Consider the following 72,089-nt stretch of genomic DNA (forward strand, 5'->3'; position numbering starts at 1 on the left):
CCATATAAAACCCATTTAACTAATCTCTTCAAAATATAAGTAATTCCTATATGACCAATTTATGATTTAAATATGTTATATATGGGTTTAAGACTCATTTTGACACACCTACTAAAACGAATCTTGTATTAAATAAGGTTATGAAGTAGCCAATTTATACTCAAAACACACCCCCAACACCTAGGTTGGCAAAATTAACGCCGCATCTTCAAAGTTCAAGTTGCGGTGGACATTCTTATAAAATTTTTGAGAACTCTATTCAATTGGAGAGCCCTATAGTTTCCTAAAGCTTTGCTTATTTTCTCCCTCGGTGCTATGAACAAACACAAGTCAATTTTGGCTATTTCCAATGCCTCATATGGTGAAAAGAATTTAAACAAAGTCCCACAAAAATGTAGGAAAACTACTTAAGTGGAATCGTGGTTAATAGAGAATTCTCATATGGCAAAGATCTAAAAAGACATCAATATATAATAATTTCCTACTAATATACGGTATTTTCTCTCATTTGTAAGCCTTCATCGATTGACACTAAATCGATTTTTATGTCGTTTTTTTACTCTGTGTCCGTATTTGAAACTTTGAGATTTTTACGACAACCGAGAGTCGCCAATGTGTCGAAGATGTACAATGTGACTCGAAAATAATCGATCACGGGTCAATTGCACTAAAAATTTCTAAAAACTACCCGGTAGGTTAGGTCATGCTAAAATCACGCTAGATTGAAATTAACTGTGAATTTGGACCCAATTTTAGAAATTGAAAGTTCTGTTATGTCACGATTTATTTTAGGACCATCGGCTCATCCTCCGAAGATATCTGCAAACCGAGATTTTTGGTGAAAATTTGACATAAGGCTGTTCTCGATCGGAAAATTCAGGAGACCGTTCTTAATCGCGTTTTCAGGATGCAAGTTGGTTCTATTGGTAAGGAAAAATGTCAATTTGGTCGAGGACACCTTGGTGGAATTTATGGGGACCGAATTGAATTCAATTTAAGGAGAATTGGTTCAATTTGGGGGAATTTGTGTGCAAATTCATAGGCCATGGTTCCCACAACCTTTGGACCACTTCATTGGCTTGCTAGGGAAGTTTGTGGGCTGCCAAGGAGCCATGGATGACAGCCATGACTGGTGGGACCTTGCCAAGGGACAAAGGAAAAGAATGGAAGCCAAGAAGGACCCCCCAAGTGTGGCATTCGAGAATCTCGATGACCTGAAATATTTACTTTTGAAGAAAAGGAAATTCATCTTTGAATGGCCATATGGACAATTGCACCAACGACCAAATTATTTTATCTCTTGGACCAAACCTCCTATGTACATTGTTGCGACCCAGTGCAGCCTTGCCGAATTCTTTCTCCACGCAAGAATTTCAATCATGTACTTGTACATAAAGCAAATTGATTATGGAACTATTAATTGATTTCTATGGAAACCAAAATGCCATATGATTGTGTAGAAATTATGGGCTTATTATTATTTTACTATGGGCCATTTAAATTGGACATTTTGGCCTCAATTTTTAAGGCCCAAGCAAGCCCAAGAAGCCCACAAGGCTGTCAACCAAAAGGGGGGGAGGAACCAGATGGGGAGGCCATGCCCCCTCCACTTGTCTTCTCCTTGGAGCCACTTGTCACCTGCATGCAAAATTAACAAATCAATTAACTAAAGGAAGCAAAAGCATTTGGATGGAGCAAGTGAGAGAGAGAAATCGAGAGAGTTCGAGCGGGCGAGCAAGTGAGAGAGAGAAAGAGGGTTCGAGCAAGTGAGCGGGCGTGTGGGTGTGAGCCGCGAGGGAGGAAGAGGAAGATCACCTTCCGTCATGTACGAGCTGCCACCGTTGTCGCCACCGATCTTTGTCGCCGTCGAGCCAAGTCGAGACCCCCGAGCCCCTGTTTTTGTTTGCATTCGAGTAGAAGACTTAGAGGCAAGTGAAGGTTCATCAACCTATGTCTTTACATGTTGAAATTTTCTGGAGAAATGCTGGTAGATGTGAGAAAATGCAGAATAGGGGGCTGCATGTTGAGTTCTTGGGATGTTTGAGATGAAGATTGAATGCTGAAATGTGGTGAATTGAAAATGATGTTGCTGTTTTGTGTTGGATTGAACTAAACGAGTAATAGGTTGAAGCTACCGGTCTTTGCATATGGTATTCGGGTCTTGTATGTTTTGAAAATTGAGTGTGAGATGGTTGTATGGATCGAGCAAGGTAAGGAAAGGGTTGCTGAGGGAAAAGATGTAGTATATGTTGAGATGAGTGAGTTTAGGGATGAATGTATGCCTTAAACCGAGCTGTGGAAGGTTTTATGTTGACAAGATCTTGATGAAAGTGTCCTTAGATGCTGTGGAAGAGATTTAAAGGGTTGTAAGATAGATTGGTAGAGGAACAAATGACTTGACTGAATTAGAAATGAAGAAAATTGTATATGCCGGTTTTGTTTTGGAGAAAGTTAGATGGAAAGTCCTTCTAATTGTATCGCTTTGATTTATAATGATAAAAACAAGGAAAGAAACCATTTTATTTAAAGATTACATCCATTAGATGGAGTTTAGGATCTAGCTATAGCCATGAGAATGTGAAAACATGAAGATAGGAGCGAATATATTGAAACTAGTGTTCTGTTTTGTAGAGGACAGCTCGACCTTGGATGATTCCGTGAATTTTCTGTAATTTTATAGATAGAGTTTGACTTCGAACCCCCAATGAAAGTTGTAGGAAACATCCATAGGAATAACATAACAAAATTTGAGGACAAACGGACAAAATTTAGATGGTGAAACGAATTTTCTTCTGTAGGTACTGAATCTGAAAGTTACTGCAGAATCTTTGAAGGAAGCAGCAAACTATTAATCTTTATACACAACGAATTTGACTTAGTGTCCTTCACAAAATTTCTTCCTTTGGGTCTCATATATAACATATCAAAATTTCAGAATTTTCTGAGTTCATTTGAGAATTATTCAGAAATTTTTACCAGAACTGTGCATTTTAATGATTAAGCTGTTTTGTTTCGAATTTGCACAAATTGTCCCAAAGGTAAATATATCTTGAATTGTTATGTGATATGATGATACTGGCATTGGCATATTATACAATATTGAGATTTGATGAAGGATTTTTGGGTTGTTATTGCATTGAAAGGTGTTTTTGGAAATTAAGATGTTAATTGTTGCCGTTAGACCCTCGGGTCAACGATGCCCCGGGAGTCGGGATGCCCAATGGATCGAGTGAGTCGATGCCTTGTGGATGCCCGATGGCCCTAAGTGGCTGAATGCCGGAGGTCTTTCCTCGGGAGCTTCGGGATGCCCGATTGTATGCTAGTCGGTACGTAAATCCGAAGGGCCAAGGTAACCATTCTCATCGTGAGCCTTGGAGGGTTTTTCCTCGTGATGCTAGGTGGGGTACGAGATGCCTAGAGGCATGATATGCTCCAGATGCCCGGTGGCCCTAAGTGGCTGAATGCCGAAGGCTTTCATGATGCCAGAGGGATGCGAATGCTGGAGGGACGCAAACATTGGTTCTTTGGGGGATGAAACCTTTTGAATGATAAAATGGATGATTCTACTATATGTGTGTGTGGTCTGGTTATAGGACTAAGTGTATGGCATGGAATGGGACATGTTATTATAGTTTGACCCTATATCATCGAGACTTGTTCAACCTGGACATATTGTATTTGATCCATTGAGACTGCATTTGCCATTGCATTGGAGGATTTCATGATTTTGATACATGCTTATTTTTTAACTACTTGTTTTTGTCTATCTTGCATGAATCTAGATATTGATGGTAATACTTGATATGGTTTGATGAATCTTTTACTGCTAAGTGGTTGTACTCACTCCGTTTGGGGACTAACATTTCAAATTAAAAGATGCCTCTATTGCCTCTCACTCGTGGTACTTTTTACGGCGTCCAAGTCAACGTTGAGTGCACGTGTTCAAAGCACACTCATGTAGGGATTCGAGGATTGGTTTTCATCTGTATATGGGTTCTAGTCATGTATGATGTCGGTTTACCTGATGGCCTTATGGTTCAGGAGTTTCTGTCGGTGCACGTTCGTCGTGATGGGATCATGCTAAGGATATTGCCCCCGCTGCTAACCAATGGACTGGGCTGGGTGTGATCGTTTGTGATGGGTAGCAAATGAAACTTTTTGGACTGTCGGCACTGTTTGATGGACTTTTGTACAGGGCTGAATGGAAAGAAAAGCCAAGGGAAGGTCGGGTTATCTTTTGTGCATGTAGTTGGGTATAGAAAACCACGGCAAATTTTGGTGTACCGACTTATGATGTTTATCAAGCTTATGTAAATAAAAGTGCTTGGCTTTATCTTATAAAATTGTCTAGTGGGTGTGCATCATTTCAAAATTTTTGGGATAGGGAGATGAGATTATCGCTTCCGCTATACATTTATATACTGCGTAGGGACCGATCTAAAAGTTTATAAACCCCCAGGAATTATAGACCCTCGGGTCTTGTAAAAGAGAGATTAACGAGCTGTGACGACCTAAACGGATTGGGAGCCATTCAAAGGTGTCGCGACCAAATTTTCGGGTGCAACATAGGATTTGGCTAATGGATTGCTAAGCCTAGACATAGCTCGGGCTCTCCCAAGCCCATACCAATTCGCGACTTAGGTTCAAGTTCTTAACATGCAATTGATTTTTCAATTAGGAGTCGCCACTAATATATTTTTGGTGGATCAATTAGAAACTAAGCAAAATAATGGGAGATTTACTTTACTTCTATGAAATAGAGATTTATGAGTTCGGGGACTTGGTTACGCTAGATTTCTCTAACGCCTTTTCAGTACCTTTCTCTTTTATTTTGAAAAATGTTTGGCAGGCAGCTTGAATTGATTTTAAATCTATTTCCATAACATATGAGGCTATCATGCGGGTGCGCAAACCATCAATTTAACATCCAAGAAAAGTAATGAATAAATTGCAAGACTTATCTCATAGCAACAAAAACATCTGCAATGTTAGATCAGAATTCACATCAATAACCCTAGATATGATTTCTAATTAACATGTAATTTCTTTTTGTGTTTACTTAATTAATGAGAATCATGCTTTATGCAATGCAATATAACTAAATGATCTAATTCTAATGACATACAATTTCTAATTAAATAGGCCAAGCAACAATTACCAAATCTAATTCTATATGACATGTAATGACATTTTTTTATTTTATTTAAAAAAGAATGCAATCTATCCTAGGAATTGAAACTAATTTATCCTATGTCATTTTTCGCATTTTTAATGTGAAATTCGAAATTAGAAAAAAAAAGAAAATTATCTAGCTAAATTAAGATTTTATCCAACTTATATTAAGGATTAGGTCAGACTAAACCCTAATTTAAACCAGGATATTATCTTAACCTAGCAATCTCTAACGTAAGATGCAGTCGATCTAAAAAGATTAATTTAAACGCCTTAATTGTACATGACATATGCATGATGATTTTTTGTTGTTTTTTTATTAATTTGGAAATTAAAAAATTGCCACATGCAACTTAAATAAAAGAAAAAACTAACATCCTAAACGAATGTATTTTTTTTTTTTTGGATTTTTCGTTGTTTCAAAAATTCGAAATAAATAAATTTCCTATTCTAAACATGCAAGATAACCCTAAAATGATGAACACTCTAAAATGAACCTAATCTAACTCATATTTTTTGGGTTTTTCCTTTCTTTTACGGGACCAATCAAAATAAGACATCAAGAACAACACGGCAATAAATTAGGCAATATATCATCCATGTCCATTTTGGAAATAAATTGACGAATCATATCTCACGCATGAGATCGGATTGGCCAATTTCAAATAAAATCGCAAATCGTATCTCGAGCGTGAGATTGGATTGGCGATTTTCCGTGCGATTATGAGTCGTATTTCGAGCGTGAAATCAGACTGTCAATCATACGCACATTGCAAAATTAGAAAAATTTCCTAATTCATGAGAGATCAAGAGATCTTTTGGATATGGCAATATTGATCAAACATTCAAAGAAAGATTGCGATATTATGAATTAGGCAGCAAGATATATGAAAATCAAATTGATCGAGAGTCTTACCTAATTCATGATGTCACGCGGGTGATGTCTCCAAATTTGGATGGATGATGGGTCACAAAAATCACGGTGAGGAAGGCCGGTGATTAGTAGCATGCACGGTTGCTCGGTAATCGTTGGACGTGTTCCGCAAGACCGAGTACTTTGGAATTCTATCCGAGAACTTCAGCTTATCTACTAGCAACGGAATGCTCTTGGACTTCTTTATTTAATCTTCAATCCACCACTTGACTTTTGTCTTCTTCTCTTCTACCAACTCTCGACCATTAGATGGTGCCATTGTGTGGGATGGATGCTTTGATGTTCACTAGAGAAGACGAAGAGCTTGCTGGCCGTAAGAGAGATCTTCAACAAACCTGCAAAACTGAATCTAATCCCAATGGGAAGGACTGAAAGGTGATCGTGGGATCGCTAGAAATTGAAGGATAGCTCTCGGAAAGGTGTCGGCTTCTTGCTGGGATCGTCTAGAACAGACACATCGGAGATGCAAGACTGCGCCTGGACTCCTTTAAGGTTTGCTGGATTGGCTGGTCGTCTTGGCTGAGCAGCTCTCGGTGGCAAGTCCAGCAGCAACTGGTCGTCACTAAAAGCTTGGCAACCGTGCAAGAAGGTAGCAACGAATCACCAAGGGCTTGCGGTGCAGCAGGGACGTTTCTTTCAATGTGTTCTCCCTAAAATTGCCGATGATGGTCGGGCATTGATATTTGTAAGAACAAATGTGGGGCACGGCAGGTCAGTGTGGGCCTGCAATGAAAAAGCAAAGGAACTCTCTCTTCCCCTCTCACGTGTGTCTCTCAATGCGTTCTCAATGTGGCCGTGTATAGAATTGTGTGGCCCTCCTCCCTATTCTTCGTCTGCAAAGGTCCTTTATAGGGAGAGGGTTTGAACTATCATGGAAAGAAAGCATATTTTGTTTCCTTCTGTGCATGCTTTGAAATATATTCTATTTCCTTTTCTTTTCCTCATTGACTGAATGCCTTCTCTGCAGGGATATATAACGTGCCCGACATTCCCTTCTCATGCTGATCTTTCGAATTTCCTTTGTGCATATTGTATGAATCGGACCAGAGAATCATGCATAAATTCTTTCCTCTTAAAATAATGCTGGTCAATTTCTTGCTCCCCACCTTGACCGAATTATGGCTAAGCGCATAATTTTCCTTCACGTGGATGGGCTTCTCCATGTACGAATCGGTGGCCGCTCACGCTGTCCTTCCTTTGCATTCGTTCCCTTAAATGCACAAATATGTCGGTGCCAATATGTTGAAAATTTCTTAATTGACTTTTAACAATTTAGGACATCCATGTAACATCAATCACCATGGAGGAATTATCGACTTATCCAAAGTTTAATGCTCTTGTGGGCTTCAATATTCAAAGCCATTCACCAAAATCCATTTACCGCTGGCCCAGCAAATATGCAATTAAATTAAATATGTTCCTAATGACCATATGTTATGCAATTAAATTATATTTTTTATGGGTTAAAATTAATCCCTAATTTTTTAATGCGATAAATGAATAAATGGGTCGCCAAAATTTAGGTGTCAACAAGGGGTGCCACACCAAGCCTTATGTTGTCCCATTCTTCTTCAACAGAGCTACTTTCCCCATTATAAACCATTTGAAGCTCCAAAATTCCAGAGAAACCACCGTCTTCCCCCTGCCGTTGCAAGCCCCCGCCGAGCTGCCAAGATTGCTCGCTCGCCGTTGCGTCGCCCGCGAGCTTCGCACGCCAGCATGCTTGTGTCTCGCTCGTCCTACACTGTCACGCCGTCCCCCACAATCCCTAAGCCATTGTCAAGCCTCTATCTAGCCTCCTGAGCCATCTCCGTCACTGTCCAGCCACCATCAAGCGTTGCTGTCACCCGCTGCAGCCACCACTGCCTGTCCTTGCCATTTCAACCATAACCCGTCGCCTGGTTCTCTCTCTCAACCCAACAAGTAGAGCCGAAGACTAGCAAGGGTCTTTAGGCTTCAAGGCCTGTTTTAGGATTCTTCCGAGCCTTGTTTGGCTTCGCTGCTAGGAGGTTTGTCGCCCGTCTCCATGATGCCATCATCGTGGACTCACCGGATCGCTAAACCAGTGAGTTTACTAACTAAACTCTGCTTAGGGAGTTAATGATATTTAAGGGGTGTTTAGATTAGGCTAATTAAGGTTTAGGTGGTTAGTTATAATGTATTAATGATTTAATTATTCGTTTATGCATGTTAGGTGGTTAGAATGGCTTAATTAGGGACTATATAGATCGTGCTATTTATCTAGATAGGTTCGGAAATTTTCCGGGCCTGTTTTGGTATTTAATTAGGCATTTTCGGCCTAAGTTTCTATTTTTGGCATTTAATTGTATTTATTTAATTATTTTTTGTATTTATTTAATTATTTATTATTTTCCGGAAATTATACCAGGATAGCCAGTGACCGGAATTTCGTGCTAATTGCAATGGTATGCTTGGTTTATTTAATTGAGTGCTAATTTATGCAAATTAAGTGAAATTTGTGATTTTTGTTATTTATTCCAAAATTGAGGAATTTCGGTATTTTAGTTAGAAAATACCGGGCGTCAGTTTTTAACGCCAAAAATGTCTTTGTGCATTAAATAAATAGTGGAATTTTTGAAGAGAAAGATATAACATTATTGCACGTCGGCTTGTGAGAGCGATACTATATCAACTTATGAGCTTGATATGCCAGCTTGTGAGAGTAGTATACCTTATCAGCTTGTGTGAGCTATGATCGTTTATTAGCTTGTGAGAGCAATGATCTGTATATCAACTTGTGCGAGCTACTATCTATCTATATTAGTTTGTACGAGCTATTGTCTATCTATATTAGCTTATGAGAGCTATTACCATCTATACTTCAGCTTGTGTGAGCAATAATCGAATCGATTGATTAATAGTTGGAAATAATTGATAGATGGTATTGAATTGATAGATAATATTGACTGATAGATAGTATTGATTGATAGATAGTAAGATCATATCGATTGTGTCAAATTGAGTTGATTGATTGAGTGGATCGATGGATCAATGACTTGAATTGAATTGATTGGTTAAATATATAAATTGTATTGACTTGCAAGAAGGAACTAAGGTAAGGTAAGTCATTTAACTTGTGTGTGCATAAACTGTCTTTAGGCGTATTTCCTTCCTAGTTGGAGTTTAGGGGATGAACTTGCTGAGACATTATCTCACCCAATCGTGAGCTTAACATTTTCAGGTCCTTAGATGGTAGTTCCTTCAGAGCATTTTGGCTGACCCATGAGGGTTATTGAACGGGTTTTTAGTTACCCCGATGCCGGAAGTCACTGGGTCTATGAACTTGTGGTGACCATCGTCTGGGTCAAAGAGGACCTACCTCATAGGGTACCTCATTGATTTAGAGCATGATTTTGCTAAGGACCCAATGGATTCAGGGTGGGTCCTCTTAGAGGTTTTGAAATTTCCATTGTAGTAGTTGATGCCACTCTAGGTGAGAGTGCAGTTGACCCTCTTGATGGTGTGGTGGTGGACCCGATGCCCCCGGAGCCTGTGGAGACAGAAGGATCGGCGAATGAGTTTGGCTAGCTAGTCTTTGGACAGCTTCGTTTTGGAAACCGGTCTTTTGTAGACTTTATGCCTTTATAGCCTTTTGTCTATAGACTAGTATTATAAATAAAATAGTCAGCTGTGTATAAAGGTGTGTTGTGGTTGTAAAATTATGGTCCTGCTTTTTTATCCTATCTTTGTGCTGTCTGGAGATCTATTTATACGTTTCTGCATGCGCATTAAAATGAATGGGTTGGTGACGCGTCCTGGGACGTCGCATTTTAAATCGACCATCGAGGGATGGGCACACGCTCGAGAATTGGGGCGTGACAATATTAAACTAAAATAATTAAAAGAAAATCTCACCACATACATTCAGTATAGGAATAGATACATGCATGATGAGTATTTATATTAGAGTAAAACATTAATAGACCAAACCTTTCGTATGCTACTCGGCATCTGCAACCGTTGAGGATGAGAGAGAACAAATATAGTTAATCACTTAATAATATTAAACTACAACAATTAAAAGAAAATCTCACCATATACATTCAGTATATGAATATATATATGCATGACAAGTATTTATATTAGATTAAAACATTAATAGACCGAACCTTTCCGTATGCTACTTGGCATCCATGCAAACCGTTTAGGATGAGAGAGAGAGAGAGAGAGAGAGAGAGAGAGAGAGAGAGAATCACTTAATAATATTAAACTAAAATAATTAAAAGAAAATCTCATCTTATGCATTCAGTATACGAATAGATACATGCATGAAAAGTATTTATATTAGATTAAAACATTAATAGACCAAACCTTTCCGTATGCCACTTGGCATCCATGCCAACCGTTGAGGATGAGAGAGAGAGAGAACAAATATAGTTAATCACTAAATAATATTAAACTAAAATAATTAAAAGAAAATATCACCTTATACATTTAGTATACAAATAGATACATGCATGACAAGTATTTATATTAGATTAAAACATTAATAGACCAAACCTTTCCGTATGCTACTTGGCATCCATGCCTACCGTTGAGGATGAGAGAGAGAGAGAGAGAACAAATATAGTTAATCACTAAATAATATTAAACTAAAATAATTAAAAGAAAATCTCACCTTATACATTTAGTATATGAATAGATACATGCATGACAAGTATTTATATTAGATTAAAACATTAATAGACCAAACATTTTCGTATGCTACTTTGCATCCATGCCAACCGTTGAGGATGAGAGAGAGAGAGAGAGACAAATATAGTTAATCACTTAATAATATTAAACTGAAATAATTAAAAGAAAATCTCACCTTATACATTTAGTATACGAATAGATACATGCATGACAAGTATTTTTATTAGATTAAAACATTAATAGACCAAACCTTTCCGTATGCTACTTGGCATCCATGCCTACCGTTGAGGATGAGAGAGAGAGAGAGAGAAAGAGAGAGAGAGAGAGAGAGAGAGAGAGAGAGAGAGAGAGAACAAATATAGTTAATCACTAAATAATATTAAACTAAAATAAATAAAAGAAAATCTCACCTTATACATTCAGTATACGAATAGATACATGCATGACAAGTATTTATATTTGAGCAAAACATTCATAGACCAAGCCTTTCCGTGTGCTAATTAGCAACCATGCGAACCATTGAGGATGAGAGTGAGAGAGAGAGAGAGAGAGAGAGAGAGAGAGAGAGAGAGAACAATTACAAATTATATTTTAGCAAAATAAAATAAAAATAATTAAAAATTCGATTTTTTTAATAACGTTTATAAAATTATAAAAATTGTCCATTAAATTTGTATTGCATTAAAGTGTTTTAGCAATACCATTTTCAAATATATATAAAAGAAATAAGCTTTGTTATATTTGGTTAAATGTTTTTCATGTCTTTTATTTTATTTACTAACTTTTTCTTTTTAAATTTGAAGTAACATATATGCGAAGAGCTTAAAGTGAATTAAATGTGTGGGAGTGGAATAAAATATATTGAGTTAAATATTAATGTGTTTCGATAATATAGATTGGGTGAAGTGTGGGTTGAGTATAGATCGGGCCGGGTATGGGTCATCAAATTTACATTATATGAAAATAAGTCAAAACGGTTTAAACATGTCAATATGAGTTGGACCATTTTTGACCTGATTCAAATCCAACCCAATCCACCTATTTGATGGCCCTACGATTTAGGGATTCTTTTGAAAAAAAAGGCTTACTTCGAGGTTTTATTTGAAATTTTCCCTAGAAAAAGGAAGTATTTAATCATCATTACCACACTCCAAATGATTAACAAATTAGTAGTGCTCAGCGCGGGATTGCCTCATTATGTGGAATAATATAATCAATGTTTAAGTCTTTCTCTTCACTCATTTATCTTGATGGGTAAATTTTAAAATTTCTATTCATAGAGTGGAGGATCTCATTGTGGTTATATATGATTCTCTAATTGTATCTTTTGCCTTTCAATTTGAGATTCTTCGTCTAATTGTTAAATCAATGAAGAAAAGTACGTAAAATTAATAAACAAAAATACACCTTCTAGTTATCTCCATACGGAGAAGAGTTATAATTCAACACAAACTATAAAGTTACTTATGGTAATTAGGATAAAAATCAGAATATGATAAAATTTATCATATATTATGTTTAATTCTTATCCATGACAAAAAATTATGGGATATAAAATAGATTAGACTAAATAAAAATATCTCGTAGGGGGAGGTAAAATAAAAGCGAATAAGCTTTCTTATATCAATGATATAAAAGTTATTTTTCTCGAATGGCAAGCTTCTTAAATTAATGAAATTAAAATATAAATAATATTCTTATGTAAAATAAATTTTGTTGTTATTTATTTCTATTTTTATTTATATATGTTTCGTACTTATATCTATTACATATTTTAAGTATATTATTATAATTTCTTTATTTAAAAAATTGAATTAATGATAGAAAGGAATAAAAAATAAAATAGAGAGGGAAAAATAATAAAAATAAGCAAATAAAAATGAAGTAGAAATAACCATATTTTAAATGAATAAATTCAAACTTCAAAAAGATATTTCTAAGTCTAGTAGAATGAGGCGCAACAACACATGTTGAAGCTTCACGACTGCCTTGTTTTTTGGTCCATGTCGAAGCTCAACCAAAACAGTGAGAGTAAAAGATTCGCATTAAAAATTCATGAAAATGGTAGGAGAGTTGAAACTCCTCCACCTTTATAACTCTACAATTTGTGTCAAAGACGATACTTTTGGAATCATGAAGGTGAGCGGTCACATTTTCTCCACCTTACTAGATTTGACATTCAGTAACTAATCTACCCTGTAGATATCGCCATTGCTTGTTAAAGTTTCATGTCACAGTTGAACCTGTGAATTTGGAATACTCTAATGTCTTTCTTTGCCCTTTAAGATTTAGATCGTACAATAACTATGGTTTAATTGATAATTGTTATCTTCTTTTTTTTTGATACCCAAGGAATCCTGTACAGCCAGCAGCCGGCGGGTAAACCCTAGAGTAATGCTAGCGGATGACCCACCACCCCGACGTTAATGATTATTATCTTTGTTTATGCATTTGTGGTTTTTTTAGCAATGAATCGTGACAGATTCTTACCATCTCTATTTGTTAGGTTCATTTATATCAATATGTCGTCTTTATACAAAACAATTGACATGATAGGTTATGAGAGTGTCTGGCTTTATTACTGTAATTAATCAAATAATAGATAAAATATAGCAAAATCCATGGATTTCATATCATATCTTATCTAATCTTATGTTGATTAAGTTATGATAATAGGTAATCCAGTTATTTTTAGAATTAACTACTTAATCTAGACAATTTATCTAACTAGTCAAGGTTTGGACTTATAATTTATTTAAAAGTGGTAACTTTATAAAATTTGTGGCATGTCCATAATGAAAATAAGATATTCATGTGTGTTAGATAGTAAATGAATGGCCTTGGGCATTTAATGTAATTAGTTTAGCTTGATTAAGAGAGATTGGACTTAATGGCAAAAATGCAAAATGAGAAACTTGATTGGGGCAATCATATAATTTGGAAATCTGGAATTGTAGAAATTAATTTTAACTTTGATGGTGAAGGTGAACTTAATCATGACCCGGTCTTAGTAGTTAAATTATATGAGTTGACTAAAGTTAAGGTCTAGTAATGACTCAATAATGAGGTAGTCATTTAATTTGAAAATAAAGATCAAGCGACTAGATATGGATATATAAATATATTAATCTTATGGCTTCAAGATGAGGCATCTGGTTAGTAATTTAGTGGAAAAATTTAACTATTCCTTTTAGGTAATTTATGAATACTAAGTTATCTAAATTATAGAAGCATTTATTGTGTAAGGTTAAATTCATGTAAATTATATATGAATTTACATAAAATCTATGTTAAATGATGATTCCATGGTGAATGAAGGTTCGTATATTGAAAAAAGATTTTTTTATTGCCACCATTTCCAAGAGAAATGTCAAGAGATTAGTGTGCTATTATTTACTATTGTGGCTATTGAAATTAAAAAAAAAAAAAAGGTGTCATTTTCAAAAGCTAATCGACTTTAGAATCCTTGATCTGATTTATAATGCTATTTTTGCGGGTGATTGGTGACCCTATTAGAACATGGAATTTGTCAATGACCCAATTATCTTCTACTTATCAACTCCTGGGCTCCAGGATTCAACTTCCTGCAACTGTAGTCTAAATTGGCAATCTCAAGTCACAAAACCAAATGAGACACAACCATTGGGAGCCTTGGACATTGAGCTGATTTGTTTTTTTATTTAATTTTCATATAGATCAAATTGTTATCCTACATCTCTAATTTCTGTCATAATTATAGGGGGTGGTATCTCTATTTATAAGGTATATCAGATCAGTGTAAAGTATACTCAATTCTCTGTTCTCATGGTATCAAAGCATAGGAGGTCCTTATTTCAAATCTTTCCAATCCCATTTTTCTTAGCCCCACTTTTTTAACCCCATTTCTTCGTTTTTATCAGATAGAAACACAGAGCAAGTCTTGGAGAAGATACAACAGAAGTCATGAATTACAGTAATGATCTTTCTCATCAAAACAAGCCGAAGCCGAAGGCCGTGATCGTAGGAGGGAGCATAGCAGGTGTGTCATGTGCGCATGCGCTCATTCTGGCGGGGTGGGACGTTGTGGTCATAGAGAAATCGTGCAGGCCTCCGAAAGGAAACCCCACTGGCGCAGGACTCGCGTTTGATCCGCTCTCTCAGGAGCTCATCGGGTCCTGGACTGGACGCCCTGAACTCCTCCATGACATCACCTCCCCTCTCGCTATTGATCTTGTAAGGGAACTTCATATAATAAACTCACTCTACTCCCAAGTCTTCCTAAGGTTTGAATTATGATATGCACTGAAGTTAAGATCGCAGCTACTAAAGAATTGGTGCGGAATGTCTTTCTTCTTGCACCTTGATTGTCAAGTTCTTGCTTTGCTCGACACTGAGAGGAGATGTTAAGCTCTTCCAGGAGATATGGGTCCTTTTCCTTTTCTGTAGTTGAACATATAGAAATTGATCTTGCTTTTTATGTGGTACTCAAAATTGTATCCTGGTTCTCACCAAACTTGTTATGCGCCTATTTATACTAGAACCAAGCAATCGATGACGAGAAATCCATAAAGATACTAGCAAGAGATGAAAATTTCAATCATAGAGCAGCACATTGGTCCAGTCTGCATCACCACCTGTTCTCTGCATTGCCACCAGAAATATTCCTGTGGGGCCATCTTTTCCTCTCTTTCTCTATTTCCAAGGATAAGCGACAGGTCAAAATCAGGGCCCAAGTTCTCGACACCGAAGAAACTGCGGAAGTAGACGAAGATTTGCTCGTCGCTGCAGATGGATGCAACTCTCTGATTCGCAAGCACTATTTTCCCGACGTCAAACTAAGGTTGTTACTTCTTTGCCCCAAATTGTTATGCATGAATCCCTAACTTACCCCTTTTTGTGATCTTTCATGAGTATGTCGATATAATAGGTATTCAGGCTACTGCGGCTGGAGAGGAGTTCTCGGTTATTCGGGGATTGAAGATTCCAAAACCATCAAGAACGTTAGGGAGGCATATCCGGAGCTCGGAAAATGCTTGTACATCGACTTGACGCCCGGAAATCATACCGTTTTTTTTGAGATCCCAAACAAAAGGCTGAACTGGACATGGTGTTTGAACCAACCTGAGCCTCACTTAAAGGTAATTGTCACCCATCTTGCTCCTCCTCGACTGTACGACAATAATAGCAGTTGCTGATGTACTGAAAGACCCAAATAATTATGACAGACATTTCCAATAATTTTCCTGTTTATTCATGAGATTTATTTGCAGAGCTACACAAGCATATCTCATAGAAGGTCTTAGTCTATACATATATATAGGTATCTGTATACATGCATCCCTTTCTGTAAGTCCCTTGCGTCATGCGGTATCTCATATTCTGTCTGCTATTGACACATACAGGGCAATTCGGTTACTATGAAAGTAAGTGATGAAATGATTCAGAAGATGTACCAAGATGCAGAGAAAATTTGGCATCCTACTTTGGTTCAGGTCATGAGAGAAACTAGAGAACCTTTTGTCAATGCCATTTACGACTGTGATCCCCTAGAACGGATAGTTTGGGACAACGTGGTACTTATCGGCGACGCAGCACACCCCACAACACCACACAGCTCGAGGAGCACAAACATGTCGATTCTAGATGCGGCAGTCCTAGGCCAATGCTTGGAGAAGTGGGGGTCGGAAAATCTAATGGCTGCTCTTGAAGAATACCAATCCATTAGGTTACCCATTGCATCCAAGCAAGTCTTGCATGCCCGGCGAGTCGGGAGGATAAAACAAGGCCTTGAACTTCCTGACTGCAAATCTTTCAATCCTAACACAGCCAATTGGGAGGAATGCAAGACGCTTCTACAGAGAGCCGTGCCCTTCTTCGGGCATAACCCTTTGCTCTAATAGAGCTGATCAAGCAATCTTTTCTCGGTCGGCAAATGCTGATCATCTCGTGTTTGTTGCCATTCTGGGCATGTCAATGTCGATTTCAGACATGTTACAGGTTATTTGTAGCTCTAGCTGGATAAAGCAAGAGACTCATTTCTTAAGTAATTTCACTTAAACCAGTATCATTACCAATGATAGTGACACTCACCTTAGATTTGTGTTAAAGAGGGGTAAAGATCATTTCAATTACTGAAGCACTTCGATTAAGCCAACTGATGCATGTAATTTACCTATTTCTTGTTACAACAGTAATAGTCCTTGTACAGCAACAGAAAACTTGTTTCTCACCCTCACAAATTAGTCAACTTGATCTATGAATGACAAAATATTCTCGATCTATCATTGCGTCTAGCCATGTATCCATTCACATGTCTAGAAATATGAATGCTGGTGATTACTTATTGAAAAGGAAAAGAAAGCTTCTAATGAAGCACCTTTAGATAACCGAAAAGAATATCTCAGAATCCGCACTTCGACCAAAACATTTCTCTACTTATAATACAACAAACAAGTTGAACTTATGGTTCATCATTCTACACTAAAGTAACGTGGACAATCAGTCAAAATGCTTGCATGATGAGAATCATAAATAATTTTTGTGTTTGATTTTTGAAACTATCTCACTAGTTTTCACAAATGTCATGGTCATAATATAAGACCATTGCATATTCTCAATTATTCCAGGCCAAACCGCCGAATGTTCTGATAGATGTCACCTTAGCTTTGTGTTAAGAGAACTAAGAATCATTTTATCCACTAAAGCATTTAGACTACGCCAACTGATGCATGTAATTTACATGTTTCTTGTTTCAGCAACAATAGTCTTTGTTTAGCAATAGAAAACTTGTTCCTCACCCTCACAAATTAGTCAAGTTGATCTATAAATAACAAAATATTCCTAATTTATCACTACATCAAAGCTAGTCATGTATGCATTCACATGTCGAGAAGTACTGTCACGCCTTGAATTCCGAGCGCGTGCCCATCCCTTGGTAGTCGATAAAATTTGCGACTTCTCAGGATGAGTTACCGACCCTTTCATTTTATCGCATATGCAGAAGCAAATAATAAATCCCCTGACAGTAACTATCTCGGGATAGAAAAGTAGGACAACAATTTCACAAACAAACATGCTTTTATAAACTAATTGAGTTATATACAAAGGTCAGCAACCAAAAGTCTACAAAAGACGATTCTCCAAAAAGAAGTGGTCCTAACTGACCTACACTTTAGGTCATCTCAGCACGACTCCAAGTCCTCCATTCTACAGCCTTGAAAATTTAAGCCCATGACGGAGTGAGATATAAATCTCAGCAAGTTCTCGCTCTCGATTAGGAGGGTGATATACCTAGAAGCGTCCTAACCACACAATCACACCACCATAGGGACTTACCTCATCTCAGATCCACCTTGTAGGTCAGCACAATTCATATCATAAACAGCCATAAAGACATGAGCAACAATTAAGCTCATCAATAGGAACGCCATAATCAATTATAACAAAGCACAAGGGTCCTGATTATAGGGCCAAATTGTTATGACATGTCTTATACCGTGCCACACAATTTTATCCCATAATCTGACGCGTTCAACTCAATTAATCATGCGTTCCTAGTTTTGTTCTTGGCATATAGCACGGACTACTCTATGTTCAGCGGTCTTCTAGCATTACCAAGCTTCGTCTCATACCATTGAGCACGGCTACATCTTTCCTAGATGGTTTTCCCGAAGGAGCACATGTCCAGAATCTAATGCGACCGGCTTCCCGTTGTCTAAGAGCGTCCCATATAAGGGTTACCGTCTAGCTTAACAACACGAGACGGGTTCTCTTAACCAACACACGATCACTCAATTATGGCCCAAGGCACCGTGCATTGCACTCAAATATCTCCATTAGAATGATGAACCTTACCTATTTTATTATTTATTTATTTATTTATTTATTTTGGTACCCAGGGAACCTCCATGCGCCGCTTCGCGGTGGAGTAAACCTTAGAGGAGCAAAAGAGTCACCACCACCCTTTCTGTCCTAGGCAAGTCGTGGGTTCCTTTCCAACAAGGTAGACAATGAAGAGATTCGAACTCCAGACCTCTCCCAAAAGGAACTGAAGCTCAACCACTACGCCGTCACCACGGGTGGTTCTTACCTATTTTATTCGTATTAGAAATACACAATAAAATAGTCGTGCATGGGTACACGGTCAGATCAAATCAGAAAAATTGATATTTTCCAATTTAAAATCCCACTATTTTATATAGTATATAAAACTATTTTCGGTGTTAAAATCCGATACCTGGCATTTTCTGAATAAATAACGAAATTCACAAATTTTAGAATTAAATACTCAAAATTCCAATCGGCACTCGATTTGTACAATTTAACATTCAACTGCAGAAATTAACCACACCATTACAATCGGCACGGAATTCCGGACACTTTGGATATCTTGCTCTAATTTCCGGAAAAATATTTAATAATTAAATAATTACTAAAATTAATTAAATAAATCAATTTAGATACCGAAAATACTAAACAAGGATGTAATCACTAAATTAAATACCAAGGGCACGAAAAATTTCCGAACCTGTCTAGATAAATAACACATCCTATGTAGGCCTTAATTAATCTAATCTAACCACATAATATGCATAATTAACTAATTAAATCACTAATCTAATTTAACTAACCACATAATCCCTAATTAATTTAAACTAAACATCCCTTAAACATCATTAGCCTACTAAGAAGAGTTTAGTGCATAAACTTACCGGCGAAAACCGGTTCACCACGCGGTGGCCGAAATCCGAACTTTTGGTGGCGTCAATAGACACTTGGACCGCGCCCAAAAGGCCTTGTAAGTCCACAGCAAGTGCTGGGCTTGGTCTGCAGGTTGGGCTTGCTTCAGTGGGCTGAAGTTCACGGGCTGCAGCGGCTGAACTTGTGGGCTTCAAATGGGCTTGACCAAGACTAAAGATGGGCTGGAATTCATGTGGGCTGAACGCACGGGCCGTGAAATTCGCTGGTGTGGCTTCGAACGGGCTGAAGCTTGCTTCGGGCGAGGATGGGCTGGCAGCGGCAAAGCAGAAACTGTTTCGGTGGCAGAGGTGGATTGGTGGAGTTGCTTCGCTGGCGTGTGCTGCTTCGGTCGATTGATGCTAGACGAGTGGAGATTTGCGGTCAACGTTGGGGAGAGCTTCACCGGTTTTGTTGACTCGGTGGGCTGCTGGAATGCTGGGGTGAAACCGCAGCGTGAGAGAGGAAGTGGAGATAGGATTGATGGGGAGCAGACGGGTGGTAGCAGCCTCAGAGGGGAGGAAGGGAGGTGGCCAGCTGGTGGAGGCGTTGGCAGAGAGATGAAGAAATCGAAGGAAACCGAGGCAAAGGAGGATCGGTGGCGCTGCAGGGTTGACTGGAACGGAGATGCGGACCACGGTGGGGCAGCTTCGGACGAATGGCAGAGGGAAATTTGGTGGATGAAGATGGTGCGGCAGGCGTGAGAGAGAGAGAAAGAAACAACGATGAGAGTGCTGCCTCGAAGGAACAAACGAAACGGAGAAAAAGCCAAAATGAAAGTGAAGCAAGTAAGTCGGCAGCAAGGAGGGAAGCGGCTGGATGCGCGAAGAGGATGGGAACGGTTCAGCGTGCTCGGCAAGCTTGGGCAAGAAAAGGGAAGGTCTACATATAATATCCCCTACATTGATTGCATGTCCCCTATTTCTTTCTAAAATAAATTTTACCAAATAATCATTTTTTGATGCTAAAAATCCAGGCCCTTCTACAAGCTCTGAATTTCATCAATTGAACTTCAATTCCTCCACGAATTTTTCCAATTCGATGTCCAATTTCGCTGTAGAAAAATCTCATACAAATTTCTGCAAGTCCCCATCGCCAAATAGCTTGGTAAGGAGGCCAAAATTCCCTTCAAATGAGCCCATCCGAATTTCTGTTAATTTCCAAAACGTCCGAAATGATTTTCCGTAAAAATCTCGGAATCGCCAAAAATTCTTCGAAGGTTAAGTCGACATTCCTAAAATGAATTGTGACACGATAGAACTTTCAATTTCTGAAATCGGGTTCAAATTCGCGGTTAATTTTAATCTGACGTGATTTTAGCGTGATTTAGTCTATCGGGTAGCTTTTATGAATTTTTAGTGCATTGGACCGTGGTTGATTGTTTTCAAGCCACATTATACATCTTCGACTCATTGGTAACTCTCGATTATCGTGAAAATCTTGAGATTTCAAATACGGACACATGGTACAAAAATGACAGAAAAATCAATCTAGTGTCGTTCGACAGAAATTTTGCAATCAGGTGGAATCACCCACACACTAATCACATATCTTTATCGAATCGACTTATCTCCAGTCTCTGATCAATTTTGACGGTCCCGTAATGACCCTTGTAGATCAACACGGTTGAATAGTCGATTTCTAGTCGAATTCTCAAGTCCATTGCGTTAAAATCCCTTAGTGGCTTCTCCTGATAGTCTAGTAATCTCATGAGTGATCAACTCAGAGAATAGCGCTATAGGCGCGTCAATGAAAAGCCCGATTTATTTAATTGAAAACAAAATTTGAAAATTCAGGTTGTCACGAGTAGGAATGCTAGTGTTTACTTATCGAAAAAGAAAAGAAAGTTTCTAACATGGTATCTTTAGATAGCAGAAGAGAATATCCCAAAATCTACAATTCAACCAAACATTTCTTTAATTACAATATAGCAAATACGTCAAACCTATTGTTCATTCATTTGACATGACTAATGTAATGTGGACAACTAATTACATCACTCGCATGATGGGTATCACAAATAATTTTTGTGTTTGATTCTTGAAATTGCTTGACAAGTTTTTGTAGAAGTCATGATCATATTATAAGATTATTGCATAAAATATGTGATTATTGCTGTCTAGCTACAATTTTTAATCACTTCAAGCCAAATTGCCATATGTTCTAACTGATGTCATCTTAGATTTGTGTTAAGAGGGTTAATGATCATTTCATCTATTGAAGCACTTGAATTAGGTCAACTGATGCATGTAATTTACCTATTTTTTATTACAATAATAATAGTCATTGTATAGCAGTAGAAAACTTGTTCCTCACCCTCACAAATTAGTCAACTTGATCTTTGAATAAGAAAATATTCCTAATCTGTCACTGCATCCAAGCTAACCATCTATGCATTCATATATCAAGAAATAGCAATGCCAAGGCTTACTTATTAAAAAGGAAAAGAAAGTTTCTAACGTCACATCTTTAAATAGCCAAAAAAATATCCCAAAATCCGCACTTCAACCAAAACATTTCTTAATTACAATACAACAAACATGTCGAACTTAAGGTTAATCGTTCTACATGGTTAATGTAATGCGGACGACCAATCACAGTGCTCGTGTGATGGGTATCATAAATAATTTCTATGTTTGATATTTGAAACAATCTGACTAGTTTTAATAGATGTCATGGCCCCTATTATAAGTTATCTGCACACAATATCCTGTTGTTGCTATCCAGCTATGATTCTCCACCATTCTAGGCCAAACTGCCATATGTTTCGACCAATGTCACCTTGGATTTTTCTTGGGAGAGTTAAGGATCAATTTTGTACTAAACCACTTAGATTAGGCCAACTAATACATAATTTGCCCATTTCTTGTTACGGCAACAAAAGTCCTTGCACAACAGCAGAAAACTTGTTCTTTACCCTCACAAATTAGTCAACTTGGTCTATGAATAACAAAATATTCATGATAGATCACTGCGTGAAAAGCTAACCATATATGCATTCACATATCCAGAAATAGGATTTCCAGTGATTATTGAAGAGGAAATGAAAGTTTCAAACGTAGCACGTTTAGATAGTCAAAAAGAATATTCTATAATCCACACTTCGACTGAACATTTCCCTAGTACAACAAAAATGACAAACTTATGGTTCATTGTTTTACGTGGCTAACACAACGCCAACGACCAATCACAGTGCTTGCATGATGGGTATCATAAATAATTTATGTGTTTGATTTTTGAAACAATGGCAGATGTCATGGCCATGTTATAAGATTACTTTATAAAATATCCAACCGTAGCTATCTAACTATGATTTTCAATCATTTCGAGTCAAACCACCACATGTTCTGACCGATGTCACCTTTGATTTTTGTTAAGAGGATTAAGGATCATTTCACCTACGGAAGCACTCTGTTTAGGCCAACTAATGCATGTAATTTACCCGTTTCTTGTTACAGCATCAATAGTCTTTGTATGGCATCAGAAAAGTTGTTCCTCACCCTCACAAATTAGTCAACTTGATCTTTGAATAAAAAAATATTCTTGATTTATCACTGTGTCAAAGCTAGTCTATATGCATTTACATGTCAAAAGAAAATTTCTAACAACGCACCTTTAAATAACCAAAACGAATATCCCAAAATCTGCATTTTGATTGAAATATTTATCTAATTACAATAAAGCAAACATGTCGAAATTATAGTTCATTGTTCTACTAGCGAACGTAATGCTGATGACCAATTATAGTGCTCGCGTGATGGGTATCATAAATAATTTGTGTGTTTGATTTTTTTTTTAAATTTTTTGGCTAGTTTTGGCAAATGTCATGGCCATATTATAATATTACTACATAAAATATCTGGCTGTCGTTGTCAAGCTATGGTTCTCAATCATTTTGGGCCAAATCACCACATGTTCCAACGGATGTCACCTTACATTTGTCTCAAGAGGGTTAATGATCATTTCATCTATTGAACCACTTGGCTAGCCAACTAATGCATGTAATTTACCTATTTCTTGTTACAATAGCAATAGTCCTTATGCAGTAGCAGAAAACTTGTTCTCTACCCTCACAAATTAGTCAACTTGATCTGTGAATAAGAAAATATTCATAATCTATCACCGCAACAAAGCTAACCATGTATCCACTCACATATCAAAAAATAAGGATGCCGGTGGTTACTTATTAAAAAGAAAAATAAAATTTCTAACATGGCAATATTAGATAGCCGAAAAGAATATCTCAAAATCCACACTTTAATTGAAACATTTCTCCAATTACAACAAAGCAAACATGTCAAACTAATAGCTCATTGTTCTACATGGCTAATGCAATGCAGACAATCAATCATAGTGCTCGCGTGATGGGTATCATAAATGTTTTATGTGTTTGATTTTTGAAACTATCTGATTAGTTTTGGTAGATGTCATGACCATATTATAAAACTACTACATAATATATCTGGCCGTCGTTGTCTAGCTATGATTTTGAGTCATTTTGGGCCAAACCACCATATGTTTTGACCAATGTCACCTTAAATTTGTGTTTAGAGGGATACGGATCATTGCATCTACTGAAGCACTTGGATTAAGCCAACTGATGCATGAGAATTACTTGTTTTTTTGTTACAATAGCAATAGTCCTTGTACATCAGCAAAAAATTTGTTTCTTACCCTGACAAATTAGTCAACTTGATTTTTGAATAAGAAAAAATTCCCAATTTATCACTGTGTTAAAGCTAGCTATGTATGCATTCACATATTAAGAAATAGGAACGCCGGTGATTACTTATCAAAAAGGAAAAGAAAGTTTCTAGCATGGTACATTTAGATGCCAAAATGAATAGCCAAAAATCCACAATTTAATTAAAACATTTCTTTAATTACAATACAGCAAATACATTGAACCTATCGTTCATTCGTTCGACATGGCTAATGTCATGCGGATGACTAATCATATCACTCGTACGATGGGTATCACAAATAATTTCTGCGTTTGATTCTTCAAGTTGTCTAACTAGTTTTGACAGATGTCATAGCCATATCATAAGACTATTGCATAAAATATTAGGCCGTCATTATCTAACTATGATTATTAGTCATTTACAGTCCAACTGCCCCATGTTTCGATGAATGTCACCTTAGATTTGTGTTAAGAGAGTTAAGGGTCATTTTATCTACTAAAGCACTAAGATTAGGCTAACTAATGTATTTACCTGTTTCCTGTTACGGCAGCAATAGTCCTTGTATAGTAGTAGATAACTTGTTCCTCACCCTCACAAACTAATCAACTTGATCCATGAATAAGAAAATATTCATGACCTATCACTGCGTCAAAACTAGTCATGTATGCAGTCACATATCCAAAGATAAGAATGCTGGTGATTACTTATTGAAAAAGAAAAGAAAGTTTCTAATTTAGCACCTTTAAATAACAGTAAAGAATATCCCAACATCTGCACTTTGACCGAAACATTTATCCAATTATAATATAGCAAACATCTCAAACTTATGTTTCATTGTTTTACATGGCTTACGCAACATAGACGACTAATCATAGTGCTCACATGATGGGTATCATAAATAATTTATGTGTTTGATTTTTGAAATAATTTGACTAGTTTTAATGTCATGCCCATATTATTGGACTATTGCATAAAATATTTGGTCATCGTTGTCTAGCAATAATTCTCAATAATTCCGAGCCAAATTGTCACATGTTCAGATCGATGTCACTTCAGATTTGTGTTAAGAGTGCTAAGGATCATTTTATATACTAAAGCATTTGGATTAGGCCAACTGATATATGTAAGTTACCTGTTTCTTGATACAGTAGCGATAGTTCTTGTACAGCAGCTGGAAAACTTGTTTTCATTCTCACAAATTAGTCAACTTGATCTTTGAATTAGAAAATATTCCTGATCTATAAGTACATCAAAGCTAGCCATGTCTACATTCACAAATCCAGAAATAGGAACGTCAATGATTACTTATTGAAAAGGAAAAGAAAGTTTCTAACATAACACCTTTAGATAGCCGAAAAGAATATCCCAGAATCCGCACTTCGATCGAAATTTTTTTCTAATTACAATAAAGCAAACATGTCGAACTTATAGTTCATTGTTGTTCTACATGGCTAATGTAATGCAAACAGCCAATCATAGTGTTCGCGTGATGGGTATCATAAATAATTTATGTATTTGATTTTTGAAAATATCTAACTAATTTTGGTATATATCATGGTCATATTACAAGACTATTGTATAAAATATCTAGCCGTCATTGTTTATCTATGATTCTCAATCATTCCGGGTCAAACCGTCATATGTTTCGATTGATGTCACCTTAGATTTGTCTTTCATCTACTAAAACACTTAGATTAAGCCAACTGATGTATGTAATTTACTTGTTTCTTATTGCAACAGCAATGGTTATTGTACAACAGTAGAAAGCATGTTCCGTACCCTCACAAATTAGTCAATTTGATCTATGAATAAGAAAATATTCCCAATCCATCACTGCATCAAAGCTAGCCATGTGCACTCACATATCGACAAATAGGGACGTTGGTGATTATTTATTGAAAAGGAAAATGAAGTTTATAACATAGCACCTTTAGATAGCTGAAAAGAATATTCTAGGATCCACACTTCAATTGAACATTTTTCTAATTACAATAAAGCAAACATGTCAAACTAATAGTTCATTGTTATACATGGCTAACGCAACACGGACGACCAATAACAGTGCTTGCATGATGGGTATCACAAAAAAAATTTGTGTTTGATTTTTTATTCTATTTGACTAGTTTTGGCAGATGTCATGGCCATTAAAAGACTATCCGGCCGTCGCTATCTAGCTATGATTCTCAATCATTCTAGGCCAAACTGCCACATGTTCCAACCGATGTCCCCTTAGATTTACCTTAAGAGGATTAAGGATCACTTCATCTACTAAAGCACTTGGATTAAGCTAAATGCATGTAATTTACCTGTTTTTTTGTTACAGCGGCAATAGTCCTTGTATAGCAGCTGAAAACTTGTCCCTTACCCTCATAAATTTGGCAATTTGATGAATAACAAAATATTCTAGATTTATCACTGCATCAAAGTTAGCCATGCATGCATTCATATATCAAGAAACAGGAATGCCGGTGATTACTTATCGAGAAGGAAAATAAATTTTCTAACATAGTATTTTTAGATAGCTGAAAAGAATAGCCCAAAATGCGCACTTTCACCAAAACATTTCTTTAATTACAATACTGCAAACACGCGAACACATCATTCATTTATTCGACATGGCTAATGTAATGTGGACAACTAATCACATCGCTTGCAAGGTGGGTATTGCAAATAATATGCGTTTGATTCTTTAAATTGTCTGACTAGTTTTGGCAAATGTCACAGTTATATTATAAGACTACTGCATAAAATATTCGGCCGTCACTATCTAGCTATAATTCTCAATCATTTCGAGCCAAACCGTCACATGTTTTCTGACTAGTGTCACCTTAGATTTGTGTTAAGAAAGTTAATGATCATTTCATCTACTGAAGCACTTGAACTTGGGCAACTGATGCATATAATTTACCTATTTCTTGTTACGGCAGCAATAGTCATTGTACAACAGTAGAAAAATTGTTCCTCTCAAACAAGAAACGTGTGTAAAGATGCGCATAAAACATATTGTTTCTGTGAAATAACATGAGGATCATATCCTCTCTTTGTGACAAAAGTAAAACCCAACAACCAAATTGATTGTTTCACCGTCTTGGTTTGGTTTCAATAGTTACACCAAATTAGACTGAGTTCACCTCTGAATTAGTGCGAATCCATGGTCTCGTTGTATCCAATTCAGGCTAAGTGAGCCAGGTGCTCACAAGGGATGAGGAATTCAATTTCAGAGTAGCGCACTGGACTGACCTCCATGGCCTTCTTTGCAAGGAACTACCACCGAATGTTGTGTTATGGGGTCATGTGTTCCTGTCATTCAGCCTATCTGACGACAAGGCTGAAGTCAAAATCAAAACTAGAGTTCTCAAGACCAATTATACAATTGACAAAACCGGTGACTTGCTTATCGCAGCAGATGGGTGTCTGTCTTCCATTCGACAGAGTTTCCTCACCGACCTTAAACTGAGGTTCTTTCTGAAACCAATGAATTCAGACCCCCATGCCTTCTTTTTTTTTTTAAATATCGCAAAAGACTTGCATTTGAGCTTGTAGTGTGAAATGATAGCAACTGTTTTTGTAGGTATTCAGGTTATTGTGCATGGAGGGAGTTCTCGATTTTTCAGGACGAGAAAACTCAGAAGCCATTTTGGGGATCAAGAGAGCTTATCCTGATCTTGGGAAGTGTCTGTACTTCGAGCTGGGTTCTGGGACTCATCGCCTGTTCTATGAACTCCTGAACCAAAGGCCTAATTGGATTTGGTACATCAATCAGCCTGAGCCTGAACTGAAGGTAAATCTTCTCGTAGAATCCTCACTCTACTTTTTTCCATTGAATTTTCGATTTAGTTAACCACCATTGAATGCTGTTATCTTTATTAGGAAAGAACAAATATTTGCCAAAATGTTTATCTTTCCTGCAAATTTCCATCAGGTGAAGTAAATATGAGATGCCAAACTTCCTCAAACATCGTCACTATGAAACAAGTAGTTCTCTGCAAGATTTTTGAGTCTTGACAACTATGTGCAGTCCTAATTGTGAAGACTAGTTTCCTCAGAGGATAGCAATGCAGTTCATAGTAGTAGATCACCTTATCTTGATTACTGCTCCCGCTCAATCCACTTTAGCCCTTTTATAACACGAATGCATCCAGCTTCTTCAAAGGATTATACAAATACTATCTCCTCAGACCAGAACATTCTTAGTTAAAAATATTTTCAGCCGTAGCACTCTTCATATAGTAGAAAAAAATCCACATTTTGCTTAACACAGATGCATCAGGAAGCATCTAATCAATTGTAGAGTTCTTTACCATCTATTTAGGTGTGGCAAAACCAGATAGGAACAACGGAAAATATCATATTTCTAAAATTTCATACGGGGAAACTCTGTTATCATGAAAGTCAGCAGCGAAATGATCAAGGGAATGCACAGAGAAGCAGAGAAAGTTTAGCTTCCTGAGTTGGCTAGAATAATCGTGCATAGATGCATGCATTGATATCTTGGTCTAGACTGGTCTAGACTCCTTTTTATGCAGTCTATTATACAAGTATACTAAAATAAACAGATCAAGAAAGAATCTCAAGAATGTATAATCTACCTCTACTTCGGCATATGTGCTCTTAAGTTTGAGGGGATGCTCCAGAAAAAGACAATCTGCACTGCCAGTTGCTGTAGCTATCTCCATTGGTGTCCACAATGAAGGATCATAAGTAGAGATCTCTCCTTCAACAGGCTTAAATTCCAAACCAGATGAAAACTCCTTGACAATTTTACTAACAGGAGAGGAATCTGCACCTCCTACGTTGTGTAATGCAGATAAGAATGTGGCGTCATCCTCACAAGAACATCCAACTTGCATGCTTCATTCTTCCGGCTCATGGAGAGACAACTTCTTCAGCTCCTCATCCATTGAGCCATCCATTGTATCCCCAAGTAACTCAACATGTGAGGTTAAAATATTATCCTGTTTGTCATTGACTGGTGGAGATATTATATGCCCTGCAATTTCTGAAAAGCGGTTTCAGCATTGCCAGAAGTAGACTTGTGGCACGACAAGACAAGCGAAGTATCTTTGCATCATTTGAATCTAGAGATTCAACATCTATAGTGACCCCACTAGTACAGTCTTCGCCCATAAAGGAAGATGTCCATAGAACATCTGTGCAATCTTTTGCTTGCAAATTATCTAAATCAGATAGCTCAGTGACACATGAAGAAGCCATCTGAAAAGTACACTTATCTTTGCTTGAATTGACATCATCAAGAGGAAACACAGTTTCCCCAACCAAAGTATTTGAGTTTGGTTCTTTGTCCAAACAAGTATGGAAGGTCATCCATTTTCATTTGCATCATCATCTGCTGGATTGATTTAGTTTGCAGTTGTCACTTGCAGTCTGCCTGTTGGTGCAAGAATTAGCAGAGGATGCTGGGTCACTGTCTGTACACCTATGCTGAGACGGTTCATCCACACTAAGAGAATTTTCCTTGTTGTTATCTAGGTTCCGCTGCTTCTGCTCATCCAAGGTAGAATCTTTTAGCTTATTGTAGTCCACCCAGAACTGAGTTTGACCACTGCAAAATTTCGTGAAGAAGAAACAATGTTTAAATCAGAACCATCGGCAAATTCAAAGTTTCCTCTTACAGCTTTAAAATCTGATCCAAACCTTATGGAGTGTTTTGACTATCTGGTATTATTGGGAGAATTTCTGCAGAGGCTTGACCAGATACTTTATCTCTATCTAGTCCAGACAAACTTAACTGCCAAATCAAATGAAGCACAAATGAATTGAGAGGCACACAGCACTACCACCCACATGCCAACATCATTTCCGAAATAATTGTAAAGGTAATCTAACAAGTAAAACTTACCTTCTGCTTGGATATGAAATTGTACAGAGGACTGTGGTACAGCATAAGGAGAAGATTGTAATGACGTATTAGAAGTTGACTCAGTTGGAGAACAAACTAAATCAGCTTTACTGCATAAAGAACAACAGGAGCATCAGCCCAAGGTCGGGAGACAGCATAAGCCCTGTCGAGAAGAACCCTTACCTGTTGAACAGATGCAAAATATCAACATCAACTACTTTATCTACAGAACACCTAGGTTTATCTAAACATAATACGTTGTATAAAACACTTTTAAATAGAAAAAGATCTCGATCATCTTTACTGAGTCCCAGGGTGTTGAGTAACATAATATGTATTGTCCTGAACCAAAGAGTTTCACATGTAACCTACCATCCCACAGTATGTCCTCTCCTTGAACTCAATGTGGGACTCGTGGAATCGGAATATAAATACTTAAAACTTGTACATAGAACATGGAAATGTGAAGATACAAATATATACGTTCACTCTTAAAAAGCAATATGCATGCGAATCTAGCTTTTTGGATACTATTAACAATCTTTCTTCAGATGTTCATCATGATTTTTTAGCTTGTAAGCAATTTTGCAATATGATGTAATTTACTTTGAAGTTAATGTCCCCATAGCCACACTCAACACTCATTCCCATGCAACTTGAGTTTGTGTGAACCCAGGACAAATGTTGACCCAAGCTGATATATTTTGAGTCAACTGACTTGAGATTTTTTCTGGAGGTCTGCAGTGAAAGCCATGGGTTTAGGAACAGTTTGGTTATTTTTAATTTCCTATTTTGTATAGCGATAAATCTCTTTGATTTTCTCGCAATTGTGAGTGTGTGAATCTATGGGTTATATAGTGAATATATAGAGAGTTTTCTGCTCAACTTGTGTATTCCAAATTTTAATGAATTCAACTCATCTATCCCCGGTGAAGGTAAGCAAGCCTTATTAATTATGGGTCATTTCTCTATATCTCTCTTTCCTTCAACCTCCTTTTTTTTTGGCTGGACATGGAAAAGCCTACCTTGAGAGTACTACAAAAAAACGCCCAGCTTCCAAATTCAGAAACATAGTTGACAAATAATAGAATACTTATGATAGAATATTATGCTGGATATCCAACCATTAATCATTGGAAGACATCAACTACCTGACCAAGCTTTATTTCTCCTCTTTTAGGATTGTAGAGCACGTGAATGTTACAGACCACAATCTTTGTAGAACCTGCTGAACTGTCAATGACACAACCAAATGTAACACACAAAAATGATAAAAGTTATCGTGACTTCTAAATAAAAAGGAATGCAAAGAAACTTGACCACCTGTTCAACAATACACATAATCATCAAAATAGGCACCAGGAAGCAACAGATTCCTATTACAAAGGGTCACTTCAGACTGCAAATTAATCTTGCAGTCGCATCTCAATATCAACTTTTTTCCTCTTAAGTTTCAATATTACCATGGAAGTTTTTCTTTTTCATTTTAACAGCTTTACAATTATCATGCTAGGAAGAATGTACCACAGCTTTTCAGATGTTAATGAAAGTCATAAAATTATTCTTTTATAGAATTATGCCAAAGGAACAGCCACACTTGGCAAAATATTTCATTGTTCTTGATGTTCAAAAACTGTATCTAACCAGAAATAAAAGCATGACACGGAAATGAGATAGAAGAAAGAAGCAGCAAGCACTTTGGTTGGTTCTGCAATTCTGAAAATGAGACTAAATGGCCTGATTAAGAGGAGAAGAGCAACAAGCTAACTGATTTTTGTATAGCTTTCTCAACTTCTATTACTAGTACTTAACACGAAATGTGTCCATCCTTATTATGTAATTGTATCCTCGTTGCTATGTACTGGTCATTTCTTTGTGTGTCTTTTGTTGTTTGATCGGGGCTTGGAGAGAGAGAGAGATCTTAGTATTACCTGGCTGATTGATGTGCTGTATTTCCAGTCTCATTTTCACTCACTAGCTGTCCATCAAGAAAAACTGGGAGTATGAAATGAGGTCTAAGTAATCACACCGAATGTCCCTGTTCTTTTTATCTCCATTTATATTAGGTTTGATGTACCTCAAGCACGCATATCTGAGCAACATTATACGGAGCCCCAGCTTATTGAACTCAATGCATTCTTCCTGAAGCAACTTGAACCTAATAAATAAATATTAGTTCATAACCACATTCTCCAAATTAGTTTGCTATAATCTGGAAAACTGTGTGGAATTTGAAGAGAAATATATATATATATATATATCTCTTACAGAAGATAAAAGAAATTGGCACTGTTGCAAATTAATAAGCTCGTGATCTTATGAATCATGCAAAAAAGAAATTAATATTAGCACACATCTAATATCCATCCATATCCACAATTGATGTAATAGAATATATCAAACACAGAGAAAAAGTCAATCCTCCAACTATAGGCCACGTGAAGGAAGGAATATAAGCCAATGAAGGAATATAAACTCCCATATTCTTCAATAACAAATTGACAGTGGGCAAAACTGAAGGTACTTCTCATCAAATGAATCATTAACATGGCCTAGACCAGCTAGAGCTAAAGCACTCGTGTAGGCATCATGCTTCTAGCAGATTTAATCATACCATGACCACACACCTTAGCATGCCAAAAGTTCCATGGAAAGGGGAAAGAGAAAGAGAGAGAAAGGAGAAGAGGTATAAAGAAGGGAGGCATAACAAGAAAGCCAAGAAGAAGCTCACTGAAAATTAATGCTCGACAGAGCTAGATCAATCAAAATGAAAATTGTTCACAGTCGTGAAGGGAAAAAGAATTTTACCTTGAAGCACGCCAAAAGATTGCACAGCCATCAATTGGATTTCCAGTCCACATCTACAAGTGACCAAAAAGCAGAGTTATCTCCATTTCCATAAATCATTTATCCTCTGCAACTTGTCCAGAGATATAAGTCATGATTTATGATAAAACTTGAAAAGAATATCTCAAGAAAAGGCTGGATACTCGCATAAAATATCCAATTGGCATAACAACTAGAATTTAATATTATTATCCACATATAACGTTGTTCACGTAATGAAAATAACATCTGATTCAGACATGCATTGACAAGATTCATTTGTCTGGATCTGACTGAAGCCATTCTCAAACCCCCAGCTGAGTCAACCATGCATTAGGACATAATTAAGCATCCTTTATCAACTTTTTTCCTCATGCAGTCTGGCTGAGAATCAGAATCAAATTGCAATCTCTTTTCAAGAAATTCTAGTGCATCTTTACTCTATTTAACCTTGATACTGTGTCGCACCTTTTGTATGGGATGAATCGCAGCAAGCTACTAGAATCTGGCCTAAGTTCCAAATCAAGATTGACTGGTTCCATACTTTTCATCCAAACATAAAAATTGAGAAAGGAGAAAACCGGAGAATAAGTAAGATCCTAAAACTAAACATGGATAGCCAGAGTGGCACCTCCACAAAAATAAATCTAATCTTCCAGTGCATAAGACTTCTATGAACAATCGCACAGATCATACCCACTATCTGCTTAACTTCTGTTGAGTATGTCTTGAATTCTCTATGAGCTTGGACCAACGTTAGGGTTTGGGAGCAATATAAATATTTTTTTTCTCAATTTATTAGCTTAAGAAGTTGAAACAGAAAGAGTCTTTTTCCTTACCAAAAACAGAAAGTCTTTATTTTTGAGCCACTTTTTACAATCCTTGAATTTTCTAGTGGATTTTGCTTCTCCGTTCCTCGTGGTTTTTCCCACAAAGGTTTTTTTTTTTTTTTTTTTTTTTTTTCGTTATAGTTTCTGCATCTATCATAACAATCTTGTATCAGAACCAAAGGATTTCTTGATCTTTTGGTTGTAGCTTCTAGTTCAACCACAAAATTTGATATTGAGATGTTTGATGGGTGTGGCAATTTCAGCCTATGGCAAATTCACATGTTGGCTGTTTTTATGCAGAATGGTTTGAAGAAAACTCTATTTGGGAAAGGAAGAAATCGAACAGCACATCGGATGAAACTTAGGAAGAATTGGATGAAAAAGCCCTGTCTTCTATTCAGTTGTGTCTCATGAATGAAGTTCTGCAGGAAGTACTAGATCAGAAAATAGTTGCAGGTGTATGGAAGAAATTGGAGATATTTTTTTTGATAAAATCCCTCACCAATTGATTGAGGCTCAAGCAACAACTTCTCACTCTTTGCATGGCCAAAGGTGCTTATCTTAAGTCTCATATTTTTGAGTTCTATGCTATTATCTCTTAATTAAGAAGTATGGATATTGAGATTGAGGATCACGCTCTCTTATTGTTAGTTTCACTACCATCCTTTTATAAGAATTTTAAAGAGACGATAGTTGTTAGAAGAAAAGCTATTGATCTTGAAAATGTCAAGACTAACTCTTCTTAATAAGCTAAAACTAGACACAAAATTGACTTTTGAAGGCAATAATGATGATGGGGCTGGCCTAGTTGCTCGAGGAAGGTCTGTTGAGAGAAGCAATGGTGGTAGGAGTAGATCAAATTCGAAGCATAGGGATCTAATTTGCAACCATCATAAGTCTAAGGGGCATATCAAGACAATTGTCTAAAACTGAAGGCAAAGCAGCAAGAGAAAATCATATGAATCAGCAAAATTAAGGGATCCAAATCAGTAGAACAATCAGAACTACTAGAACAGACAAAATTGGGAAAATGAAAATCCCACTCAAGCCGGAGTTGCTAAAGAAGAAAATGAAGATTGATTATTGGTTGCAGATGACAAAAACATCAAGTGGTAGCTGGATTCTTCATTCAAGATGTTCATTCCACATGTCCTAATCGTGATTGGTTCTCCACATACAAAGAATATAATGGTGGAGTTATTTTAATGGGAAACAACGCTAAATGCAAAATAGATGGGATTGGGACTATCGGCATTAAGATGCACAACAGCATGATCTGAACCTTGGAGAACGTCAGACACATTCCTGGTTTGAAGAAAAACCTCATCTCTTTGGGTAAACTTGATGCTAACGGCTGTACGTTTATAGCTAAAGGTGAAGTTACAAAGATTATGAGAGGTTTACTTCCATTGATGAAAGAGCTGAAAACTGGTATTTTGCACCAGCTGCAAGGCACCATAGTTACTCATTCGACTGCAATCTCATCGGTTATGAAAGAATCAGACAACATTAAATTATAGCATGTGAGATTAAACCATATGACTATCAAAGGGATGGAAGAGGTGAGTAAGAGAAGTCTTATGTGCGGTCAGAAAATTGGAAAATTAGATTTCTGTGAGCATCATGCTTTTGGAAAACAGAAAAGGGTCAGTTTCAAGACAAGAACTCACAATGCGCGAGACACATATGATTGGCTCTGAACAAAATGCCTTCTTGAATTGACTGGAGGCCGATACCCGGCCTGCATGGCAGAATCACCGATCTCTCGTTGTCGAAATCCACGATTGGCATCTTGGATTGCATGGAAGTGACTCCTCGGTTTCTATCTTGGAGTGCGTGGACATTGGAGTCACCACTTGAAAATTGCCCTCTTCCACCACTGTGCAGGGAGTCGGGGAAGCTCCTTTGGGATGGATATCTACCACCGCAGTACTGTAGGATGAAGCCAAAATCCGCTCACATGCATTGGTTGGGCCACAAAACCTTAGTCAAATCCTAACAGAAATCTAGTTTGAACAGATTGGATAATAGTGTTTTGTCAACAAAAGTAGCGCCCCGTCACCGAAAAAACAGTTCCAATCCTAATTTGATATGACAAAATATATACGCCACCAGTACATACATAATTCGAAACTCATTGGCGGAGCTTCGGGCTGCTCTCTTCCTTGCTCGGACTCGGATCGGAGGATAATGGATTGAGCAAAGATTGGATTTTTGGAGCCCAAGATTTTGCTCTCTTCACCCAACGGCCCAACACTCTGTTTTTCAGTCCAGGGGGAAAAGCTAGCTTTTGTTCTAAGGACGGGTCGGTTTCAAGATAGATTCAAATTTCACTTCAAATTTCAGAATGGATCTCTTCGATTTTTAGAACTTGAAACATATCTTGTACATCTTGAAACCCGGAACGTATCCTATTAATCGGTTGAACCGGCTAGCTTTTTTTCCTTTTCCCTTTGTTTCATTTTTAATTAAGTAAAATGAGCACAACAACAAAAATCCTCATTCATCAATAGCAACAATCCACAGGAAATGAATATGAAAAATCAAAATAAATAATAAAAAGTTCAGAACACATAACATAAAACCTAAATTATAGAGCTTCGGTCCTCAATCATTCATGAAAAATTGCTCAAAATTATAACTACCTGAAATTAAAAGAAACAACAAACATATTAATCACTTAATAATATTTTTAAATAAAAACTACTATTAATTAAATTAAAATAATTGTGGAAAAACTCATCATACATATTCATTCCATTTCAACTCGTCAACTCTATTTACCGATGACAATCTCCTTACTAAGACAATCCACATCTAAAAAGAAAAGAGAAGATTAAATAAAACATTCACTCATTATATATATAAAGGAATTACAATATGAAAAGATATACACATCACTTACGATATGTAATTTTTCGGTTCATCAGTTCCTGTTTTGGTTCTTACCAAGGAATCAAGAACCAAATTGTATGGTACCAATTCAATTCTTTTTTTTTTTTTTTAACTGATAACTGCAAGAACTTGGAACTGAACTAGCTTTTATAGTTGGTTTAGTTATGTTTCTGGTTCTACCTTGGACTTATATGGGCCCCTGATTTGTTTCACATTATAATTTATCAACAAAGGAAATAGTTTCACTCGAAATTCAATTTCGTGGAAAGTGATCAATTTTTTTTTCTTTTTTGGTTGTGAGCATGACAATGAGAGGGAAGTAGTAGAAATAAGTACTCAATCGTGTTGCATTGGGAGCACTAGGAAAATGATTTCCACTTTCACGGGAGGGAAAAATCTTAGCATGCCAATTTTGGTTTACGCCGGTAGGTAAACCCTGGAGTGACGCTAGGGGAGGACCCACCACCCCGGTATCACGCTTAAGACGTCGATGCTTCCCTTGGGGTTTGACCCCCTCACATTTCCCCTAAGGCAATGGATTCTTATCTAGCGGAGCCACCAAGGCCGGTGGTAATGCATCTTAATTTTATACATAGCAATTGCAATTTTTTTCTTTTTTACATCATTCTTGTTCATCGCCATGGATTGTGATGTTTATTGACTTTTCATATGATAATTGTTGATGGATATGAGTCGTGTACCAAATGAGTGAAATAGGCTGTGTATCATCTATAAAAGTCTCAAAAAAAAATTAAAAACCTTTTGTTTCAACATTATAAGCATAGTAAAACAATCGTGTTACTCGACTAATAACTAGGTGATATATTTTTTTATGATAACTTTACAACTACATCTTTTCATTAATTGAACAGCTATACCAAAATATCTTTTTTTCTTTTTTTTTGGGTCACAAAAAGAAAATCTTGAGTCGAAAGACAAAAGATAGAGTTACATAATCAAATAAGACCACTATGCTTTCTTTTTAATTATTGTTGATTTCTTAATCATTTGATGGTGTTGCAATGATGACTCTATGCTTTCTTTTTCTCTATGCTTAAAATAAAATTTAGACGACACAAAGTTAGCTAACTAGCGAACATATAATGATAAAAAAAACGTCATTTTCAAGAGACAATCACAGAAGAACAGGTTTATATGGTAATGCTATTTCTGGGGGGTGATTGGTGACCCCTATCAGCACATGAAATTTGTCAATGACCCAATTGTCTTCTACTTCTCAACACTTTCTTCACTCCCTGGATTCCACTTCCCGCAATCATACAGCCAAAATGAGACCCAACAATTGGGAGTCTTGGACAGTCTCTCCTTTATGAACTAGAAACGCAGAGCTAGACCTGGAGAGGGTACAACAGAAGTCATGAGTCACAGTCACGATCTTCCTCAGCAAGAGAAGCTGAAGCCAAAGCCAAAGCCAAAGGCTGTGATCGTAGGAGGGAGTATAGCAGGCGTGTCCTGTGCGCATGCACTCATTCGGGCGGGTTGGGATGTTGTGGTCATAGAGAAATCGCGCAAGCCTCCAAAAGGAAGCCCCACCGGTGCAGGACTCAGCTTGGATCCTCTCTCTCAGGAGCTGATCAGGTCCTGGACAGGATGCCCCGAACTCCTCCGAGACATCACCTGTCCTCTCACCAGTGATCTAGTAAGGAAACTTCATATGACAAACTCTGTCTTATTTCAGGTCCTCCTGAGGTTTGAGATACGACATGTATTGAAGTATATGATCACAGTTACTGGAGAATTGGCGCAGAATGTCTTTTTTCTAGCAGCATGAAATTTAAGTTCTTGCTTTGCTTGACAGTGAGGGGAGATGTTAAGTTCTTCAACGAGATATGGGTTTTCTTGTTAAAAATATAGATATTGATCATGTTTGTTATGGAGCAGTGAACATTGTGTCCTTGTTCTTACCAAATTCTTATGCGTCTATTTGTACCAGAACCAAGCAATCGATGATGAGAAAACAAGGAAGATACTGGCAAGAGATGATCATTTCAATCATAGAGCAGCACATTGGGCTAGTCTGCATGACCACCTGTTCACTGCATTGCCACCGGAAATATTCCTCTGGGGCCATCTTTTCCTCTCTTTCTCTGTTTCCAATGATAAGCAATCAGTTAAAATGAAGGCCCAAGTTCTCGACACTGGAGAAACCACCGAAGTATGCGGAGATTTGCTCATCGCTGCAGATGGATGCCTCTCCTGATTCGCAATCACTTTCTCCCCAATGTCAAACCAAGGTGGTTACTTCTCTGGCCAAATTGTCATGCACCAATCCCTGACTTGTTTGCTTACCATAATTATGTTGATATAATAGATATTCCGGCTATTGTGCCTGGAGAGGAGTTTTTGATTTCTCGGGCAGTGAAGATTCTGAAACTATAAAGAACGTTAGGGAGGCACATCCGGAGCTTGGAAAATGCCTGTACTTAGACTTGGCACCTGGAAATCATACTGTTCTTTAGGAGATCCCAAACAAAAGGCTGAACTGGATATGGTATTTGAATCAACCTGAACCTGACTTGCAGGTAATATTCACCCATCTTGCTTGTCACCGACTGTACTATAGTAGTAGCAGTTGTGGATTTAGTTAACGATGCAAATGATCGTGATGGAAATTGTCATATAGTTTTCCTGTTTATTCAAAAGATTTGTTTGAGGAACTACATGAGAATCCCTCATAGAAGATCTGGGTATGGATATATCCCAAATTCATCAAAACCTAGATCACAGAAATCATCATAGATGTATCTTTATATATGCATCCCTGTCCATGAGTGAACTTGTGCCTTATGGTATATGATATTTAGTCTGTCATTGACAACTACAGGGAAATTCAGTTACTACAAAAGTAAGTGATGACATGATTCAGAAGATGTACCAAGATGCAGAGAAAATTTGGCATCCAGCTTTGGTTCAGCTCATGAGAGAAACTAAAGAACCTTTCATAAATGCCATTTACGACTGTGATCCACTAGAACAAATAGTTTGGGACAATGTGGTACTTATTGGTGACGCAGCTCACCCCACAACACCGCACAACTCAAGGAGCACAAACATGTCGATTCTGGATGCAGCTGTCCTAGGCTGGTGCTTGGAGAAGTTGGGATTGAAAAATCTAACAGCTGCTCTTGAAGAATACCAATCCATTAGGCTACCTGTTGCATCCAAGCAAGTTTTGCATGCTCGGCAAGTCGGGCGGATAAAACAAGGCCTTGCACTTCCTGACTGCAAACCTTTCAATCCTAACACAGCCACTCAGGAGGAATGCAAGATGCTTCTGCAGAGAGGCGTGCCCTTCTTCGGACAAAATCCTTTGCTCAGATCAAGTGACCTTTTGTTGGCTGGCAAACGGTGATCATCTTGTAGTTGTTGCCATTCTGGTCATGTCAATGTTGATTTCGGACATGACACAGATTATTTCTAGCTCCAGCTAAATATAGCAAGAGATGTGTCTTTTTAAGTATCCGACTTAAACAGGATCATCACGGATGGTGACCCTCATATTAGACTTGTGTTAGAGAGTTAATGATCATCTCATTTACCAAAACACTTGTTGCATGTAATGTAGCTATTTCTTGTTCTAGTTGCAAAGCCCTTGTACAGCAGCACAAAACTTGTTCCTTACACAAATTAGTTAACTTGATTTATGATTAAGAAAAGCTCACTGACCTAACAGTGTGTCAAGGCTAGCCATCTATGCATTCACATTGCAATCAATAAGAAAGCTATTGAATACTTATCAAAATGAAATAGAAAGTTTTTAATGGGGCATCTTTAAACAGCTTAAAAGAACCCAGTTAGTATCAGTGCTTCAACCAAAGCATTTATGTTTTCACAATGCAGCAAACATGTTGAAGCGATTGTCCATCTTTTACAGGGCTAAACGTAACGTCAATGACAATTCACATGCTCACATGATAGGCATCACGCATAAAGTATCATTTTTTGAAATTGTCTGATAGTTTTGTCAAATGTCGTGATCACATAATAAAAGCACTACATAAAATATCTGGTTCTTGTTGTCTGGCTGTGACTCTCAATAATTACGAGCCACACTGCTACATGTTCTGACTGAACATCAGGAAGAAGACACAAAAGGCACAAGCTTTCATGAGACAATCGTGTTCATAGATTCCCAATGGAGGGTAAAGACGAAGAAACCTAGAAACCCACAAAGCCCAAGGCCAAGGTAATGATAGTTGGAGGCATCATCATGGGATTATCCTGCGTGCACAAGGTCATTTTAGCAGGATGGGATGTCATCATCGACAAATTGAACATGGCGCCAACCGGGAGTTCTGCTGGAGCGGGGCTCGGGCTTGAACCCTTCGGCTCAGTAGCAGATCAAGGCTTGGATTTAAAGGGTCCAGCAACTCCACGACCCCTCTTTGCCTCTCGTTATTGACCAGGTCACTCTGTTGTGCGTTTTCTGAGTTCACGAGGACGTAAAAGGATATGTTTCTTCGAGTGGTTCAGACTTGAGGAATAAGTGAAAGGTTCTGTGTCAGTTAAAATGATTAGGTTCAGCTTCAACGCGTGAAGCTTTAGTTCATAATGTAGATAAGAGAATGCGTGAATTACAACTGATACAAAAACCATAAAAGCTAGAAGCGCGGTTTTCTTTGGATATAAACTTGAACAGAAAAGTTGAAATAGGTTTCTGTTTGGTTCAGCCAAAAATGTTATTTGCGGTGAATCTGGTGATAGGTTTAATTTAGTGCATCAACATTTGGAAAGACAACTACGTGTATGATATATGCGCAAGAACAGAGGTTTGTTTTCTGTTCCTATCTTTCTGCTGTAGCCAAAAAGAAGTGGAAAAGAGCAAACGAAAAACGTGCAAGAAGATGTGATATCTCCCAGATTGTTCCTTAGAAATTCATTTGGGGCAATTGAACCTTCTCAGAAATAAGATGAGGATCATATCTTTTTTTTGTGAAAAATTTCCATTTTTCCACTGTCTCGGTATGGTTTCCAGTGTCAGTTATGCCATATTAGACCAAGTTTGCCTCTGAATGAGTTTGAGTACATTATTCCACTCAATCCAATCACTGCTAATTTCCTGAAAAACAATGCAGAACAATGTGATGGACGGTGAAAAGGAGGCGAACCGGGTGCCCACAAGGGATGAGGAATTCAATTTCAGAGCAGCACGCTGGACCGACCTCCACGGCATTCTTCATGGGGAATTACCGATTGGTGTTGTGTTATGGGATTAGCGTTCCTGTATGACAACCTATCTGCGACAAGACTGAAGTCAAAGCCAAAACTCGAGTTCTCAAGACTAATGACACCATCAAGATGAGCGTTAACTTGCTTGTCAGAGCATATGGGTGGTCTTTCTTCTGTTGAACAGAGTTTCCGACCCAACCTTAAACTGAGGATCCTTCTGAAATTAATGAATATAAGGCACCCATGCCATTGTTTTATCTCAACACGTGAGCTTCTAGTGTGAAATGATAGCGACTGTTTTTGTAGGGATTCCGGTTCTTGTGCATGGCGAGGAGTTCTCGATTTTTCAGGATGAGAGAATTCAAAAACCATTTCAGGGATCAAGAGAGCTTACAGTGTTATTGGGAACTGTCTGCACTATGAACTGAGTTTTGGGACTCATAGCATGCTTTATGAACTATTGAACAAAAAGGCTTAATTGGATTTGGTACATCGATCAGCCTGAGCCTGGACTGTAGGTAATCTTCATGTAAAGTCTTAATTCTGCTTTTTGGTGGTAAAATTTTCGATTTTGTGAAAACACTATTGATTGCTGTTATCTTAATGAGGAAAAGAAAGAACATGTGCCAAAATATTTATCTTCTCTATGATTTTACATGAAGTGAGTATAATAATAGATGGCAAATGTAACCACCCGCTTTGACAAGGGCGGGGGAGTGATCACTAAGGCTAGAGGATTTGTACAATGAGTAGCTCTTGACAAGTTCCTAAGATGGCAAAAGGGATAGGAATGAGCCAAATTATACATTGAACATGGGAAAGCGATATATTGTGATATATCTAGATTAACTCATTCAATCCGATAATGCATGTGAATTTGGCTCATATACACCAAGTGCATACAATACATACTTCTCTCCAAGAAAAATAAAAAAATAATCAACTCCACACTTGAGTTTTTTTTTTCCTTTTTCTACCTTAAGTCGTGTCACGATCATTTGCACGACCCCAAATCATTTTCAATATCATTATGAGCACACAAAGTCATATGAAGCAAATTGCTAGAGTAAGATACCTAGCGAGACAAGACGAGAAATGCCAGAAAAGCTAACCAAACTAGTTTGGTCTCTTTTAGAAGGTTTTTTTTTTTTTTGGAATTGTCTTTGTTAGAAGCTAGGAAATGGGCTATGATCTAATTGTTGGAAAAATATAAGGATACATAAAATAATAATTATTGGAAATACATTACAAAAAATTAGAAAATAAAAGGAAATGTCTGAGACCTACAAGCACTGTTTTTAAGGATAATTCTGCCTCTCGGAGTATGAAACTCGGTGCGTAAGGCTCCAACGGCTATCCTCCTAAAATACAACAGATCTTCTATTATACTTCATACTGAATATTAGAATGAAACTGAACAACTTTTTGTGTATAACCCAGCAAAAAGAAAAGAAAAGGTATAAGAACATCTTGTATCTTCAAAGATTGTGGTTTGAAGTTTAATTTATATTTAAACAAGAAAAAGAGAGAAAGCCGTTAGGAGATTGTCATAAATCAATTGGTAATTAAAAAAATGACCGTTATAAAATAATGAAGAGTTTATGAAGTAACAAATCAAAAGTTATAAAGCCGTTAGACGATTGTTATACGGCAATTAGAAAGCTGTTATATGGCCGTTATGTCATGCCCCGAACCTAGAGTGCGTGCAAAACCCTCGATGGTCGATAAAATTTGCAACGTCCTAGAAAGTGTCGCTAACCCATTCATTTTATTGCACATGCGAAAACGTAATAACAATCTCCAGACAACATAAAAGTGGGATAGAAACATAGGATAATATTTTCATAAAAACACACATGAAATACAACAATGTTTATATACAGAAAAGTCTAACATAACATGGATCTATTTCAAAATGAAAAGCTTCTAGGTTATCTATGCTTTGAGCTCCTCGTCCCTGGGGCCAAAGCCCCCTACGACCTGATCAAACTTCTTGATATCCATAGGATGAACTGTCATCCACTGTCTAGCTCCAACGGAAGACTCGTCATCATCTAGCGGGGGCTAAAGAAAAACCTAAACTTCACTTCTTGCAAACCCCTGCACCTCGCTTGACATTCTTCCATTTAGGGACCTGGAAATGGTTATACAATAACCAGGGAGACAATGTCTCAAATAAGTCCACACCCTAAATCTCGATTAGTTGAAAAATATACCCACAGGTGTCCTAATCAAATCTCCTCAAACTCACCTAGCACCAGTATTCTCTTGCACATTAGTACCATTCAATTCGCATATAATTGTATTGAAATCATATATCATTGGGACATCTCAACAGGTATACATATATATACACATATATATATAGATATATATAGATATATATATATATATATATGTATCACCATAATTCCATGGGCCTCGATTACTGGACCGGATCGTTATGGTACGTCTCATACCTCACCACACAATTTCGTCTCATAATCAGGCCCCTCAATTTCAACCATTCATGCGTCCCAATTGATTACGAGCCATTGGTCACGGCCGACTCAATAGTAGCGGTCTTCCGGTGTAGCCGGGCATTGTCTCGCACCATTGAGTATGGTAACATCTACATCTAGACGGCATTCCTCATGGGAGCATCGATCTAGCCTCTACTACGACCGGCATCCGTTGACTTGGGGCGTTCCCGAAGGAGCATTGTCCAGCCCTAAAGGCTCGTGACGGGTTCTCATATCACTCATGCATTCACCCAATTTTGGCCCAAGAAACCATGCATTGCACTTAAATGCCTCAATTAAAATAGTGATCATGACCTATTTTCTTCATATTAAAAATACAATGTAAAATAATCATGTGCGGTACACGGTCGATCGAACCAGAAAATTTGATATCATCTCTTTTAAAGTCCCACTGTTTGATATAGTATTTAAAAACGTTTTTGGTGTCAAAACTCGACACCCAATATTTTCTAATTAAATATCGAAATTTCACCTTTTGGAATAATTGCTCAAAATTTACAATCATCACTCAATTGCACAATTTAACAATCGATTGCATAAATTGAACACACCACTGCAATCAGCATGAAATTCCGGTCACCGGCTATCCCGATATAATTTCCGAAAAAAATATTAAATAATTAATTAAATTATAATTAAATCATCTAAATCAATTATTTAATTAATCGATCTCATCAAATTAAACTACCCATTTAAATTAATTATAGTCTCCATCAATTATTTAAACACCTGACTCAATTAAGTTACTAAACTAATTTCCTAAACTTACCGTTCTAACTAATAACTAAATTACCTAACTAAATTAACTAACTAGTCTAACAACTTAGTTCTCTTACAACTAACCTAACTAACTACTACTTACTCTAACTAAGCTAGTTACTAAATCTACTTAAGCTTAATCCACATTCTAATAAGTGTAATTAACTCCTAATCCAAATTTAGGAAGTTAACTCACCTAAATTAAAAACTAATGATTCCCGGTGGTAGCTGAGCAACGGCGACCAAGCTTCGGTATCCAGGGGGCATCAGAGGAGGTCCGGTCAACCCGGAACAGGACCTCAAAGCCCTCAGCTCACGGCTACGAGGCGGTCTTCTCGGTTGGTTCAGGCCGAGCAGCGATGGCATGAAAACCATGAGGGTGAGGCAGTGGCACAGTGAAGCTGTTGGGTCAGTTGGTGGGCTGCACCGGCGCAGCTAGGGTCCCGGTGATAGGGCAGCAGCAATAGCAAAGGGTTGGCAGTCTCCGGTGAGGTTGGTGAGTCTAAACAAAGGAGGAGTGAGCTGTGGAGTGGCGGCAACAACTGTGGACAAAGGTGCTGAGCTTCTGGCGCAGAGATGTAGGGGTCACGCTGATTTTGGAGGGTTGTCGGACTGCTGGTGAGGGTGGTTGAGCGGCAATTAGAGGCCAAATAAAAGAGAAATGGAACATGAAGGGCAAGCTTGACCGGTGGTGGCTGTATTGGTCCAAAAACCAGTAGCACGGAACAGAGACTTTGCTCTGTTTTTTGTTGATGTTCGGTCGGCTATGGAGAAGTAGGGAACCGAACACTTCAAGAGGGCAAAGACAAGGAAATTTACGGCAAGGAAAATGAGAGGAAAAGGAAAGAAAGAGAGGGAGAGAGAGAGAGTTGGTCGAGCGACACAAGAAGGGGGGAGGGTTTCGCACGGATGGAGGGGAGAGAAGAGAAAAATAACCATGGAGGGTCCCCTCCATACTTCCACAACCTTAGTCTATATTTCATGGAAGTCATGGACCACATGGGTCCTACCCCTCAAAAGTGAGTCTATCCTCTTCAAATGACACTCAAATGAAGGTGAAATTCCCTTGGCAAGTAGACATCCGAATTTTGCAGCCTTTGCATTAGTTTTTCCCTTTTATATTTTACCATTTAATGGCCTTAGGTAACAAAGATGAGGCCTCAATTAAACCCTTATAATTCCCATCTCCAATTGTTCCACAATGAAGGCCAAAAATCCATTTAAATAGTGGTCTTTCCCATTTTCATTTAATTTGATGCACTTGAACTTTCTGCCAAAATTCAAGTTTATCAAAAGGTCTTGAGAGGATGCAACAATATTCCTAGAATTGATTGTGACGCGGTGAAATTCTTAATTTCCGAAATCGGAATAAATTCCACGGTTAATTTCAATCCGACATGATTTTAATGTGACCTAACCTACCGGGTAGTTTTGAGGAATTTTTGGTGCAATTGACTTGTGGTCAATTATTTTCGAACCACAATGTACATCTTTGACTCATTGGCAACTCTTGGTTGTCGTAAAAATTTCGAGGTTTCAAATACGGGTATAAGGTACCAAAACGACATAAAAATTGATTTAGTACTGATTGACGGGAATTTTGTAATTAGGTGAAATCACCCACGCCTAATCACATACCTCGCCGAATCGACCTATCTCCGGTCTCTAATAGATTTTCGACTGTGCCGCAATGACCCTTGCAGACTAACACGGTCGAGCAGTCGAAACCTGGTCGGATTCTCAAGCCTATTGCATTAAAATCCCTCAGTAACTTCCCCGAATAGTTTAGTTATCTCATGAGTGATCGACTTCGAGAATAACACTATAGGCGTGTCGATGAAAAGCCCGGCTCATTCAATTGAAAATAGAAGTGAAAAATCATACTGTCACACGTTAGAAAGTTGTTACAAAAATGACGACTTTCATGATGATCATAATTTCTAAATATTTTAAAACTACTGAAATATCCAACAATCCTCCACATATTTCAGAAAGTTTTGACAAGAAAAATAGAATACTGCTCGGTTATTAGAGAGTAATGCATCGGAACTAGTGCTTGTTAGGCTATGAACCAACCCTAGAAAGAATGAAATATAATTGACGAAATCATTGGTGAAGTTTGAAACTTCTATGAACCAAGAATTTCTTTTTGTGAATTATAATTTTCACCAATCACATTACACTCCCACAAACTTTGTTGTTCAACGCAATTTTGCGCTAATAGGCCATGCACGTGCTTGGTTTATTCATAGGTGCTTTAGAGATTTTCACCAAAAATTCTCATAGGAGCGGGCCCACTCCATACTTATATAGGTGATTCCATCAAGTGTATTCTACAATTTAATACACTACCAATAATGGCTATGGAATTTCATTAAGAGCTTAGCTCAACCTCTTTTTCTTTGCAATTTTGCACTATTTTCACCTTAGGATGGACAATAATTTTTAATAGTACACTAGATCAACAAATGACTTGTTATTACCCATATGAACCTAATTCATGGGATCGCCAATCACATAGATTTGGTTATTATCACTGTTGATTTTCTTTAGTTGGTTTGCCTCATTCCCCTTGATGTATAGTTAGAGAATTGGCCAAAATCAATTTCTAACTTCATATAATTAATTGACATAATTCCATCATTAAGCAGCTGCTTTACCATGTCATCCCTCAATCGGACGTGTCAATTTTTATCATTAAAAGTTTTATCTTTGCATGGCTATTGCCTCTTGGCAATCATGATGTATAAACACAAAATGTGTCATTTTCCTAAATGAATATTTGCTAAGAGTCTCTCAACTACTCAGCCTCATTTTCATATATGAGTTTGAGAAAAATTTTCTCTTTTTCTCAAGAACTTGAATAGTTCACAATTTACCAAAGAATAGTAAATATTTTCTTCTCCTTCACCCATTGGACCTTAGGAGGATAAGGCATTTTGTTTACACATATATACCTGGTAGCACTTGAGTCTACCACCCATAATTTCGATTAGCCACAATATTGGTATGGGAATGACTACATCAATTACTTCATCAAATCATCTACTTCAACCAAGTTGACTTTTAGTTTAGTAGGATTGCCATTTCCCCCACGATTTCATTCGGTTGCTTTTATGTCAAGCACTTCCACCAGGTGAACACATATTTTGTTAGTGGATTTTATCTCATATGAATCCAAGATCCAGTTAACATCACCGTATCCTTATAATACAGTGGAAAATCCACCGTTATAAACTTGACAATAGTCACCCTTTAACAAAATATTTCACAAAAGACATCAATCTTATTCAATATAGATCTATGTTGGCTATGGATGCAAAGAAATAAAAATGAATTTCATCTCCACAGCAATCAACTAAAGGAGGTTAAATTGCAAAGCTCAAGCAAGTCTTCAAGTACGCAATACATGTTGGCACATAGCTCAAAGCAAGAGGGCTTATTTTCCAGAAAAATAATTACCACAATACAAAGAGACTATAACAAAACACAAAAAGAGTTAGCATACTCTTAAAATTACGACTCCCCATATATAGGTTAAAAATACAACTCCAAATAATCCGATACAATTAGAGCCAAAGTTGGGGAAACAAGACAGATTGTCATTATCCCATCTACCATCTCAATTATCCATCATCAAGCTAAAGATGCAAGACCTCGAGATACAACAATTAATTTTTCAAACACTGAAGCCGATAGATGCTGTAAAATAGCTATATAAAGATATAACTGACTTTTGAGATCACACAATTTCATCTTCATTATTCAAATGATTTTCTCTCTTAGGTTTATACGAGAAAAACACATAAGCCACCAACAACTCAATGAACACGCACAACACTGTTTGGCGAGTGAAATAAAGACACTGAGAGGACATGGAAAAATCTTGCCATGCTTGATAATTGGACTTGGCTAATGTTCAATTAAAAATATTAACTTTGAAATAGAGCTATTTCAAGATAATTGCACGCTTCATAGAAAAAACAAGAAATTATGCAAAGTCAAAACCAATGTATCCATCCACGGCATGTTATGACTATATTGTCTTTTACATCTTTAACCATCGATAATGATAACGAAAATATGTAAGTGAGCGACAGTGTATTTCTATGACAACACAATTCAAATGAAAGACTTTTTTAAAGAATTGTGAATTTGTTACAAGGCTCTTTAACAACCTCCTTTATCTAGCAAGATTTAATAAGAAAAATGTAATGTAAAATTGAATTTGATATAAAAGAACAACATGTCACTTTAGCGAGTAATCGAATATTTGATCCACACCCACTATTACATCTTAGTCATCAAACATATTGCAATGAACAAATATCAACTCAACATAGAAACACGAAAAGGAAGGTAGCTAATTATACTCTAGAAACTAGACAATACACTGCAAGGCTCCCATGAAACGCTTGTGTGATTATTCTTTCACCTTCATTATGTTGCACTCATTAACCCGATCCAACCCATTTACTTTCAAAAGGAACATACTAAAATATGAGATTTATAAGTCTACATAATCCAATCCAATCACCACCGATCCAAGCTTTATCCAATCCAATTGCATTTTAATCAACCATTTACGGAAACCGAGCAAGACCCAACCAACCCAACATCAATTGGGCATCAAAATGTTTATAAACAGAATGCAATAGGAACTAATCATCTATGGGTGGGTCAAGAACTCTATCAATTGAGTTGTGAGCATGTGGTCTGAAGTACCTGATAAATAGAATAGCTAACTATTCAAAATACAATATGACGTAGGGTACTCAACGAGACAATATAGTAGAGATAATTTGGCAAATTTGGGTTTAATTAGATACGAAATGACCTGATGGTCCGACGCCGATTCTTGGCTTCAATCAGCAAGGTGAGATGATCCAGAATTAATTGCGGCTCACTTAATGGATAAGACCCAACCTTGTAGTGGTGAGGCGATACCACGCACAACAATGATGAGGCGGCTGTGCTATGGTTCACGTTCTACGCCCTGACTTCATTTCCACCGAACGCCGTGAAGCTTACTGGGTCCCTTTGTTTTCTGGTATGTGTGGTTCTCAGTTGATGGATTCGTCATTTCTTGAGCGTCATGGAGCAGGATATACGACGGCAGAGCTAGAGACGCAGCGGAAGATTAAGTATAAAGCTATCGGAGCCCCATTGGAATCTCAATCAATGGACTGAATTGAGTCGTGGTTGATTAAGAAGAACTGCAACGATTGTAGAACCGTGAGCCAACATCAAACTGCTGGAGAAACTAGTGCCAGACGACGGAGACTAGGGAATAATTATCCTTAAGATTGTTGGAAAAATATAAAGATATATAAAATAATAATAATAATAATAATTGGAAATACATTACAAAAGATTAGAAAATAAAAGGAAATGTCTGAAGTGTGCAAGCTCTATCTTTAAGGATAATTCCACCCCTTGGAGTACGAAATTCGGTGCGTAAGGCTTCAGCGACTATCCTCCCAAGATACAACAGACCTTCTTCTATACTCCGCACTGAATATTAGAAGGAAACAAAATAACTTTTTGTGTATAACCAAGCAAAAAGAAAATGAAAGGCATGAGAACATATTGTATCTTCAAAGATTGTGGTTTGAAGTTTAATTTATATTTAAACAAGAAAAAGAGAGAGAGAGCCGTTAGGAGATTGTCATAAATCAATTGGTAATTAAAAAGATGACCATTATAAAATAAAAAGAGTTTATGAAGTAACAAATCAAAAGTTATAAAGCCATTAGACGATCGTTATATGGTAATTAGAAAGTCGTTATATGGCCATTAGAAAGCCGTTACAAAAATGATGACTTTCATGACAATCATAATTTCTAAATATTTCAAAACTATTGAAATATCCAACACTAACAACATACATATCACTTTCTTAATACAAATAACACTTGAAAGGATTGTACCTTTCACTAATGATGAACATAATAAAATCTCGAACTTTTTCATGAATAATATTTCATATTTCTTTGTAATGACAAGTCGAGGGGGAAAGCGGACTCCATCACTCCATTAGCCCAATGCCTTGGTACTTATCTAAACTTTATCATAACATGTGCCATACTCTATACAATTTTATATGAGATTGTGACATTTCCCCCTCCTTCCTCTGAGTTTAGCATTACGATTATTTTTGTCTCGCCTCCCTAAGTTAGATATGCATTTGCCACTATTTTTATGGATACATATTCAGTCATTCGCCTTGGGACAATGAGTTCTTAACAAGCTAGCAGAATATGCTCAAATTAAGATTAAAGAATCCCTATCAAGTTCTTCGTGCTAATTTATAAAACTGGGTTACCATTCAAATATAAAACTGGGTCTCGCATCAGGAGGGCGAAAGAGCCATAGAGGAATGATGTGACATTTAGGATTTTGTCAACCCTTTGAATACACTGAAGAAGATAAGCATGGACCAACCAATTCGTCGCAAAGTTTCTGCGTCACTGATGACGCTCAAAATGAATATTAAATAAAAAAATGAGCTGTTAGTCCTATCTGCAAAATCAGCTGCTTTTTTGTTTGACCAAGGCTCCGGATCCAAGGTGTAGCTGCAAAGAAGGATGCAAAAGAAAATCACTCCACCTGTTCTCACATCTTCGAAAGTTTAGACTTACGGAAAATCTTTAACAACAATAGGGAAAAAAAAAAAGGTTCGTATAGCCCAAGAATTGAGATAACAACAGCTTATGTGCCACAACTTTCATACAACACTTACTTGAATATCGTAACTTTTTTTTTTTGTTTACTTAAATTCCACAAATTTAAAAAAATCAATTATTTGAGTGCCATCACTGATTTGCCTCTTTGAACAGTCTAATGTGGATATTGGTCGTTCTACCTGACTTTATTGGTGTTGGCATGGATATTTTTTAATAATTTTTAATATTTAATTTTTTTGAATTTTTAAAGGCTGGTCGCCAGCCTAAAAAGGAAAAACAAGTGCCGACCCTGAAAAAAAAAAATAAAGAAAAATAAAAAAACAAAATAAAAAATAAAAAATTCAAAAATTCATGTAGGATGATTAGCTAGAAACAGCACTCAAATGATCAATTTTATTCCAATATGGCACTTAAGGGAGCCAAAAAAAAAAAAAAAAATGAAAACGCTTAAATGAGCATCGTGCAAAAGTTATAGCACTTATGCTATTCTTCTCCCTCAAGAATTATTATGATAATGTTTAGACAAAAAAAGTCATCAAGTGCTCTCGAAACATCATCTCCTTTCTTTGAAAATTATTAAGGCGGTCAACATTATTTGCGCGAGATCTTACAAATGAGAGAAAATATGGTATTTTCGTTAGAAATTATTAGGGATAAGTGCATTGGAAGTCCTAAAATTTGTCATGAAAATGCAATTAAGTCCTAAAACTTTCAAAAAGTGCAATTAAGTCCTAAAACTTTCAAAAAGTGCAATTAAGTTCTAAAACTTATCAAAATTGTTCAATCTAATTCCTTCCATTGATTGCATTTTTTTGAAAATTTTAGGATTTGATTGCACTTTCGAGACAAGTTTTAGGATTTTATTGAACCTTTTGAAAGTTTTAGGATTTGATTGAACATTCGTGATAAGTTTTAGGACTTAATTGAATTTTTTGGAAGTTTTAGGACCCAGTTGCATTTTTATGATAAGTTTTAGGATTTCTAATGCACTTATCCCAAATTATTATTACAATATTTACTCATTCGCACCATATTGATATCTTTTTAGATTTTTGCTATCATGATAATTCTCTATCAACCACGATTCCACTTATGTAGTTTTTCTACATAGTCGTGGGACTTTGTTTAAATTCTTTTCACCATCCAAGGCGTTGGAAATGGCCAAAATCAACTTGCGTTCGTTCATGGTACCGAGGGATAAAATAAGCAAAACTTTAGGAAACTATAGAGCTCTCCAATTGCATAGAGTTTTCAAAAATCTTAAAGGAATGTCCACCATAACCTGAACTTTGAAGATGCGAAGAAGATTTTGCCAACCTAGGTGTTGGGGGTGTGTTTTGAGATTAAACTCACTACTTCATAACTTTATTTGACCCAAGATCCATTTTAGGGACTCTTTCTTTTTAAAATAAACGCTTATTTCAAGGTCTTATTTGAAATTGTCCCTATAAAGAGAAAGTATTTAATCATCATTACCACACTTTTAAATGATTAACAAATCAATAACACTCAGCACATGATTGCTACATTATGTGTAATAGTATAATCAATGTTTAGATTTGTCGCTTCACTCATTTATCTTGGTGGGTAAATTTTAAAATTTCTACTCATAGAGGGGAGGATCTCATCATGGTCACATATGATTCTCTAATTGTATCTTTTGCCTTTCAATTCAAGAATTTTTGTCTAATTGTTAAATCAATGAAAAAAAGTATGTAAAATTAATAAATAAAAATACAGATTCTAGTTATTTCCATACTATATGTATCGAGAAGAGTTAGAATTCGACATAAACCATAAAGTTACATCTAGTAGTTAGAATAAAAATCAGAATATGGTAAAATTTATCATGTCTTATGTTTTGTTCTTACCCAAGACAAAAAAAATGTGAGATATAAAATAGATTAGACTAAATAAATAATCTCAAAGGGGAGGTAGAATAAACGTGGATAGAATTTTTTATATCAATGATATAGAAGTTATTTTTCTCAAATAGCAAGCTTTTGAAATTAATGAAATTAAACTAATAAATAAATATAATATTCTAATGTAAAATAATTTTTTTGTTATTTATTTCTTTTTTTATTTATATATGTTTAGTATTTATATCTATTACATATTTCAGGTATATTATTATAATTTTTTATTTAATAATTTTTTTAATGAATGATAGAAAGAGATAAAAAAAAAGAAATTAAAAAAGAGAGGAAACATAATAAAAAATAAGAAAAAAATGAAGTAAAAGTAACCACAATTTAAATGAACAAATTCAAACTTTAAAAGATCTTTCTAATTCTTGAAGAATGAAGGGCAACAATTCATGTTGAAGCTTCATGGCTGCCTGGTTTTTGGGTCCACGTCAAAACTCAACCAAAACAATAAGAGAGTAAAAGATACACGTAACAAATTCTCGAAAATGGTACAAGAGTTGAAACTCCTTTTCCTTTGTAGCTCTACAATTCGTGTTGAAGACTATACTTTCTAGAATCGTGAAAGTGAGTGGTCACGTTTTCTCCATCTTACTAGATTTGACACTCATTGGCTAATCTACCTTGTAGATATTGCCATTGCTTGTTAAAGTTTCATGTCATAATCAAACCTATGATCTTGGAATACCGCAATGAGTTCCTTTGCTGTTTAAGATTTAGATCATACAACAATCATGTTTTGATTGATGAATATTATCTTTGTTTATGCATTTGTGGTTTTTTTTTTTTTTTAGTAGTGAATCATGACATATTCTTGCTATCTCTATTTGTACATTTATAGGTTCATTTATATCAATATGCCATCTTCATACAAAACAATTGACATGATAGGGTATGAGAGTATCTAGCTTTATTACTACAATTAACCAAATAGCAGATAAAATATAGCAAAAATCATGGATTTCATATCATATCCTATCTAATCATATCTTCAATAAGTCATGATAATAGGTAATCAATTTTTTTTTTTTCAGAATTAACTACTTAAACTAGACAATTTATCTAACTAGCCAATGTTTGGACTTATAATTAATTTAAAACTGGTAACTTTATAAAATTTGTGGCATGTCCATAGTGTAAATAAGATATTCATGTGTGTCAGATAGTAAATGAATGGCCTTGGGTATTTAATTTAATTAGTTTAGCTTGATTAAGAGAGATTTGACTTAAGGGCAAAAATGTAAATGGCAATCATATAATTTGGAAATCTGAAATTATAGAAAATTAATTTTAACTCTGATGGTTAAGGTGAACTTAATCATGACCCGGTCTTCGTAGTTAAATTATATTAGTTGACTAAACTTAAGGTCTAATAATGACTCAATAATGAGGCAGTCATTTAATTTGAAAATAGAGACCACGTGACATGATATGGATATAGAAATATATTAATCTTACGGCTTCAAGATGAGGCATCTGGTTATTAACAGTTAAATTATATGAGTTGACTAAAGTTAAGGTCTAATAATGACTCAGTAATATTTAATTCGAAAGTAAGATCATGTGACTTGATATGGATATATAAATATATTAATCTTATGGCTTCAAGATGAGGCATCTGGTTATTAATTTAGTAAAAAACTTTAACTATTCCTTTTAGGTAATTTCTGAATACTAAGTTATCTAAATTATAGAAGCATTTATTGTGTAAGGTTAAATTCATCTAAATTATATATGAATTTACATAAAATCTCCGTTAAATGATGACTCCATGGTGAATTAAGGTCTTTATATTGAAAAAACGAAATTATTTTATTGCCACCATTTCCATGAGATATGTCAAGAGATTATTGTGCTGTTATTTACTATTGTGGCTATTGAAATTAAAAAAAAAAAAAAAATGTCATTTTCAAAAGCTAATCGACTTTAGAATCTTAGATCTAATTTATAATGCTATTTCTGCAGGTTATTGGTGACCCTATTAGCACATGAAATTTGTTAATGACCCAATTATCTTCTACTTATTAACTCCACGACTCCGAGGATTCAACTTCCTGCAACTATAGTCTAAATCAGCAATCTAAAGTCACAAAACCAAAAGAGGCACAACACTTAGGAGCCTTAGACATCCTCTTGAAGTAACAAATCAAAAAGTAATAAAGCAGAATTGTTATAGTGCAGAATCTTCCACAAATCAGCATGGATATAACACATCAAGCAGAGTATCTGAAGATTTTCTTTTTCTTTTTCATTCAATTTCCACGAAAGTCATATTGTTATCCTTCATCATTAATTTCTATCATAATTATAGGTGGCGATATCTCTATTTATACCTTACAACGTATGATGTAAAGTAGACTCAATTCTTTGTTTTTATAGTATCAGAGCAAAGGAGCTCTAGATTTTAAATTTTTACAAGTCTCATCTCTCTGGAACCCCATTTCTCTTCTTTATGAGATAGAAACACAGAGCAAGTCTTGGAGAAGATACAACAGAAGTCATGAATCAGAGTCATGATCCTCCTCATCAAAACAAGCTGAAACCTAAGCCGAAGGCCGTGATCGTAAGAGGGAGCATAGCAGGTGTGTCATGCGCGCATGCGCTCATTCTGGCGGGTTGGGACGTTGTGGTCATAGAGAAATCGCGCAGGCCTCCGAAAGGAAACCCCACAGGCGCAGGACTTGCGTTGGATCCGCTCTCTCAGGAGCTCATCGGGTCCTGGACTGGACACCCTGAACTCCTCCATGACATCACCTCATCTGCCGCCATTGATCTTGTAAGGGAACTTCATACGATAAACTGTCTACTCCAAGTCTTCCTAACGTTTGAATTATGATATGCATTGAAGTTAAGATCGCAGCTACTAAAGAATTGGCGCAGAATATGTCTTTCTTCATGCACCTTGATTGTCAAGTTCTTGCTTTGCTCGACACTGAGAGGAGATGTTAAGCTCTTCCAAGAGATATGGGTCCTTTTCCTTTTCTGTAGTTGAATATATAGAGATTGATCTTGCTTTTTATGCGGCACTCAAAATTGTATCCTGGTTCTCACAAAACTTGTTACGCGCCTATTTGTACTAGAACCAAGCAATCAATGACGAGAAATCCAGGAAGATACTAGCAAGAGATGAGAATTTCAATCATAGAGCAGCACATTGGTCCAGTCTGCATCACCACCTGTTCTCTGCATTGCCGCCAGAAATACTCCTCTGGGGCCATCTTTTCCTCTCTTTCTCTGTTTCCAATGATAAGCAATCGGTCAAAATCAGGGCCCAAGTTCTCGACACCGAAGAAACTGCGGAAGTAGATGGAGATTTGCTCGTCGCTGCAGATGGATGCAACTCTCTGATTCGCAAGCACTATTTTCCCGACGTCAAACTAAGGTTGTCACTTTGACCAAATTATTATGCATGAATCCCTGACTTAACCCTTTTTGTTATCTTTCATGATTATGTCGATATAATAGGTATTCAGGCTATTGCGGCTGGAGAGGAGTTCTTGATTTTTCGGGGATTGAAGATTCTGAAACCATCAAGAACGTTATGGAGGCATATCCGGAGCTTGGAAAATGCTTGTACATCGACTTGGCGCCCAGAAATCATACCGTTTTTTATGAGATCCCAAACAAAAGGCTGAACTGGACATGGTGTTTAAACCAACCTGAGCCTCACTTGAAGGTAATAGTCGCCCATCTTGCTCCTCCTCAACTGTACGACAGTAACAGCAGTTGCTGATGTACTGAAAGACCCAAATAATCATGACAGACATTTCCAATAATTTTCCTGTTTATTCATGAGATTTATTTGCAGAACTACACGAGCATATCTCATAGAACTTGGTCTATATATATAGGTATCTGTATACATGCATCCCTTTCTGTAAGTCCCTTATGTCTTGCGCTCTCTCATATTCTGTCTGTTATTGACAAATACAGGGGAATTCGGTTACTATGGAAGTAAGTGATGAAATGATTCAGAAGATGTACCAAGATGCAGAGAAAATTTGGCATCCAACTTTGGTTCAGGTCATGAAAGAAACTAAAGAACCTTTTGTCAATGCCATTTACGACTGTGATCCCCTAGAACAGATAGTTTGGGACAATGTAGTACTTGTCGGCGACGCGGCACACCCCACAACACCACACAGCTCAAGGAGCACAAACATGTCAATTCTGGATGCGGCAGTCCTAGGTCGGTGCTTGGAGAAGTGGGGGTCGGAAAATCTAACGGCTGCTCTTGAAGAATACCAATACATTAGTTTACCCGTTGCATCCAAGCAAGTCTTGCATGCCCGGCGAGTCGGAAGGATAAAACAAGGCCTTGAGCTTCCTGACTGCAGATCTTTCAATCCTAACACAGTGCTTCTACAGAGAGCCGTGCCCTTCTTCGGACATAACCCTTTGCTCTAATAGAGCTGATCAAGCAACCTTTTCTCGGTCGGCAAATGCTGATCATCTTGTGTTTGTTGCCATTCTGGGCATGTCAATGTCGATTTCAGACACGTTACAGGTTATTTCTAGCTCTAGCTGGATAAAGCAAGAGATGCATCTTCTTAAGTAATTCCACTTAAGCCAGTATCATTACCAATGATAATGACATTCACCTTAGATTTGTGTTAAGAGGGTTAAAAATCATTTCAATTACTGAAGCACTTATATTAGGCCAACTGATGCATGTAATTTACCTATTTCTTGTTACAGCAGTAATAGTCCTTGTATAGCAACAGAAAACTTGTTCCTCACCCTCACAAATTAGTCAACTTGATTTATGAATCACGAATATTCCTATTTATCATTGCGTCAAAGCTAGCTATGTATGCATTCACATGTCCAAAAATAGGAATGTTGGTGATTATTTATTGAAAAGGAAAAGAAAGCTTCTAATGAAGAATCTTTAGATAGCCGATAAGAATATCTCAGAATCTGCAATTCAACCAAAACATTTCTCTAATTATAATACAGCAAACAAGTCGAACTTATGGTTCATCGTTCTACATGACTAACGTAACGTGGAAGATCAGTCAAAGTGCTTGCATAATGAGAATCACTAATAATTTGTGTGTTTGATTTTGAAACTATCTGACTAGTTTTAGCAAATGTCATGGCCAAATTATAAGACCACTGCATATCCTCAATTATTCTAGGCCCAACCGCCACATGTTCTTATCGATATCACCTTAGATTTGTGTTAAGAGAATTAAGAATCATTTCATCCATTGAAGCATTTAGATTAAGCCAACTGATTCATGTAATTTACTTGTTTCTTATTACAGCAGCAATAGTTTTTGTATAGCAGCAGAAAACTTGTTCCTCACCCTCACAAATTAGTCAAGTTGATCTATGAATAAGAAAATATTCTTGATTTATCACTACATCAAAGCTAGTCATGTATGCATTCATATGTCAAGAAGTAGGAACACCGGTGTTTACTTATCGAAAAGGAAAAGAAAGTTTCTATTATGGTACTTTTAGATAGCCAAAGAGAATATCCCAAAATTTGCAATTCAACCCAAACATTTCTTTAATTACAATACAACAAACACGTCAAACCTATTGTTCATTCATTCGACAAGGCTAATATAATGTGGACAGCTAATTACATTGCTCAATTGATGGGTATTGCAAATAATTTCTGTGTTTGATTCTTGAAATTGCCTGGCAAGTTTTGGCAGAAGTCACGGTCATATTATAAGATTATTGCCTGAAATATCCGGCCGTCGCTGTCTAGCTACAATGTTTAATCACTCCAAGCCAAACCGCTACATGTTTTGATCGATGTCGTCTTAGATTTGTGTTTAAAGGGTTAATGATCATTTCATTTATTGAAGCATTTGGATTAGGCCAACTGATGCATGTAATTTACTTGTTTTTTTTTTGTTACGGTAACAATAGTCATTGTACAGTAGTAGAAAACTTGTTCTTTACCCTCACAAATTAGTCAACTTGATCTCTGAATAAGAAAATATTCCTGATCTATCATTGCGTCCAAGCTAGCCATCTATGCATTCATATATCAAGAAATAGGAACGCAAGGGCTGACTTATTGAAAAGGAAAATAAAGTTTCTAACGTCACATCTTTAGATGGCCGAAAAGAATATTCCAAAATCCGCACTTTGACCAAAACATTTCTCTAATTACAATACAACAAACATGTCAAATTTAAGGGTCATCGTTCTACATGGCTATCGTAATGCAGACAACCAATCACAATACTCACATGATGGGTATCATAAATAATTTCTATGTTTGATTTTTGAAACAATTTGACTAGTTTTGGCAAATGTCATGACCCTTAATAAGTCTACTGCACAAAATATCTGGTTGTCGCTATCCAGCTATGATTCTAAACCGTTATGGGCCAAACCACCATATGTTTCGATCGATGTCACCTTAGATTTGTCTTGGGAGAGTTCAGGATCCTTTATGCACTAAACCACTTGGATTAGGCTAACTGATGCATATAATTTACCCATTTCTTGTTATAGCAGCAATAGTCCTTGTACAAAAGCAGAAAACTTGTTCTCTACCCTCACAAATTAGTCAACTTGATCTATGAATAACAAAATATTCCTAATCTATCACTGCGTGAAAGCTAGCTATGTATGCATTCACATATTCGGAAATAGGAATGCTGGTGATTACTCATTGAAAAGGAAAAGAAAGTTCCAAATGTAGCACCTTTAGATAGCCAAAAAGAATATTCTACAATCTGCACTTCGACCGAAACATGTTCCTAATACAACAAATATGTCGAACTTATGGTTCATTGTTTTACATGGCTAATGCAATGCGGACGACCAATCACAATGCTTGTGTGATGGGTATCACAAATAATTTCTGTGTTTGATTTTTGAAACAATGGCATATGTCATGGCCATGTTATAAGATTACTATATAAAATATTTAGTAGTAGCTATCTAGCCATGAGTCTCAATCACTCCGAGCCAAACCACCACATGTTCTGACCGATGTCACCTTAAATTTGTCTTAAGAGGATTAAGGATCATTTCATCTACTTGAAGTACTCTAATTAGGCCAATTGATGCGTGTAATTTACCTGTTTCTTGTTACAGCAACAATAGTCTTTGTATGGCAGCAGAAAACTTGTTCCTCACCCTCACAAATTAGTCAACTTGATCTATGAATAAGAAAATAATTTTGATTTATCACTACGTCAAAGCTAGTCATGTATGTATTCACATGTCAAGAAGTAGGAACGCCAGTGTTTACTTATCAAAAAGGAAAAGAAAGTTTCTAATGAAGCACCTTTAGATAGCCGAAAAGAATATCCCAGAATCCATGCTTCGATCGAAATATTTCTTAATTACATTAAAGCAAACATGTCGAAATTATAGTTCATCGTTCTACATGGCTAACGTAATGTGGATGACCAATCACAGTGCTTGCGTGATGGGCATCATAAATAATTTTTTTGTTTGATTTTTGAAACTATTTGATTAGTTTTGGCATATGTCATTGCCATATTATAAGATTACTGCTTAAAATATCTGCTTGTCGCTGTCTAGCTATGATTCTTAATTATTCCGGGCCAAATCATTACATATTTCAACTGATGTCACCTTAGATTTGTCTTAAGAGGGTTAAGGATCATTTCATCTATTGAATCACTTGGCTAGCCAACTGACGCATGTAATTTACATATTTCTTGTTATAGTGAAAATAGTCCTTGTACATAAGCAAAAAACTTGTTCCCTACCCTCACAAATTAGTCAACTTGATATGTGAATAAGAGAATATTCATAATCTATCACTGCGTCAAAGCTAACCATGTATGCATTCACATATCAAGAAATAGAGATGCTGGTGGTTACTTATTGAAAAAGAAAAGAAAGAGTATTGGACACCTAGAGTGCCAAAACTTCGCACTGGGAGACACTTAAGTGCCAAAAGTTAGGAAAATGACACTTAAGTGCCAAAATCGGACCAAAATGGATTAGTTAAGTGCCGATGACGAAATCCGGCCAAATTGTATACGTGGCATTTTCCAGCCACATGCTTTACCGAGGTGGCAAATATTTTTTTTAAACAAAAAAAAGCACACGGACGAGGAAAACAACATTGCCCCATCCACGCTGGCTTGGCCAAGCTTAATGACATTGTTTTTCTTTGGTGCTAAATAACGTTGTTTAGCTTATTTTTAGGTTTAGCCAAATTTGGTCGTTGCCACTCCTCTCTATTCATGCTCTTGTTCACACTAGATATGACATCCATCTCTCTATCGCCGTTCACGGTCACTGTTCATGCTTACTGAGGCGGTCATCGCTCATCATTGTTGCTTGCCATCATCGCTCGCTCAGGTTTGTTCTCTTTCCCCCCTCCCCTGTGGTGAAATTAGGGCTGGAACTCATCTATTAGGGCTCCAATTATTAGGGCTTCAACCGAAAATTTGGGGCTCGGCTGGGAAATGTAACACTTGGATGGTATTTTGATGGGAGATGTAAGGCTCAAATGTGGTGCTAGATTCCTAATGGGGTTTGGATTGACAATTTAGGGCTCAGCCTTGAAATGTAGGGCTCAGTGAGGAGAAAATTAGGGGTCCTATGTTACAATGATGTATGATTTATAGCTCAAATGTGGTATTATGATGTGTGAGAGTAGTTTTTAGGTGTCATATGTGAAATGTGATGTGTGTGGGCGATTTTTATGGTTCAGAGTAGTTGTCATGGAGACTTTTGGACTTTTTTTTTTTGATAAAAAAAAAAATTGAAGTGTTAAAATGGGTGTCATGAGAACTCGTGCTTATCATGGGGACATTTTTTTTTAGTCAATATTTTAAGGAAATGCGATATAATTAAACTAGCTGTCGTGTGGGGACCTCTATTTGTCCAAAGGGCATATTTCCAGTAAATGGTCTTACATGTGCATCTCTTCCCTATTCCTTCTTTTCTTTAATAAAGTCCATGAGAGTGTAGAGACCTCCATATGCAATTGTCTATTGTCCTTTGTAAATGTGGTCTCAAAAGTTAATTATTTTTTTCCTCCTTGTTGCAGAAATGGCTTTATGATAAGGATTATGTTGTTGTTATTGTTTGTTACGGTGGAGATTTTGTGATTGGGGAGGATGAGTGGGAGTATGAGGGGGGAAATGAGGGCACTATCTTTATCGATATAAAGAATGCATCTTATATTAGATTTGTTAGGGATATAGTGACATATTTGCCTTGTAAAGTACAAAAGTAGTTGTATTGTGTTCCTCGAAAAAGCTTAAGAGATGGTTTGAGAAACTTAAAAGATGATAATAGTTTTAAGGATGTCCTGTATCATTATCTTCATGGTGAAAAGACGAAAGTATATGTTGAGTACAATAATGATAGTAAGGACAAAGATGATGATGAAGAGAGCACCCAAGTAGGAGAAGGAGGAGATGGTATTCAAGCTAAGTACTGAGGTTAAGGATGAAGGAGGGCATGATAGATAGGACGGGAAGGAGAGGGGTGCAGATGCAGTTCACCAAAGTAATGGTGACATAGGTGATGTCATAATAATTGAATTTTATTGGGAAGTAGTTGAATCCAATGATGATGATGATGGAGGGTTGTCTGCTGAAAATTTCTTAAGTGATGACGATGATGAGGAGCTTACGCAATCAAGGAAAAAACAAAATGAGTTTTTGTCAGATAGGTTTGCAGCTTTGTAGATAACTGATGAAGTTCCAAACAGGGACAAAGGCTTTGTAGATGCTGGTGTTGCTAGCTAGGAGACTGATTGTGAAAAAAGTGTTGAGAATGCTACTTCCTAGGACGAGCTTGAAGAAGATTAAGGAATTGTGTGTAGAAGGAAAAGTAAGTTTCCTTCCAATGATCCATCTGTTGCCTTTCCTACTTTGTCGAGGTATGATATTCCAAGATGTGAAACAATTTAAGGAAGCTATACTAAAAACTCCATTATTGCACAAAGAAATATTGACTTCATTAGAAACACTAAGAACTTTGTAAAAGTTAGGTGTTTGCAGCAAAATTATCTATGGGAGATCTACGGTGCGTTTGATAGGAGGAGTGGATCCCTCCATATTAGAACCTATCAAGAGGAACATACTTGTTTCATTAATTTCAAAAACAAAAAGGTAACAAGTACATGGTTGTCCAAGCACTTCTTTGATCTGATCAAGCTGATACCCAAGATGAAAAAAACTGACTTTAGGATGCTAGTGAAGGAACGTGTAAACATCAATGTATCTAGGAGTCAGTGCAAAAGATTGAAGTAAAAGGTGATGATAATACTTATTAGTCAGTATGGCAAAGAATATGGGCAAGTGTGGGATTATGCTTAGGAGTGTAGGTTACAAAACCCTTCAAGTAAAGTGTATGTAGATGCCATGGAGAGGCCACTTCCTGACAGTGAAACCAAGTTCGATAAGTCCTATGTGTGTTCAATGCATGTAGATGGGGATTTTTAGCTAGTTGTAGACAGATTATGGTATTGAACATTTGTTTCTTGAATGGCTTGTGCAAGGTAGAATTTTTTGCCGCGATTGGAAGAGATGTGGATAACCAAATGTTCCCACTAACATGGGTTGTTGTAAAGGTTGAGAACAAGGACAATTGGTCCTGGTTCCTGAAAAATCTGATGGCTAACTTAGAGATAACAAATGGGGAAGGGTGAGCGTTCATGAGTGACTAACAAAAGGTAATGCTTGCTTTTTGAAAAATCTAGTCAATTGTTTGCTTTATGATATTGACATGTTATTTGAATATATTATTTACTTTGACTTATTGCAGGGACTAGTTTTGGCAATTGCGAAGTTGTCGCCCTATGCCAAACATCGAATGTGTGTGCGGCACATATACAGAAATTGGGCAAAGACCTATAAAGGGGATAAGCTGTAGTCACAATTTTGGTAGGTAGCAAAAAGTACGAACATGGCTAACTTTAGGATAACCAAATAAGGACTATTTCAGTTGACAAATGAAGGTTGTGCTATACTATTCCAAACAGAATTGAAGCATTGGTGCAGGACGTTCTTCAATGAGGAATTCAAGTGCGATAATATCAATAACAACATATGCGAAGCATTCAATGGGAAGATAATATATGCCAGACGCAAACCAATCATCTCGATACTTGAAGATACACGAGTTATGATCATGATTCGATTGCATAAACAAAAAGATGAGGTTGCAAAGTGGACTAGGCAATGTGGTCCTAGGATTGCTAAGAAATTAGATGAAAACTTGGCTGCAAGTAGTTATTGTCATCCAATTTGGAATGGGGATGAATGATATGAGATAATGAACGGTTCCGATAAGTATGTTGTCCATCTACGTATGAGAAAGTGTTCATATAGAGCATGGCAACCAAGTGGAATTCCTTGTGCATATGCCATATGTGCCATCCAATTGAAGAGCCACAATGTAGAGGATTACATTGATTATTGGTACAAAAAATCGAAATTCCTTGCTTTGTATCAATTCATGATGCAGCCAATCAGAAGTAGCAAGTTTTAGGAGCCAATAGATCGTAAAGCACCTCAACCTTTGCCACTGAAGAAGAAAATGGGAAGGCTAAAACGAAGATGAAGAATGGTAGAAGGGGAGGTCTCGGGTCAGTAAAGAATGATTAGGATAGATGCAAAGATGACGTGCTCTTATTGCCACGTAGTAGGGCACAATACTAAAGATTGTTAATTGAGGAAGCAGCATGAATAGTTTAAGGGCCTAGTGAAGGGACAGTTGAAGAAGGGCACAATAGAAAGTCGACTGTTCTTTAATCGACAACAAGAAACCCAGTAAGTCATGAAATTGGTGTTTATGTTGCTTTGTGATTTATTATAAATATTTACATAATCCCAATTGGTCTTGTATGTAATGTCTTTATCAAGTCACGAGAAGAACACATAAAAGATTGGCTGAAGCCCCCACTGTACTTGAAACTGAAGGGCCTATTCAAAGAAGGCAAGGTAGAAGATAGCCAGCTGAAGGATTGACCGAAGTAGCTAAAGGGCCAGTTTAGTCGACTGTTCTTCAGTAACAAAAAAACACCCAATATGTTCAACAATTTGTATTCAATTTTCCTTTACGTTATTATATAGTCTAATGTTATATTCATGGTATCTTTTACCTCTTTCTCAAGTTTGAAGAAGGTAAGTTGGAGCTCAATTGCCAACAGAAGGACCAATTGAAGGGCGACCACAAGGGTCACCATAGGGGCCATTAGAAGAATCACTACAAGGGTCACCACAAATACCACCAGAAGAGCCAATAGAAGGTGTCACTGAAGCTAAAGGGCTATATAAAAGGACAACTAGAAGAAGGCCAAGTGAAGAGCTAGCTACAAAAAGGCCATCTAGAAGATGCCTAGTTGAAGAATTGGTCAAAAAAGCATCAGCTGTAGCTCAAGGGCCGAATGAAGGGCCCAAGAAATCATAGGTGAGAAGAAGAGTTAGCCAATTATAAGTTCCTGAAAATGATGCTCCCCTTTGAACAAGAGGGGCTCTAGAGAAAATGCTAAGATAATATGGTTATGGCATTTATACAGAAGAGCGTACTAGAATAGTCATTTTGAATGTAAGTTTTATTGACTGTATTTAATTTAATTTATGTTGCAAACTTTTGTTGACAATTTAATTGTCCTTTTGTAGCCTGAGAGAAGTTCAGAAGTTCTTATTTCTCAAAGCCCAACTTAAGAATCAATGGCTACGCCAACAAAGAAAAAGACATCAACTGCGCGCAACAAGAAAGAATAGTAAGAACCCAGTTATAGGTCCATTTGAATCTATTCAACCTAGGATAATTGCAGCTCCATCTAAATCAGTGCATCCTCAAAAGGTTGAAGAAGAAGTTGCACGTCTAGTTAGAAAGAGTGCAAGGATTATGAATTAAGTGAAAAGTCTATCAAAAGGAGCACGAACATATGGCGTTGTGCATATTGATTGATAAAATGGGACGAGATAGGATTTATGGAACTCAGAAGTCATTTTTGTTTATAATAACTTGCTACTGATGGTTTTTTTTTTTTTTTTTTTAAGTTTGTTATTGAGTTTGTGAGACTTAATTTCAATATCAATGGAATGATCTTGCTACTTGTAAAATTCTTTTGCCTTTTTCATTTTTTTTATTCTACTTTTACTTGCTAATGTTGGTGTTAGGTTTGTGGTGTGGTAGTTGGGGTGCTGGTGTGGCTAGTGGCTAGTGTTGGTGGATGGTCATGCTTAGTGGTGTGGGTTTGTTGTGGGGGTTCAGTTGGGGGCTCGTATTGTATCTAGTGCAAGTGTGCATTGTGCATATCTTGCACCAAGTGGTGCTGGTGCAAGGCTCAACTTGCACCAACACCTTCCGCAAAAGACCCACCACCAGCACAGTGGCTACTCAGTGGTGAGTCTATAGTAGTGGCTGGGATGTTGGTGTGGCTAGTGATGCCTAGTGGTGGTAGGTTTGTGGTGGGAGTTGGGGGCTTGTGCTGCACCTAGTGCAAATGTATAGTGTGCACATCTTACACTAGGTGTACTGGTGTAAGCTAATGTAAGGCTCGGCTTGCACCAGCACCTTCTGCAGCAACATACCACCGGCACGATGGTGGCTCAAGATGGTGGTTGGGGTGCTGGGTGTAGCCGGTGGTGGTGGTTGGCGGCCGATGGTGGTGGCTGGTGTAATTTTTAGAGAAAACCTACAAAAATTGGCACTTAATTGATCACATTCTAAAAAACTTGGCACTTAAGTATTCACTTTTAACTATGAGTGACACTTAAGTAATTACTTTTAGTAATAATTTGACACTTAAATGATCCTTTTTTTTCATTGTGACTAGCACTTAAGTGATCATTAAACACAACTTATGGCACTCGAGTGATCACTCGTATCTATCTTGTGTATATACTAGTTTGCAGCAAAATAGAGAAGTTGATGGCAATTCAATTTATGGCAACTCCATTCAATTCAATGTTTGATGCCGGTATATGTTTTATATTTAGTTCAATTTAAAAGCCACCACAACACATTGACCCAATACACATCCATCATTACTGGTTTTTATTCAAGAATAAGCAAAAACATAGTACAAGCAGCATCTCATTCATTCATTCCCTTTTCTGGACCTCCCCACAAACACAAGAAGTAACCCACAATACATATGACAGCACAAACAACAACAAAGCCACAATGATCTTGTGGAACAACACAAATTCTTCTTATCTCCCCGCCCCCCAAAAAAAGGGGTTACATTTGATCCAAAACAATTGCATTTGTCCACTCATTTTCAACTATGGCGATCAGAGAAACTTTTTCTCATCTTTAAGTACTTTACATTTCATCATAAAGTAGGATAGACAACAAAAAACACCATAATAAACGCTTGGTAATACCTCCGTTCAATTTTCATCCCTGAAACTTCATTCTTCAAATGTTAAACCAAAAATGTTTGAACTTGCATTAAGTCAATATCGTCCAAGTCATCCACGAGCATAGATGGAAATTGATGCCATTCATTAAGTAGATCCAATATCACCTCTATGGCTCAATGAGAGAATTTCGTATCGACCCATTTGAAGTATTTGTGCTTCGACTTTTTCTTTATATCGAACACATCCATAAAATCTTCTCCAATGATTCATTTGAGTCCACGATATTCTTCTTAGACTCGATAACCCACAAAAATAGAAAAGCTAGCCTTCTCCTTTGCTTCGGTGAGAGGAATTTAAGACGCTGCTAAAAATCTTGCTCTCCATTTTTAATATTCGACGATGGAATTTTGGGCAAATCGAAATTAGGGTTCGAGCACTTTAATACGAATTTTGGCTGATTTAGGGTTTTAGATTTGGGGTAATTTGAGAGACGATGTCGTTTTGGCAGATTTAGGACTTTTATTTTGGCCAACTATGGAATCGAGTCGTTTTGGGTGAGTTAGAACTGAGTCAACTCTCCGGCGAGCCATGTAGGTGAGCAAAATTTATAAAAAATTGCCACGTAGGATTTCCAATGGGTTCGCCGGAGGTGGCACTTAAGTGTCCCACTTTTAAAAAGAAAGTGGCACTTTCCTAACTTTTGCCACGTATGTGTCCCTTAGTGCCAAGTTTTGGTACTTGGGTTGTACTTTTTATGGAAAAGAAAGTTTCTAGCATGGCACCTTTAGATAGCTGAAAAGAATATCTATCAGAAATTATTATAATATTTACTCATTCACATCATATTGATATCTTTTTAGATTTTTGCTATCATGAGAATTCTCTATCAACCCCGATTCCACTTATGTAATTTTTCTACATTGTCGTGGGACTTTGTTGAAATTCTTTCCACCATCCACGACGTTGGAAATGGCCAAAATCAACTTGCGTTCGTTCATAGTATCGAGGAGAAAATAAGCAAAACTTTAGGAAATTATAGAGCTCTCCAATTGGATAGAGTTTTCAAAAAATTTAAAGTCCACCACAACCTAGACTTTGAAGATGTGAAGATTTTGCCAACCTAGGTGCTGGGGGTGTGTTTTGAGATTAAACTCACTACTTCATAACTTTATTTGATACAAGATCCATTTTAGGGACTTTTTTTTAAGGCTTATTTCAAGGTCTTATTTGAAATTTTCCCTATAAAGAGAAAGCACTTAATCATCATTACCACACTTTTAAATGATTAACAAATCAATAGCACTCAGCATATGATTGCTACATTATGTGGAATAGCATAATCAATGTTTAGATTTGTCGCTTCACTCATTTATCTTAGTGGGTAAATTTTAAAATTTCTACTCATAGAACGGAGGATCTCATCGTGGTCACATATGATTCTCTAATTGTATATTTTTCCTTTCAATACAAGACTTTTTGTCTAATTGTTAAATCAATGAAAAAAAAAAAATGTATGTAAAATAAAAAAATAAAAAAATACACCTTCTAGTTATTTCTCATCGGGTCCTGTACTGGACACCCTGAACTCCTCCATGACATCACCTCCCCTCTCGTCATTGATCTTGTAAGGGAACTTCATATGATAAACTATGTCTACTCCAAGTCTTCCTAAGGTTTGAATTATGATATACATTGAAGTTAAGATCGCAGCTACTAAAGAATTGGCGCAGAATATGTCTTTCTTCTTGCACCTTGATTGTCAAGTTCTTACTTTGCTCGACACCGAGAGATGTTTAGCTCTTCCAGGAGATTTGAGTCCTTTTTGTTTTCTTTTTTGAATGACCGAGGGACTGCCAGAGATCACCTTTCAGGGACAGAGATCACCTTTCGGGAATCACACGATCCTCCGGTGCTCGGTAACACTGGTGGGACCTCGCTGCAAGCCACTATTTAGACATAAACCCTCGGGGGCTGGCCTAGTAAATTACCCCCGGGATCCCCACTTAAATCTTTTTCTGTAGTTGAACATATAGAGATTGATCTTGCTTGTTGGGTGGCACGCAAAATTGTATTCTGGTTCTCACCAAACTTGTACGTGCCTATTTGTAATAGAACCAAGCAATCAATGACGAGAAATCCAGGAAGATACTAGCAAGAGATGAGAATTTCAATCATAGAGCAGCACATTGGTCCAGTCTGCATGACCACCTGTTCTCTGCATTGCCACCAGAAATATTCCTGTGGGGCCATCTTTTCCTCTCTTTCTCTATTTCCAAGGATAAGCGATCGGTCAAAATCAGGGCCCGAGTTCTCGCGACCGAAGAAACTGCGGAAGTAGACGGAGATTTGCTCGTCGCTGCAGATGGATGCAACTCTCTGATTCGCAAGCACTATTTTCCCGACGTCAAACTAAGGTTGTTACTTATTTGCCCAAATTGTTATGCATGAATCCCTAACTTACCCCTTTTTGTTATCTTTCATGATTATGTCGATATAATAGGTATTCAGGCTACTCCGCCTGGAGAGGAGTTCTTCATTTTTCGGGGATTGAAGATTCTGAAACTATCAAGAACGTTAGGGAGGCACATCCAGAGCTCGGAAAAATGCTTGTACTTCGACTTGACACCCGGAAATCATACCCTTCTATTTGAGATCCCAAACAAAAGGCTGAACTGGATATGGTTTTTAAACCAACCTGAGCCTCACTTGGAGGTAATAGTCGCCCATCTTGCTCCTCGATTGTACGATTGTAATAGCAGTTGCTGATATACTGAAAGACCTAAACAATCATGACTAAAATTTCCAATAATTTTCCTGTTTATTCACAAGATTTTTTATGCAACTACGCGAGCATATCTCACGGAAGATCTTGGTCTATTTATGTATGTATGTATGTATATATATATATATCCAGAATTCATTAAAACCTAGAACATAGGAGCCATCATATAGATATCATTTTATATGCATGCCTTTCCGTAAGTCCCTTGCGTCTTGCGCTATCTCATACTTTGTCTGTTATTGACAAATACAGGGGAATTCGGTTACTATGAAATTAAGTGATGAAATGATTCAGAAGATGTACCAAGATGCAGAGAAAATTTGGCATCCAACTTTCGTTCAGGTCATGAGAGAAACTAAAGAACCTTTTGTCAATGCCATTTACGATTGCGATCCCCCAAAACGAATAGTTTGGGACAACGTGGTACTTGTCGGCGATGCAGCACACCCCACAACACCACACAGCTCGAGGAGCACAAACATGTCGATTCTGGATGCAGCGGTCCTAGGCCGGTGCTTGGAGAAGTTGGGGTCGGAAAATCTGACGGCTGCTCTTGAAGAATACCAATCCATTAGGCTACCCGTTGCATCCAAGCAAATTTTGCATGCCCGACGAGTCGGGAGGATAAAACAAGGTCTTGAGCTTCCTGACCGCAGATCTTTCAATCCTAACACAGCCAATGGGGAGGAATGCGAGATGCTTCAGTTGAGAGCCGTGCCCTTCTTCGGACACAACCCTTTGCTCTGATAGATCTGATCGAGCAATGTTTTCTCGACAGGCAAATGCTGATTATTTTGTGTTTGTTTCCATTCTGGGCATGTCAATGTGGATTTCATATATGTTACAAATTATTTCTAGCTCTAGCTGGATAGAGCAAGAGATGCATCTTCTTAAGTAATTCGACTTAAACCAGTATCATTACTGATAATGGTGACATTCACCTTAGATTTATGTTAAGATGGTTGACAATCATTTCATCTACTGATGCATGTAACTTACCTATTTCTTGTTACAGTAGCAATAGTCATTGTACAGTAGTAGAAAACATAATCCTCACCCTCACAAATTAGTCAACTTGATCTATAAATAATAAAATATTCTTGATCTATTACTGTGTCAAAGCTAGCCATGTATGCATTCACATATCAAGAAATAGGAATGCTGATGATTACTTATTGAAAAAGAAAATAAAGTTTTTAAACCTTTAGCTAACCGAAAAGAATATCTCAAATCCACACTTCGACCAAAATTTTTCTCTAATTATAATAAAACAAAAATGTCAAACCCATCGTTCATCGTTCTACATGGCTAATGTAACGCGGACGACCAATCATATTGCTTGCACGATGGGTATC

General features: G+C 37.0%; 2 protein-coding genes, 1 long non-coding RNA gene, 1 other non-coding gene and 2 pseudogenes across 4 annotated transcripts; 5 read left to right on the forward strand and 1 right to left on the reverse strand.

The window, feature by feature from the left end:
* Positions 1–14,704: 14,704 nt before the first annotated feature.
* On the forward strand, positions 14,705–16,945 carry LOC104439883 (6-hydroxynicotinate 3-monooxygenase). The gene is made up of 4 exons (XM_010052891.2): positions 14,705–14,974; positions 15,280–15,581; positions 15,669–15,879; positions 16,144–16,945. Exons 1-4 carry the CDS (start codon positions 14,705–14,707, stop codon positions 16,636–16,638), a joined length of 1,278 nt encoding a protein of 425 aa, XP_010051193.2. The 3' UTR covers positions 16,639–16,945.
* A 9,832-nt stretch (positions 16,946–26,777) lies between these two features.
* Positions 26,778–29,134, forward strand: LOC120291952 (annotated as a pseudogene).
* A 3,000-nt stretch (positions 29,135–32,134) lies between these two features.
* On the reverse strand, positions 32,135–35,584 carry LOC120291481. The gene is made up of 3 exons (XR_005549541.1): positions 35,349–35,584; positions 32,831–32,883; positions 32,135–32,180 (listed from the first exon to the last, which is right to left on the reverse strand). It is a non-coding gene; the product is annotated as an uncharacterized LOC120291481 (long non-coding RNA).
* A 2,177-nt stretch (positions 35,585–37,761) lies between these two features.
* LOC104429788 lies at positions 37,762–40,138 on the forward strand. Its single transcript, XR_005549286.1, has 4 exons — positions 37,762–38,233; positions 38,528–38,828; positions 38,906–39,116; positions 39,419–40,138. It is a non-coding gene; the product is annotated as an aurachin C monooxygenase/isomerase (transcript).
* Positions 40,139–56,057: 15,919 nt separating this feature from the next.
* On the forward strand, positions 56,058–58,392 carry LOC120291408 (6-hydroxynicotinate 3-monooxygenase-like). Its single transcript, XM_039308724.1, has 4 exons — positions 56,058–56,434; positions 56,739–57,040; positions 57,124–57,334; positions 57,592–58,392. Exons 1-4 carry the CDS (start codon positions 56,159–56,161, stop codon positions 58,063–58,065), a joined length of 1,263 nt encoding a protein of 420 aa, XP_039164658.1. The 5' UTR covers positions 56,058–56,158; the 3' UTR covers positions 58,066–58,392.
* An 11,398-nt stretch (positions 58,393–69,790) lies between these two features.
* LOC104439888 lies at positions 69,791–71,481 on the forward strand (annotated as a pseudogene).
* The last annotated feature ends 608 nt before the right edge of the window (positions 71,482–72,089 follow it).

Source organism: Eucalyptus grandis, chromosome 3 (genome assembly GCF_016545825.1).
Source record: "Eucalyptus grandis isolate ANBG69807.140 chromosome 3, ASM1654582v1, whole genome shotgun sequence".
Taxonomy (NCBI): Eukaryota; Viridiplantae; Streptophyta; class Magnoliopsida; order Myrtales; family Myrtaceae; genus Eucalyptus; species Eucalyptus grandis.

Bases quoted from the DNA above. Each gene is read 5' to 3' on its own strand.
- LOC120291408 (XM_039308724.1), top strand. From the start codon at position 56,159: ATGAATCAGAGTCATGATCCTCCTCATCAAAACAAGCTGAAACCTAAG. The intron at 57,041-57,123 runs GTTGTCACTTTG...TCGATATAATAG, and splicing joins TTTCCCGACGTCAAACTAAG to GTATTCAGGCTATTGCGGCT. The intron at 57,335-57,591 runs GTAATAGTCGCC...TGACAAATACAG, and splicing joins AACCTGAGCCTCACTTGAAG to GGGAATTCGGTTACTATGGA.
- LOC104439883 (XM_010052891.2), top strand. From the start codon at position 14,705: ATGAATTACAGTAATGATCTTTCTCATCAAAACAAGCCGAAGCCGAAG. The intron at 14,975-15,279 runs GTAAGGGAACTT...TATTTATACTAG, and splicing joins CCCCTCTCGCTATTGATCTT to AACCAAGCAATCGATGACGA. The intron at 15,880-16,143 runs GTAATTGTCACC...TGACACATACAG, and splicing joins AACCTGAGCCTCACTTAAAG to GGCAATTCGGTTACTATGAA.